The following is a 64,812-nucleotide window of genomic DNA, read 5'->3' as shown; positions in this document are numbered from 1 at the left end:
CAATTAGGAGACCTGCGTCTTGTGACCGTAGCGTACATGTAGGTATGTACGGCAGGACCAAATCAGAGAAATAGGTAGGAGCAAGCCCATGTAATGCTTTGTAGGTTAGCAGTAAAACCTTGAAATCAGCCCTTGCCTTGACAGGAAGCCAGTGTAGGGAGGCTAGCACTGGAGTAATATGATCACATTTTTTGGTTCTAGTCAGGATTCTAGCAGCCGTATTTAGCACTAACTGAAGTTTACTTAGTGCTTTATCCGGGTATCCGGAAAGTAGAGCATTGCAGTAGTCTAACCTAGAAGTAACAAAAGCATGGATTCATATTTCTGCATCAGTTTTGGACAGAAAGTTTCTGATTTTTGCAATGTTACGTAGATTGAAAAAAGCTGTCCTAGAAACAGTCTTGATATGTTAGTCAAAAGCGAGATCAGGGTCCAGAGTAACGCCGAGGTCCTTCACAGTTGTATTTGAGACGACTGTACAACCATTAAGATTAATTGTCAGATTCAACGGTTGGGATGGTGTTCTTTGGCTTGCAAGCCTCCCCCTTTTTCCTCCAAACATAACGTTGGTCATTATGGCAAACAGTTCTATTTTTGTGTCATCAGACCAGAGGACATTTCTCCAAAAAGTACAATCTTTGTCCCCATGTGCAGTTGCAATTTGTAGTCTGGCTTTTTTTGTGGCAGTTTTGGAGCAGTGGCTTCTTCCTTGCTGAGCGGCCTTTCAGGTTATGTCGATATAGGACAAGTTTTACTGTGGATATAGATACTTTTGTACCTGTCTTCACAAGGTCCTTTGCTGATGTTCTGAGATTGATTTGCACTTTTCGCACCAAAGTACGTTCATCTCTAGGAGACAGAACACACTTCCTTCCTGAGCGGTCCCATGGTGTTTAAACTTGCGTACTATTGTTTGTATAGATGAATGTGGTACCTTCAGGCATTTGGAAATTGCTCCCAAGGATGAACCAGACTTGGGGAGGTCTACAATTGTTTTCTGAGGTCTTGGCTGATTTCTTTCGATTTTTCCATGATGTCAAGCAAATAGGCAGTGAGTTTGAGGGTAGGCCTTGAAATACATCCACAGGTACACCTCCAATTAACTCAAATTATGTCAATTAGCCTATCGGAAGCTTCTAAAGCCATGACATAATTTTCTGGAATCTTCCAAGCTGTTTAAAGGCACAGTCAACTTAGTGTATGTAAACTTCTGACCCACTGGAATTGTGATACAATGAATTATAAGTGAAATAATCTGTCTGCAAACAATTGCTGGAAAAAGTAATTGTGTCATGCACAAAGTAGATGTCCTCATGACTTGCCAAAACTATAGATTGTTAATAATCTTGAGACTAGAGGGTATTTTGATGTTTGGATGAAAAACGTACTCAAATGAAACTGCCTATTTCTCAGGCCCAGAATCTAGAATATGCATGTAATTAGGATAGATTAGGATAGAAAACACTCTAAAGTTTCCAAAACTGTCAAAATATTGTCTGTGAGTATAACAGAACTGATATTGCAGGTGAAAACTTGAGGAAAATCCAACCCGGAAGTGCTGTTTTTCCTGAAAGCTCTCTATTCCATTGCCTGCCTTCGCTCCATTTAAAGGGATATCAACCAGATTCCTTTTCCTATGGCTTCCCCATGGTGTGAACAGTCTTTAGACATAGTTTCACGCTTTTATTTTGAAAAATGAGCGAGAAAGATCACATCGCGTCATTGGATGCTGGGTGCCAGCAGTGTTTTGCATGCGCAACAGCTTGGAGCAGACATTTTCTCTCTCTCTCCTATTGAAGAAGCTACAGTCCCGGTTGAAATATAATCGATTATATATTGTAAAAACAACCTGATGATTGATTATAAAAAACGTTTGACATGTTTCTACGAAGTTTACGGATACTATTTGGAATTTACATCTGCGATGTTGTGACCGCTCAGGCCTGTGGATTTCTGAACATAACGCATAAACGAAATGGAGGTGTTTTGGATATAAAAATAATCTTTATGGAACTAAAGGAATATTTATTGTTTATTTATTGTGTTTATTTATTGTGTAACTGGGAGTCTCGTAAGTGCAAACATCCGAAGATCATCAAAGGTAAGCGATTCATTTTTATTGCTTTTCTGACTTTCATGACCAATCTATTTGGCTGCTAGCTGTTTGTAATGTTTTGTCTACTGAGAGAGATGTCCTTACATAAACGCTTGGTATGCTTTCGCCGAAAAGCTTTTTTGAAATCTGACATGCCAGATGGATTAACAACAAGCTAAACTGTGTTTTGCTTTATTGCACTTCATGAAAATTAAATATTTTTAGTCATTTAATTTTAATTTGGCGCTCTGGAATTCAACGGATGTTGACGAAAATGATCCCACTAACGGGATGGGTGCATCAAGAAGTTACCTCTTACAGCTCCCCCCCTACTTTGTGCAATTTCCGCCTGAAGACAGACCCAAATCTAAAAGCCTGTAGCTCAGGTACAGAACCAAGGATATGCATATTCTTGGTACCAATTGAAAGAAAACACTCTGAAGTTTGTACATGTGAATTGAATGTAGGAGAATATAACACAGTAGATCTGTTTTATTTTTATATCAACATCTTTAAAATGAAAAAGATAAAACAAACATTCTGATAGGATGATGGGGAAAATATAAGAGGGCAACAGTACTGTGCAAAGTTTCAGAATGATAACTTCCAAAATGAGTGTGCTACATGACATTTATCATGAAGTCACCCAGGTGTCCCACACAAGTAGCCCAAATGTACCCAAGTGGCCAAATTGGTGAAGGTATATATTCTGAAACAAATAACTACATACAAAATACCAAAATGTTATTCTAACACAAATCTATTTATATAGCCCCAGCCTAAAACCCCAAACAGCAAGCAATGCAGGTGTAGAAGCACGGTGGCTAGGAAAAACTCCCTAGAAAGGCAAAAACCTAGGAAGAAACCTAGAGAGGAACCAGGCTATGAGGGGTGGCCAGTCCTCTTCTGGCTGTGCCGGGTGGAGATCACAGTGGTTGTAGAGGGTGCAACAGGACAGCACCGCAAGAGTAAAAATGAACAGTTTAGGGTTCCATAGCCGCAGGCAGAACAGTTGAAACTGGAACCGCGGCAAGGCCAGGTGGACTGGGGACAGCAAGGAGTCATCATGCCAGGTAGTCCTGACGCATGGTCCTTGAGCTCAGGTCCTCCGAGAGAGAGAAGAGAGAATTAGAGAGAGCATACTTCAATTCAGACAGGACAAGGGATAAGACTCCCATTCGGAGTCAGTGTCACTGTGGAAGAAAATGTTCAGTTAGAATAGTTTCACATATGAGCCCTGTATCAACAGGTATAATAAACATATATATATATAGAGAGAGAGAGTACAGGGAACATAAGGTTGAGTATATTATTATGACCTGCTAGATCTCTTTTATATTATGACATTACAGCTAGATCTACTGTCTTTATTATATTACAACAGACCAGCTGTATCTACTGTCTCCATTTCACTTTGGCCATTGATGTGGTCCTGCCCTCTCCTCAACAGCCTCAAATAGGCTAATTCATGTGGCCTGGGGTGGGGTGGCAGACACACGCATCTCACATTTCATGACATTACATGTTTATATATTGCTTCTAAAAAAAAATATATCACAAATAATATTTTATATTATTAATTTCAAACAAGGGCATTGGCATGATAAGAACTTACCAGTCCAAAACGATGTCCTCTCCCGTTCAAAAAATATTCCTCCGCAATCGCTAAATTAATCATCCTCCACCAATCTGTCTCACCTTCCCAATCAATTTATTCTAAAATTGTGTGTACATCTGTATATCTAGACTTAGATTTAGCTTTCCCTGACTTTGTCGCCATAATGAATGATATATAAACAGCTGAATCTGCGCGTTTACCAAACAATGCAGTGTGTAATGTGTGTTTCTCCTTCCGGTACGAAACTTCAATAGCGAATGACTCACTTTACGCTGGAGCTTACTACATGGGTTGGTCTTGCAACACATAAACATGGCGTATTGCCGTTTACCTCAGCTCATTGGCTCTCTACCCAGCTAGATTTCAAGACGGTCAGTGGTCATTGGGTTAAAAGACAGTCAATCAACGAAACAGTGGGCAAATCATTGGTGCACAATGATGTCATGACTTGTTGTCTTCAAATCGGTTTCTTTCAGTCAATACGTCCCGCGAAATAGCCCATCAGGTTTGATTGTGTTACAAACAAACCAGATTGCAGTCAAACCAAACATGACTGGAAAAGTCACGTTCTGTGTGGGTTATTTACCTGGAATGTGTCGTCAAAAATGGAATGAGACGGAATTCACGACACAAGCGGTTCACAAAATGTTTCGTGTTAGGTATAAAAACGGATTTTATCAAACAAAAAATCATTCATTGTGTAACAATGAGCATTGGAATTGCAAACAGACGAAGATTGTCAAAGGTAAACAATTTATTTTAATGCAGTTTGTGTTTTTGTTATGCCTGTGCTGGTTAAAATAGTTTTTTTATGGGGCTCTATGCTCAGATAAGCGCATTGTATTCTTTCACAGCAAATCCTTTTTTAAATCTGACAACGCAGTTGGATTAGCAAGATTCTAGGCTTTCGATACATGTCAGACACTTGTATTTTCATGAATGTTTAATATGACTATTTATGTAACGATCACCGTTATGTTGTGGAATTTCAGCCCGCTAGCGGGTTCTGTGCGCAGAGAGGTTAAGGACAACAAAGTCAAGGTGGCCATCACAAAGCCCTGACCTCAATCCTATAGAAAATTTGTGGGCAGAACTGAAAAAGTGTGTGCGAGCAAGGAGGCCTACAAACCTGACTCAGTTACACCAGCTCTGTCAGGAGGAATGGGCCAAAATTCACCCAACTTATTGAGGGAAAATTGTGGAAGGCTACCCAGCTCGTTTGACCAGAGTTAAACAATTTATAGGCAATACTTCCAAATACTAATTGAGTGTATGTAAACTTCTGACCCACTGGGAATGCGATGAAAGAAAAATAAGCTGAAATAAATAATTCTCTCTACTATTATTCTGACATTTCACATTCTTAAAATAAAGGGGGGATCCTAACTGACCGAAGACTGGGAATTTTTACTAGGATTAAATGTCAGTAATTGTGAAAAACTGAGTTTAAATGAATTTAGCTGAGGTGTATGTAAACTTCCGACTTCAACTGTAGGTATTTCAGTTATGCTTGGGGTATATTGACCAAATTGGGGGATGCTTTTCCCTTCAAATTCACAATTTAAAATCTTCCGGGAGGGTATACCACCAGGTCCCCCTCCAAGGGTATTTACACCGGAAGCCATTGACCCCCCCAATATAAACCATAAAGTTACGCCTTTGTGTCGAAGAGGCCTAATAACGATAGAATCTTAAGAACAAACAGAGAGAAGAACGAGGCAGGTACAGATAACAAAGAAGAAAGTTGGAACAAAAAGAAGGAAGGAGAGAAGTAAGGAACGAAAAGAACATGCAGGCAGAGTGATGGGATGTAAGTATAGGGAAATGAAAGGAGACAGGATGGAAGGAAGATAGAGAATAGGTTTTTGTTTCCTGTTTAAACAAACTCATATCTGATCAAATCTGTAGCAAGAAAGGCAAGGCTGTCACTCACACAGACACACACACACACACACACACACACACACACACACACACAGACACAGACACAGACACACACACACACACACACGCGCACATATACTGTTAACATACAAAACAAAAACACACCGCACTTTGAGGAAAGCTAAAACGAGAAAGACATGGAAGAATGAAGAATAAGAGGGACAGAAGGACATAAGAGGGAAATGGAAGAAGCACATTAGGCTTTTGCCCTGACAATGATCTTTTCAGAAATTCAAACATCACTGAGCGTCAGTTATGGAGCTATTGACATTCATACACACAACACACACATACAGAGTGCAGGGAGCGTGAGTGTGTTTACACAGACAGCCTGGGAGCTGCTTACACTGGAGCGGGACAGACACAGAGCAGGAACCGGGGGTTACGTGTGTGTGTGGGGGGGGGTAGACAGAGCAGAAACCAGAAATTAGTGGGGAGAGGTTATGAAACCCAGAGAGAAATGGGGAGACATTTTAGAGAGAGAGTAAAAGAGAAAGAGAGGAGAGCGAGAGAGAGACAGAGGCACGCTTCAAGTTTGAGTGGGGAACAAATCGATTTTGAGATCCCTCAGCTGAAGTCATGATGACATCACTTCCCTTGATCCCTGTCACCTCAGATGGATCAAATTAGCACTCCTCCATACATACACACGTACGCAGGCACACACTCAAGGACTCACACACACACACACACACACACACACACACACACACACACACACACACACACACACACACACACACACACACACACACACACACACACACACACACACACAGCTACCATATTGCCACAGCTAACAAGGTTATTCCCTTTCCAAAACACATCCTGTGTTAGACACAAAAGCTGTCGTCTTCAGGCCTCTTAGCTGCCACTCAACACCTGTGTGTGTGTGTGTGTGTGTGCATCTGTGTGTGCGTGCCACTTTCACTAGCTGCCACTCAGCATAGGTCTTTCCCTAAACCATTCCTTCGAAGGGGCAGCAATGCAAACAACATCCAGTGTTCCAAATAACAAGTGAAATCAGCTGAAGTTTCAGTTTTAATGAGCAGCAATCGGGACAACAGAGGAGACTTTACTCTATCCACATAGACAGGTGATGAATAGGTGAGGCGTGAATTGAAAAACAGAGTTGAATACTAAAACAGACTGCTGTGGTCCATCAGACAAGGCTCAAGGCTGCAGAGACACCTCTTTACATCTCTGATTGATCCTGGATGATTATTCTGGGGACGTTGGGATGTGTGTGTAGGATGGGGGTCGGGGTGGTGTGTGAGCGTTTGTGGGAGGGTGGTGTGTGTGTGTGTGTGTGTGTGTGTGTGTGTGTGTGTGTGTGTATTCGTGCATGAATTGGGGTGTGCCGTTTGTGTGTTTGCTTGTGTCAGTGACGATTGGGACATCTTGCAGAGGATGATATTTACTAATTGCAGTCTGTGTGTTTTCCAGGTTGACAGCTCATGTTGTGCCGTATCTGTTTGACAGTAATTTAAAGGCTAATGGTGTGTGATGTGGGGTGTTTTTGCAGCCATAACAAGGATCAGTACGCCTCATTTCACCTGTCCACTCCCTCTCTCTCTCTCTCTCTCTCTGTCATCACATCGCATCACCTCAGACCTCTACACACACAGAGAGAGAGAAAGAGAAAGAGAGAGAGAAACAAACACACAGAAACATTCACATTTGCCTACCAGTAATGGGCTCCCAAGTGGTGCAGCGGTCTAAGGCACTGCATCTCAGTGCAAGAGGCATCACTGCAGTCCCTGGTTTGAATCCAGGCTGCATCACATCCGGCTGTGATTGCGAGAACCAATAGGGCGGTGCACAATTGGCCCAGCGTCATCCGGGTTTGGCCGGGGTAGGTCGTCATTGTAAATATGAATTTGTACTTGCCTGGTTAAAAAATGTTTTTATAATAATTTGTTTCGTCACACTTTTCAATAGTACTTACAGAATACTTTCATAGGAGACAACAACAAAAAACTTCATCTTTGAACATGTTTAAAAAAAATGTATTTACCCCAGAAGGTGCTAATATGATCCCTGTTCCCTCACTCTGACCCTTCTGTTTGCATAACAACTTTGACTTTTGAATAGTTCATGTCACTTTGCTCATCTGATTCGGCCATTTTGGGAGTTGGGCCCTGGTAAAAAAGTATTGCACTTTATAGGGATTAGGGTGTTATTTTGAGATGCAGGCGGGATGATTCTCTTGTCATCGCTGGGCTGTAGAGCATAAACACAGAGACTAATGTCTCTGAGTCTACTGAAATCGCAAGAACTAAACTCCGAAGCCAAACTGAATTAGAGAAGTCTGGCCAGTCTCCGCCCTGTCCTATCACCCTCTTAACCAAACATAGCATGTACCCAATAGGCACAGATAACAATTCAACATCTATTCCACGTTGGGTCAATGTCATTTCATTGAAATTACGTGGAAACAACATTGATTCAAACAGTGTGTGCCTATTGCGTGACTCCGTCACTGGGTCCAAACAACAGCAAACATTGTCTTGTACACAGCCAGCGTACGCTCTCTTCCTGTTGTTGGTCACTGTGGCTGTATTTCAAGGAAACCTAAAAAAGCTGAGTGTATTTATTTAGAAACTGTAAGGGGAGTCTAAAAGCAAAATAATCTTTGAGCTCATCCATAGCAATAATAGTTGTGGGGGCGGCCTAGCCTACAAGTTAAGCCTCCAACTTTTTCGTCAGGTTTTTTAGTGTACCCAAAAACCATACTGTGATGTTATGACTATGTGAAAATGAGCTATTGTATAAATACTGCAGAATGGGTTTGACTGAGTTCAGCCCTGGGCCTGGTGCACAGCTATAGTCATAGCTACCCTTACGACTGGGGAAAGGAAATAAGAACGGATAATGACATGAAGATAGAGAGAGAGTGGGGATAGGGGGGGAGGGCGAGAGAAAGAGGGAGAGAGAGAAAGTAGAGATAGGGATAAAGAGAGAAATAAAGTGTAGTGGACAGGTAATATAAACTGATTGTTATAAACCTCATTGTTTATGAGACAAATAGGTGAGAGGAAGGAGATATAATGAGAGAGAAAGAGAGGGAAAAGAGTGCAAAGAGGGGGAAAGGAAAGGTTGGGGAGGGAGAGAAATAGAGAGAACGAGATGAGGAAGGAGCGTAGGAGAGAGGAAGTGGGACAGAGATGGAGAGAGATAAGAGAAAGTGTATGGGAAATAAAGAGAGATTGAAACTACGCCTCTGTGATTTCCCTCGCTCCACGCCTCTGCTAGCTCAGCATTCTGGGTGGAGAATTTAGATTTTTCATACATTTTCTAACAGGTAAGAATATTGCTCACTCACTCATACTCACATTCTCTCTCACAGACACACACACTCACCAACTCACGTGTACACGCATGCACACTCACACAAGTGCGTGCGTGTAGGCATACGGGGTGGCAGGGTAGCCTAGTAGTTAGAGTGTTGGACTAGTAACCGTAAGGTTGCAAGTTCAAACCCCTGAGCTGACATAGTACAAATCTGTCATTCTGCCCCTGAACAGGCGCAGTTAACCCACTGTTCCTAGGCTGTCATTGAAAATAAGAATTTGTTCTTAACTGACTTGCCTAGTTAAATGAAGGTAAATAAAAAATACCCTAACAAATACATGCACATACTCACCAAAGCAAAGTATTTCTGCCTGCAAACCATGTTATTTTGTTGACAACCCCACAAGACATACAACATTATGGCATTCTCCTGTGACACTACAGAGATTTTGTGGAGAAAACATGTGAACTTCTGAGATATGGAGCCAGAGGCATTACAGCATGGCTTTTGTTACAAAATTTTGTGTGCTGAAAAAACTGTAGAAATGGGAAGTGGTGTACGCAGATGCACAGACACAGGCACGCATGCACACACACACACGAACACACACACACACGGTAGCTAAACTGTAGAAATGGGAAGGTGTGTACGCAGATGCACAAGCACGGACACAGGCACGCATACACACACACAAGAACACACACACACACGGTAGCTAAACTGTAGAAATGGGAAGGTGTGTACGCAGATGCACACGCACGGACACAGGCATGCACACGCACGGACACAGGCACGCATACGCACGCACGCACACACACACACACACACACACACACACACAAGGTAGCTAAACATCCCTAAGGAAGGTTCACACGCATGCATATCAAACCATATGCACACTACTGGCACCAGGCAGGCCTTCAGTTAAGCATTAAGAAAATAGTATTTCTACAATGCATTCGAAAAGTAACCTTTGTTACGTTACAGCCTTATTCTAAAATGGATTAAATACATTTTTCCCACATCAATCTACACACAAGACCAAATAATGAGAAATCAAAAACAGATTTTATGAAATTTTTGCAATAAATATAGTTTTTTAAACAGAAATAACTTACCTAATCTACCGGCCAAAGGTTTTAGAAAACCTACTCATTTAACCTCTGCGCACCGATCGCTACATAAATAGTCATATTAAACATTCATGAAAATACAAGTGTCTAACATGTTTCGAAAGCCTAGAATCTTGCTAATCCAACTGCGTTGTCAGATTTAAAAAAGGATATACTGCGAAAGAATACGACGCAATTATCTGAGGATAGAGCCCCATAAAAAACAACTATTTCAACCAGCACAGGCGTAGCAAAATCACAAACTGCAATAAAACAAATCGTTTACCTTTGACGATCTTCATCTGTTTGCAATCCCAATGCTCATTGTTACACAATGAATGGTCTTTTGTTTGATGAAATCCATTTTTAAAGCCAAACACAAAACATTTTGTGAACCCCTTGTGTCGTGAATTCCGTCTCATTCCATTTTCGACGACATATTAGATGTAAATACACACACTAAACGTGACTTTTCCAGTCATGTTTGGTTTCATTGCAATCAACTGGTTTGTTTGTAACACAACCAAACCTGATGGGTAATTTCACGGGACATATTGACTGAAAGAAACCGATTTGAAGACAACAAGTAATGACATCATTGTGCATCAATGATATGACCGCTGTTTCGTTGATTGACTGTATTTTAACACAATGACCACTGATAGTCTTGAAATCTAGCTGGGTAGATAGCTGAGGTAAACAACAATATGTAATGTTTATGTGTTGGAAGACCAACCCATGTAGTAAACTCCAGGGTAAAGAGGGTCATTGAAGTTTCATACCGGAAGGAGCAACGCATGTTACGCACAGCGTTGGTTTGGTAAAGCGTATCTTCAGCTGTTTATATATCAATCAGTATGGAGACGAAGCTAAATCTAAGTCTAGATATACAGATGTACACACAATTCTAGAAGAAATTGATCGGGAAAGTGAGACAGAGATTGTTGGCGGACGATTCATTTAGCGATTCCCAAATGGAGGAATATTTTTTGAACGGAGAAGACATCATTTTGGACTGGTAAGTTCTTCTCATGCTAATGCCGTTGTTTGAAATGAATAATATACAATATTATTTGTGATTTTCATTTTATTTTAGTAGCAATATATACAAATGTAATGTAATGAAATGTGAGATGCATGTACAGTGCCTTGCGAAAGTATTCGGCCCCCTTGAACTTTGTGACCTTTTGCCACATTTCAGGCTTCAAACATAAAGATATAAAACTGTATTTTTTGTGAAGAATTAACAACAAGTGGGACACAATCATGAAGTGGAACAACATTTATTGGATATTTCAAACTTTTTTAACAATTCAAAAACTGAAAAATTGGGCGTGCAAACTCTCTCCAGAAGTTCAGTGAGGATCTCTGAATGATCCAATGTTGACCTAAATGACTAATGATGATAAATACAATCCACCTGTGTGTAATCAAGTCTCCGTATAAATGCACCTGCACTGTGATAGTCTCAGAGGTCCGTTAAAAGCGCAGAGAGCATCATGAAGAACAAGGAACACACCAGGCAGGTCCGAGATACTGTTGTGAAGAAGTTTAAAGCCGGATTTGGATGCAAAAAGATTTCCCAAGCTTTAAACATCACAAGGAGCACTGTGCAAGCGATAATATTGAAATGGAAGGAGTATCAGACCACTGCAAATGTACCAAGACCTGGCCGTCCTTCTAAACTTTCAGCTCATACAAGGAGAAGACTGATCAGAGATGCAGCCAAGAGGCCCATGATCACTCTGGATGAACTGCAGAGATCTACAGCTGAGGTGGGAGACTCTGTCCATAGGACAACAATCAGTCGTATATTGCACAAATCTGGCCTTTATGGAAGAGTGGCAAGAAGAAAGCCATTTCTTAAAGATATCCATAAAAAGTGTTGTTTAAAGTTTGCCACAAGCCACCTGGGAGACACACCAAACATGTGGAAGAAGGTGCTCTGGTCAGATTAAACCAAAATTTAACTTTTTGGCAACAATGCAAAACGTTATGTTTGGCGTAAAAGCAACACAGCTCATCACCCTGAACACACCATACCCACTGTCAAACATGGTGGTGGCAGCATCATGGTTTGGGCCTGCTTTTCTTCAGCAGGGACAGGGAAGATGGTTAAAATTGATGGGAAGATGGATGGAGCCAAATACAGGACCATTCTGGAAGAAAACCTGATGGAGTCTGCAAAAGACCTGAGACTGGGACAGAGATTTGTCTTCCAACAAGACAATGATCCAAAACATAAAGCAAAATCTACAATGGAATGGTTCAAAAATAAACATATCCAGGTGTTAGAATGGCCAAGTCAAAGTCCAGACCTGAATCCAATCGAGAATCTGTGGAAAGAACTGAAAACTGCTGTTCACAAATGCTCTCCATCCACCCTCACTGAGCTCGAGCTGTTTTGCAAGGAGGAATGGGAAAAAAATTCAGTCTCTCGATGTGCAAAACTGATAGAGACATACCCCAAGCGACTTACAGCTGTAATCGCAGCAAAAGGTGGTGCTACAAAGTATTAACTTAAGGGGGCTGAATAATTTTGCACGCCCAATTTTTCAGTTTTTGAATTGTTAAAAAAGTTTGAAATATCCAATAAATGTCGTTACACTTCATGATTGTGTCCCACTTGTTGTTGATTCTTCACAAAAAAATAGTTTTATATCTTTGTTTGAAGCCTGAAATGTGGCAAAAGGTCGCAAAGTTCAAGGGGGCCGAATACTTTCGCAAGGCACTGTATCTGCCGCCCCCACCCCCACATGAAATAGCCTATTTGAGGCTGTTGAGGAGAGGGCAGGCCCACAACAATGGCCAAAGTGAAATGGAGACAGTAGATACAGCTGGTCTGTTGTAATATAATAAAGACAGTAGATCTAGCAGGTCTATAATAATATATTCAACCTTATGTTCCCTGTACTCTATATATCTGTTTATTATACCTGTTGATACAGGGCTCATATGTGAAACTATTCTGACTGAACATTTTCTTTCACAGTGACACTGACTCCGAATGGGAGCCCCCAGTGCCAAGGTGTCCATCCCCTACTGAAGCTGGTTCATCCAGCTCCTGCCACAAGTGGTGTTCATCTGCCCAAATTTATTTCTGCAGGCATGGATGTGCCTCAGGGCCAAAAGGGCACAGCATGGAGGCGTCGCTGTGTTCTTTGCAAAATGAAGTCCCCCATCTCCTGCACCACATACTTGGTGACCCTCTGCTTTACAGCAGAAAGAGACTGCTATGGCACCTGGCATCAGACTCTTCAAATAGCTACTCTATACCTTGAAGACAGCTTGCACACTCTTGGCATTCTCTCAACCAGCTTCACCTGGAATGCTTTTCCAACGGTCTTAAAGGAGTTCCCACATATGCTGAGCACTTGTTGGCTGCTTTTCCTTCAATGTGCGGTCTGACTCATCCCAAACACCCTCAATTTAGTTGAGGTCGAGGGATTGTGTAGGTCAGGTCATCTGATGCAGCACTCCATTACTATCCTTCTTGGTAAAAATAGTCCTTACACAGCCTGGAGATGTGTTGGGTCATTGTCCTGTTGAAAACAAATGATAGTCCCACTAAACCCAAACCAGATGGGATGGAGTATCATTGCAGAATTCTGTGGTAGCCATGCTGGTTAAGTGCGCCTTGAATTCTAAATAAATCACACACACTGTCACAAGCAAAACACCCCCACATCATAACACCTCCTCCTCCATGCTTCACGATGGGAAATACACAAGCAGAGACGATTCGTTCACCCACACCGCATCTCGCAAAGACACAGTGGTTGGAACCAAAAATTTGGACTCCAGGCTGAAGGACACATTTCCACCGGTCTAATGTCCATTACTCGTGTTTCTTGGCCCAAGAAAGTCTATTCTTATTATTGGTGTCCTTTAGTAGTGGTTTCTTTGCAGCAATTTGACCATGAAGGCCTGATTCACACAGTCTCCTCTGAACAGTTGATGTTGAGATGTGTCTGTCACTTGAACTCTGTGAAGCATTTATTTGGGCTGCAATTTCTGAGGCTGGTAACTCTAATGAAATGCAGCAGAGATAACTCTTGGTCTTCCATTCCAGTGGCGGTCCTCATGAGAGCCACTTTCATCACAGCGCTTGATGTTTTTTGCAACTGCACTTGAAGAAACTTTCAAAGTGCTTGACATTTTCTGTATTGACTGACCTTCATGTCTTAAAGTAATAATGGACTGTCATTTCCCTTTGCTTATTTGAGCTGTTCTTGCTATATTATGGATTTGGTATTTTACCAAATAGGGCTATCTTCTGTATACCCCCCTACCTTGTCACAACACAACTGATTGGCTCAAACGCATTAAGAAGGAAATAAATTCCACAAATTAACTTTAAGAAGGCAGACCTGTTAATTGAAATGCATTCCAGGTGACTACCTCATGAAGTTGGTTGGGAAAATGCTAAGAATGTGCAAAGCTGTCATCAAGACAAAGGGTGGCTATTTGAAGAGTCTCAATTATAAAATATATTTTGATTTCTTTTACCCTTTTTTGTTACTACATGATTCCGTATGTGTTATTTCATAGTTTGATGTCTTCACTATTATTCTACCATGTGGAAAATAGTAAAAACAAAGAAAAACCCTTGAATGAGTAGGTGTTCTATAACTGTTGACCGATGTTGTACATAAGTATTCAGACCCTTTGCTATGAGACTCGAAATTGAGCTCAGGTGCATCCTATATCTAATTATCATCCTTGAGATGTTTCTAGAAATTGATTGGAGTCCACCTGTAGTACATTCAACTGATTGTACATGATTTGGAAATGCACACATCTGTCTATATAAGGTCCCACAGGTGACAGTGCATGTCAGATCAAAAACCAAGCCATGAGGTCAAAATAATTGTCCATAGAGCTCAGAGACAGGATTGTGTCGAGGCACAGATCTGGAGAAGGGTACTAAAAAATGTCTGCAGCATTGAAGGTCCCCAAGAACACAGTGGCATCCATCATTCTTAAATGGAAGAAGTTTGGAACGACCAAGAATTGTCCTAGAGCTGGCCGCCTGGCCAAACTGAGCAATCAGGGGAGAAGGGCCTTGGTCAGGGACGTGACCAAGAACAAGCTGGTCACTCTGATAGAGCTCCAGAGTACCTCTGTGGAGATGGGAGAACCTTCCAGTTGGACAACCATCTCTGCAGCACTCCACTCCATTCCATCTGGCCACTCTACCATGAAGTCCTGATAACCTCTCCCTCAATATCAACAAAATAAGGAGTCGATTGTGGACTTCCAGAGACAGCAGATGGAGCAAAACCCTATTCACATCACCGGGGCCACAGTGGAGAAGGTGAACAGCTTCCAGTTCCTCGGACTACACATCACAATCTGAAATGGTCCACCCACACATACAGTATGGTGAAGAAGGCGCAACAGCGCTTCTTCAACCTCAGGATGCTGAAGAAATTTGGTTTGGCCCCTATGACCCTCACAAACTTTCACAGATGCACCACTGAGAGCATCCTGATGGTCTGTATCACCACCTGGTATGGCAACTGCACCGCCCGCAACGGCAGGGCTCTCCAGAGGTTGGTGCTGTCTATCCAACGCATCACCGGGGGCACACTGCCTGCCCTCCAGGACTCCTACAGCACCCAATGTAACAGGAAGGCCAAAAAGATTATCAAGGACATCAACTACCTGAGCCACTGCCTGTTCACCCCGCTATCAACCAGAAGGCGAGGCCAGTACAAGTGCATCAACGATGGGACCGAGAGACTGAAAAATAGCTTCTGTCTCAAGGCCATCACTAGCCGTCCTCCACACAGTACCCTGCCCTGAACTTAGTCCCTGTCACTAGTCCCTGTCACGGCTACACCTGGTTACTCAACCCTGCATCTGCCCTCTGTACAGTACATAGACATGGAATCACTGGTCACTTTAATAATGGAACACTGGACATTTTAATTATGTTTACATAGTGTTTTACTCATTTCATAAGTGTATATACTGTATTCTAGTCAATGCCATCCTATTCAACTATTGGTGTATGTATACTATTCAAACCTACGTATGCTACAGGTATACTACATATTCTATTCACATACTATCCACAACGTCTATAATGTGTAAACACTCAATAAGGCTATCTTCTGTATACCACCCCTACCTTGTCACAACACAACTGATTGGCTCAAACGCATTAAGAAGGAAAGACAGTCCACAAATGAACTTTTAATAAGGCACACCTGTTCATTGAAATGCATTCCAGATGACAACCTCATGAAGCTGGTTGAGAGAATGCCAGGAGTGTGCAAAGCTGTCATCAAGGCAAAGTGTGGCTACTTCAAAGAATCTGAAATATAAAATATATTTTGATTTGTTTAGACAATATGGACAGTATAGGGATAGACTATGTAGTATATATACAGCAATTACTAATTAGGATAGGCTTTGACTAGAAAACAGTACATACATATGAACTGTGTAGAACAGTATGTAAACATTATTAAAGTGACCAGTGTTCCATGACTATGTACATAGGGCAGCAGCCTCTAAGGTGCAGGGTTGAGTAAATGGCTGGCTCGTGATGGTGACTAAGGTCAGGGCAGGGTACTGGGTGGAGGCTGGCTAGAGATGGCTATTTAACAGTCTGATGGCCTTGAGAGAGAAACTATTTTTCAGTCGCACTTGTACTGTCCTTGCCTTCTGGATGGCAGCGGGGTGAACAGGCCGTGGCTCAGTTGGCTGAGGTCCTTGATGATCTTCTTGAACTTCCTGTGACACCGGGTGCTGTAGATGTCCTGCAGGGCAAGCAGTGTGCCCCCAGTTATGCGTTTGGCAGACCATACCACCCTCTGGAGAGCCCTGATGATGCGAACAGTGCAGTTACTGTACCAGGCAGTGATAAAGCCCAACAGGATGCTCTCAGTGACGCATATATAAACATTTGTGAGGGTCTTAGGGGCCTGTTGTGCCTTCTTCATCAAACTGTCTGTGTGGATGGATCATTTAAAATTGTCAGTGATGTGTACACCGGGGAACTTGAAGCTTCTCACCTTCTCCACTGTGGTCTCTTCGATGTGGATAGGGGCGTGCTCCCTCTGCTGTTTCCTGAAGTCCACGATCAGCTCCTTCATTTTGTTGATGTTGAGGCAGAGGTTATTTTCCTGGCACTACTCTACCAGGACCCTCACATCCTCCCTGTAGGCTGTTTCGTCATTGTTGGTAATCAGGCCTACCACTGTTGTGTCGTCTGCAAACTTGATTATTGAGTTGGAGACATACATAGGCACGCAGTCACTGGTGAACATGGAGAACAGGAGGGGCTGAGTACGCACTCTTATGAGTGTTGTTGTCTACCTTCACCACCTGGGGGTGGCCCATCAGGAAGTCCAGGACCTCATCAGGGCAGGGTTCAGACCCAGGGCCCCGAGCTTAATGATGATCTTGGAGGGTAATATGGTGTTGAAGGTTGAGCTGTAGTCACTTCTTACATAGGTATTCCTCTTGTCCAGATGGGATAGGACAGTGTGCAATGCAATGGTGATTACGTCATCTGTGGATCTATTGGGGCGGTAAGCAAATTGAAGTGGATCTAGAGTGTCCGGTATGGTGGAGGTGATATAATCCTTAACTAGACTCTCAAAGCACTTCATGGTGACAGAAGTCAGTTCTATGGGGGCGATAGTCATTTAGTGGTGATGGACGTGGTGATGGCCTGTTTCGGCAGCACTGTGTTACACTTAAATCGGGCAAGGAAGGTGTTTAGCTTGTCTGGGAGCAAGATGCCAGTGTTCACGAAGTGACTGGCTTTCACGTTATGCACAAATGCTGACATGGTTTTGGTTTGGATAGGTTTTAATTGTCACAACATCTCCCATACACTTCTGGCTGAACTCAATCACCGTGTCAGTGTCTACGTCAATGCTAATCTCAGAGGCAACCCAGAACATATCCCAGTCCATCCCATCAAAACAATCTTGAAACATTAATTCCAACTGGTCAGACCCAACGTTGAATAGTCCATTCCACAGGTACTTGCTGTTTGAATTCCAGCCTATAGGAAAGGAGGAGCAGGATGGAGGCATGATCGGATTTACCAAAGGGTGGGCGGGGGAGGGCCTTGCAGCCATCCCGGGAAGGGAGAGTAGCAATGAGTGAGAGTGTTTGAAGACCTAGTGGTGCAGGCGATGTGTTGATAAAACATTTTCCTCAAATTTGCTTTACTAAACTCCCCAGCTACAAGGATCTTCAGAATACGAGGTTTCCATTTTGCTCAAAGTGGAATATAGTTCCTAGAGTGCCGTTGTGATATCGGCAGAGACTGAACTTTAGTGAGTAATATACTCAGAAGCTGTGGGAGGTATGCATGGCTCCTGAGTCGGACTAAGAGTCGACTCCAAATTCCTTTTCTTTGCCGGAGGCGTCTTAGAGCAGCCTCTGGGATAAGTGGAATTGCAAACAAAGGATCCAATTCAGGAAAGTTGTATGTCCTGTCTCTCTTATATCCAAAAGTTATTTCCAGGTTATATGTAATAACGCAAAGGATGTTCTGAGCTAATAAGGTGAGAAGTATACAAAATTCTGTAAAGTTGCTTAAGAGCCATGAACTGGATGACCATGTCCATCATGTCTGCATGATGCTGATGACGGCCCCCATTGCTGGTCTTTCTATGCTGCATGTTCAGATGCAAATGGAACATCTCTCAAACAACTACAGCAGGCAATCTTATGAGGTGGCGTTGACTGGGAGGGCCTGTGACAGGGTGATAAAATAGACCGCTAATGAACTTCACAACCAAAAATCCTCGACTAGCTGTATCTGGAATTAAGGGAATTAGCCTAAGCTACATAGGGGAATTAGCCTACTATTTTATGAAGCTGGGTATTTTTCAATTCAACTTTACACATTTCACATAACACACATTTCCTGTCATTGTTGATGAAGCCTTCTGTGTCGTCAGGGCAGTAACTCAGGGCCCCTTTCAGAGGCCTCCTGATGGCATGTCCTTTTCGAGTTAGACTCGATTAAGGTGTCACAAGGGTACTTGTGTCGCATAACACACTTTTACTCTGAGGTCTTCCCTGAAAAGTTGTGAAAATAGCAAGTGAACAGTGAATTAAATTATTTTTGGAGGTCACTATACTATTTCAATCACATAGCTGGACATCCTATGATACCCACCTTTGCTCCTTCTGGTAGGTCCTGGCAGTCGTTCATGACCAGGGGATCAGTCTGGAACCCAACTGTCCACTTTGTGGAATAGAAAAACAGGGTCAACCATTGTCATCATCCCTCAATTATAAACATAGCTTGGAAATGATGTAATCTCATTTGGAAGCTAATTCTATGCTTTACAGATGTAGACTGACTGGCTCCAGACTGAATTAGTTTCAGGATGGTGATTCCAATAGACAACCAACTGTGACATATTTGCGATGGCCCTAAGTTGGTTTGAGTATGTCGCTGCTCGTTTTTACACTGTTGTAATCAGACATGAGTTAGCTAGTACCACCATAGCTGCAGTCAATATTTACTTGTGCCCTAGACATCAATCAATCAAATGTATTTATGAAGCCCTTCTTACATCAGCTGATGTCAAAAAGTGCTGAATGGAAACCCAGCCTAAAACCCCAAACAGCATGCAATGCAGGTGTAGAAGCATGGTGGCTAGGAAAAACTCCCTTGAATGGCCAGAACCTAGGAAGAAACCTAGAGAGGTACCCGGCTATGAGGGGTGGCCAGTCCTCTTCTGGCTGTGCCGGGTGGAGATCATAACAGAACATGGCCAAGATGCTCAAATGGTCATAAATGACCAGCAGGGTCAAATAATAATAATCACAGTGGTTGTAGAGGGTATCCCTGTCACTCCTGCTGTCTCTAGAGAATTGAAACAGCAGGTCTGTGACAGGTAGCATGTCCGGTGAACAGGTCAGGGTTCCATAGCCGCAGGCAGAACAGTTGAAACTGGAGCAGCAGCACGACCAGGTGGACTGGGGACAGCAAGGAGTCATCAGGCCAGGCTGTCCTCTCTCTGAGGCTCACGTCCTCAAGAGAGAGAGAGAGAGAGAGAGAGAGATAATAGCCTGACCCTAGCCCCCCATCAGATTAAAAAAATACCGGAGGCTGAGACAGGAGGGGTCGAGAGAAACTATGGCGCCCGTCTGACGACATGGGTTGCACCTTTTAAAGTAAATTTGATGACATCAAAATATGACAGAGAGATGGCAATGTTGCCATTACTGTTGCTGGCAAAGTTGATCAATAATAGCTAGCTGTGATAATGTTAGCTAGTTAAAAAATGGCGGTCCCCTCAATCTTCGCGAGCTAGCTAAAGTAATACATCATCTAAAGTCAATCTGGTGACATCACAATCATAACTAAAGGTTCTCCTACTAATTATTTGCCTTATTTTGAAATGCTATCGTGTTTCCAAGCCAAATCCGAGTTGTATTGCGGTAGGGTAGCGTCAGTCAGCCAGCTAGCTGGGTTGCAGCCTGCTAGTTAACATCAGCTATGATAGAGATAATGATGATCCAAATATATACAGTACATAACCAGCAGTTTATGGTCTAGCTACAGGTATACTCCCCACCACCGGGGACCAATGAACTCCAACCAGCTATTCCGCATGATAGGGTCCTTCGGCAGGGTATGCAAACCATAGTTGTTGTCTATGCATCCTGCTGGCAGCGTGCATTACATGGTCAACCTGTATGGGGCTTTTCAGTCTCAAGCGGCCGTGATCCTTCGAACGCGTTGGTTGGGGGGCGATGAAACAACGGAGGTCTACTCAATGAAGGGAAGCGAAGTGGGGGGAGGGGCAATTTGCACTTGGAGCTTGGAAAAAGGGGTTGACACACGAGAACCTTAATTTACTCGTTGTGACACACTGAGGTTCCAAACTCCGTTTTAGACGAGACTGACTTTATGACAACATTTTACAAATTACACTTTGTAGTCAATTTTGACATTAGACTAAATGTTTCTGACTCATATTGTGCCACATGTGGCATTTTAAAAGGGATTAGTTGGTTTTTAGGTGCAGTTGCTCTTTAAGTTACTGTTGCATCACACACTCTCTTAGGGACAACCTCTTATGCAAGAAGTGTATAAAGAACTGTGTTTGACACTGTGATAATGCATTAAATGCTTTGTGTGTGTGTGTGTGTGTGTGTGTGTGTGTGTGTGTGTGTGTTCTGTGCAGTGAGGTGTGTCAACTGAACAGATGAATAATGCAGTAATAATCTGGAGACTCCAACACCCTCCACACACATCCTCCATCACGCCATTCAGAATCCTCCAGCGCCAGCCCAAATACGATCACAGTAGAATATGCAGCACTTACGTAAAAGACAGAGCACTGCTTTATCCTGCTATGGTTATGGAACCATTGTGTGTGTGTTACAGTTGCCAGCTAACTGTGGTCTTAATCTTTTTTCACACTTCATCTTTGAGCTATAACTATAACCGAGACTTAACAGCTAATGTCCACTGTCTATATTAGTCAGCTGTAATTATGATAGTAATGGTCTGTGGCAGAAATAACTACTAAACTCAGCAAAAAAAGAAACGTCCCTTTTTCAGAACCCTGTCTTTCAAAGATAGTTCGTAAAAATCCAAATAACTTCACAGATCTTCATTGTAAAGGGTTAAAGCAATGAAGGTCACAGTTGTGAAAACGTAGGACACTTTAGTGTTCTACGTTTTCATAACTGTGACATTAATTGTTTTAACGCTTTACAATGAAGATCTGTGAAGTTATTTGGATTTTGGCGCAGTGGTCTAAGGCACTGCATTGAAGTGCTAGCTGTGCTACCAGAGATTCTGGGTTTGAGCCCAGGTTCTGTCGCAGTAGGCCACAACTGGGAGGTACATGGGGCGACGCATAATTGGCCCAGCATCATCCGGGTTAGGGAGGGTTTGGCCGGTAGGGATATCCTTGTCTCATCGCTCACTAGCAACTCCTGCGGCAGGCTGGGCAGAGTGCACGCTGACCAGGTCGCTAGGTGTACAGTGTTTCCTCCGACACATTGGAGTGGCTGCCTTCCGGGTTGGATGAGCGTTGTGTCAAGAAACAGTGCGGCTAGGTTAGGTTGTGTTTCGGAGGACGCATGACTCTCGACCTTCGCCTTTCCCAAGTCCGTACGGGAGTTGCAGCGAAGAGACAAGACTGTAACTACTACCAATTGGATACCACTAAATTGGAGAAAAAAGGTGGGAAAAATAAAATAAAATAAAAAGAGGACTCTGAAAAACACCAAAAGAAAGATGCCCAGGGTCCCTGCTTATCTGCGTGCCTTAGGCATGCTACAAGGAGGCATGAGGACTACAGATGTGGCCAGGGCAATAAATTGCAATGTCCTTACTGTGAGACGCCTAAGACAGCGGTACAGGGAGACAGGACGGACAGCTGATCTTCCATGCAGCGCCAGACCAGGCGTAACAACACCTGCACAGGATTGGTACCTCCGGACATCACACATGCGGGACAGGTACAGGATGGCAACGACAACTGCCCGACTTACACCAGGAACGCCCAATCCGTCCATCAGTGCTCAGTCCGTCATGGTCTGGGGCGGTCTGTCACAGCATCATTGGACTGAGCTTGTTGTCATTGCAGGCAATCTCAATGCTGTGCTTTACAGGGAAGAAATCCTCCTCCCTCATGTGGTACCCTTCCTGCAGGCTCATCCTGACATAACCCTCCGGCATGACAATGCCACCAACCATACAACTCAATATGTGCGTGATTTCCTGCAAGACAAGAATGTCAGTGTTCTGCCATGGCCAGCGAAGAGCCCGGATCTCAATCCCATTGAACACATCTGGGACCTGTTGCATCGGAGGGTGAGGGCTAGGGCCATTCCCCCCAGGAATGTCTGGGAACTTGCAGGTACCTTGGTGGAAAAGTGGGGTAACATCTCACAGCAAGAACTGGCAAATCTGGTGCATTCCATGAGGAGGAGATGCACTGCAGTACTTAATGCAGCTGGTGGCCACACCAGATAATGACTGTTACTTTTGATTTTGACCCTCCCTTTGTTCATGGACATTATTCCATTTCTGTTAGTCACGTGTATGTGGAACTTGTTCAGTTCGTGTGTCAGTTGTTGAATCTTATTACGTTCATACAAAAATGTACACATGTTAAGTTTGCTGAAAATAAACGCAGTTGACTGTGAGAGGACGTTTCTTTTTTTGCTGAGTTTATATACCTATCATATGGTGAAGCAAGTGGAATAGTTTAGTGTAGGAACCGTGCCACTGGTAAAATAATAGGAATCTTACTCATGCAACCTGCATGCTCGTGTTGGGAGGGAATGAACACCCTATCCCCTTACATAATGAGAATGACAGAAAACAGGTTGTACACGACAGAAGCACAAACAAGACTCATACAGGCCCCATGATGGCTCATGAGGCTGCTACAGTCGCATCACTCCAATGGGAACAATTCACTATGACAAGGAAACAGAAACATAATGGCAGCCCACATAGGCGACAGACACCACAGCACCCACATACCCACGTACATAGATTGACACACAATAGAGGAGCTATGTGGGCAATGACAGTGATTATAGTGTGGTCTTCTAGCAATGATTTTTTTATTCAGGGGGATCAGTGGTGCCTTTACTGTAGATTCACTGAGGCAGAAGATCAAGAAAACTATGATAGTCTTTCTTTGAAGGAAATCTCGAAAACAAACAGATTTTTAAAGGTAATGTATGCTTGATCCAACATGCGCAGCATTTACCATGAATGTGAACTCTGTGAACGCCTGGGAAAATGCCTTTAAAAAGTGCATTGTCGGCTGTATAGTGCGCTGCCCTATGAAAATGAGCTCCCCAGTGCAATTCTGTCACAGGTGTAATTAGTTGCCTAATTAACTAATGAACACTCCCATTGGACAATTAATGTGTCATATGGTTTCAGATGTGTGTATTTAAACCCCCTTATTTTTGTGTTCTAGGTCCATGGGAAGTGCATGCAGTGGATCCCTGTTTGTAAAGAGCACATGGCTTTCACTAGGCCATTCCAAGATATTTAAATCAATCAAATGTATTTATAAAGCCCTTCTCACATCAGCTGATGTCAGAAAGTGCTGTACAGAAACCCAGACTAAAACCCCAAACAGCAAGTAATGCAGGGGTAGAAGCACTCAAGTGCTGCTTTAGCAGTATGCTTAGGGTCATTGTCCTGCTAGAAGGTGAACCTCCATCCCAGTCTCAAATCTCTTGAAGATTGAAACAGATTTCCCTCAAGAATTTCCCTGTATTTAGCATCATCCATCATTCCTTCAATTCTGACTAGTTTCACAGTCCCTGCCGATGAAAAACATCCCCACAGCATGATGCTGCCACCACCATGGGGATGGTGTTCTTGGGGTGATGGGAGGTGTTGGGTTTGAGCCAGACGCAGAGTTTTCCTTGATGGCCAAAATGCTCAATTTTAGTCTCATCTGACCAGAGTAGCTTCTTCCATATGTTTGGGGAGTCTCCCACATGCCTTTTGGCGAACACCAAACGTGTTTGCTTATTATTTTCTTTAACATTTTTGGGATAGGGGGCAACATTTTCACTTTTGGATGAATAGCGTGCCCAGAGTGAACTGCCTCCTACTCTGTCTCAGATGATAATATATGCATATTATTATTAGTATTGGATAGAAAAAACTCGTTTGACGTTTCTAAAACTGTTTGAATGATGTCTGTGAGTATAACATAACTCATATGGCAGGCGAAAACCTGAGAAGAATCCAACCAGGAAGTGGGAAATCTGAGGTTTGTAGTTTTTCAAAGCTTGGCCTACCGAATACACAGTGTCTTGGAGTCAAGTTGCACTTCCTACGGCTTCCACTAGATGTCAACCATCTTTAGAAGCTTGTTTCAGGCTTCTGCTATAAAAGAGGGGCTCATGAGACCTGTTTGAGTCTGTGGTCTGGCAGAGTGTCTCAGGCTCGTGATGCACGCTCCCGACAGTGTTACCTCTCATTCCAGTGCTTTTCTTCAGACATAGGAATTCTCCGTTTGGAACATTATTGATGTTTTATGTTAAAAACATCCTAAAGATTGATTCCATACATCGTTTGACTTGTTTCTACGACCTGTAACGGAACTTTTTGAGTTTTTGTCTGGACGAAGTGCTCGCGCCTCATGAAGATGGATTACTGGGCTGAACACGCTAACAACAAGTGGCTATTTGGACATAAATGATGGACTTTATGGAACTTTATGGAACAAATCAGTCATTTATTGTTGAACTGGGATTCCTGGGAGTGCCTTCTGATGAAGATCATCAAAGGTAAGTGAATATTTATAGTGTTATTTCTAACTTCTGTTGACTCCAAAATGGCAGATATTTCTCTGGCTTCATTGGGCTCCGAGCGCAGTTCTCAGATTATGCTTTTTCCGTAAAGTTTTTTTGAAATCTGACAGCGGTTGCATTAAGGAGAAGCAACATGTATTGTGTAACATGACGTCCTAAGAGTGTCATCTGATGAAGATCATCAAAGGTTAGTGATTAATTTGATATATATTTTTTGCTTTTTGTGACTCCTATCTTTGGCTGGAAAAATGTGTGTTTGTTGACATGGTGGTGATCAAACATAATCATATGTTGTGCTTTTGCTCTAAAGAATTTTTGAAATCGGTAATGATGGGTAGATTAACAAGAAGTTTATCTTTCATTTGCTGTATTGGACTTGTTAATGTGTGAAAGTTACATATTTCCAAAAAATATTTTTGAATTTCGCACGCTGCCTTTTCAGCGGAATGTTGTCGAGGGGTTCCGCTAGCGGAACACATGCCCTAGAAAGGTACAATGTTTTTTTTGGCCACTCTTCCATAAGTGGCCACTCTTCCGTACATTCCTCCCAGCTCTGAGGAATGTACGGCTTAAAGTGGTCCTATGGACAGATACTCCAATCTCCACTGTGGAGCTTTGCAGCTCCTTCAGGGTTATCTTTGGTCTCTTTGTTGCCTCTCTGATTAATTCCCCCCTTGCCTGGTCCGTGAGTTTTGGTGGGCAGCCCTCTCTTGGCAGGTTTGTTGTAGTACCATATTCTTTCTCTTTTTTAATAATGGATTTAATGGTGCTCCGTGGGATGTTCAAAGTTTCAGATTTTTTTTTTATTACCCAAACCTGATCTATACTTTTCCACAACTTTGTCCCTGACCTTTTTGAAGAGCTCCTTGGTCTTTATAGTGCCGCTTGCTTGGTGGTGCCGCTTGCTTAGTGGTGTTGCAGACTCTGGGGCCTTTCAGAACAGGTGTGTATGTGTGTATATATATGTATGACACTTAGATTGCACACAGGTGGACTTTATTTAACTAATTATGTGAATTCTGAAGGTAATTGGTTGAAACAGATCTTATTTAGGGGCTTCATAGCAAAGGGCGGTGAATACATATGCAACTACCACAGTTATTTTTTTTCACTTCACCAACTTGGACTATTTTGAAGATGTCCATTACATGGAATCCAAATAACAAATCTATTTTAATTAAGGCTGTAATGCAACAAAATAGGAAAAACACCAAGGGGTGTGAATACTTTTGCAAGGTACTGTAACAATATTTTCAGACATTATACATTTTAAATTTTGACAAAGTGGTTTCATTTCTAGTTTGTGTACTGTTAGCTAGCTAACGTTACGTATATGGTCTTATTAATTGTATCTCAGAGCCATTTGCTTGGCTAGTTATAGCCTTATGTTAGCTAGCTAACATTGCACCTGGTTGGTTAGCTACCTGCAAATTCATGCAGGGTAGTACCGTCATGAGTAGGGATTATGGTTCATTGTTAAGTTAGCTAGTTACATGTCTTAACAAAAGACTTCACTATGCAAGTCACCATTTTGGTGTGCGTTCGTAAATTTTGTCTAGCCATGTACTCCAATTTCAGAGCACTCTCATCTGAGTGTGCCTGAGCGCAGAATAGCTGATGAATTTACAAACATTCAGCACCCGTTGAATAGGGCTGGTGTCAGTAAATGTCTGCAAAAAAAAGCGTAATGCAATTCTTGCCAGCAGCACAGTTATTCACCAAAGTTGACATGAAAACAGCCTAACCAGCTCTGCAAGGGTGAGTAAAACGGTCAGTTTGGGTGGGGGCTAAAGCTTAAGAGGGTGTGAATGATGCTGAATGGGTGTAGACCTTGGCTCTCCAACCCTAATCTAGCGCACCTGATTCTAATGAGTAGCTGGTTGATAAACTGAATCAGGTTAGTTACAACTGGGGTTGAAAGGAAAACCTACAGGAGGGTAGCTCTCCAGGAACAGGGTTGGGCAGCCCTGGTGTAGACAAGGAGCCCTCCAGTAGGTACCAAAATATTCAAAGGCCATTTTCTCAAGTGCGTTTACAAGTTTATCAGCTTTCAAAAGACTTGGATGATGGATGATTTTCCATTTTGTAGCTCTCTGCTTTTATCACATAAAAAATAAAAAAAAGCAAGACTGAAACAAAGCGATTGGTCACAAATATTATTTGTTTGAAATATTTGTTCTCTACTTCACTTTGCCTGCTCAACCCAGATTCCAAAGAACCCGTCAATTTTCCACCTGACAGTTCCATAAAGTAAGCACTAAACCTGGTTTGTTGGTAATGCCCAGAAAGATGCAAATCATTCTTAAAGTTTACAACTCAAATGGAAGAGAAGAGACGTGGGCTACGCAGTCACGTGTGTGGGAGACATGTGTGGGCTACGCAGTCACGTGTGTGGGAGACATGTGGGAGACGTGTGGGCTACGCAGTCACGTGTGTGGGAGACATGTGGGAGACGTGTGGGCTACGCAGTCACGTGTGTGGGAGACATGTGGGAGACGTGTGGGCTACGAAGTCACGTGTGTGGGAGACATGTGGGAGACGTGTGGGCTACGCAGTCACGTGTGTGGGAGACATGTGGGAGACATGTGTGGGCTACGCAGTCAACAGCAACATTCACTGTCATATCCTGCCCTGTTAGGGTTAAGGCTGAGTTATTTATTAGGGTACTATGGCTTGGTATAGACCATTAATTCATGCACATTAGACAGATAGCAGCCTAATCTGAATATTTGCAATAAATCAAGGACCAACATGTAAAAAAAGATATTAACAACCTTTTTTTTCTCTTTTTCAACTTTAATTATACAGGTAAGGCAATTAAGAACAAATTCTGATTTGCAATGATGACTTGCCTCTGGTGCTTGTCTACTGAGAGCTACTGAAGGTACTTTACAAAATCCCTGAATGTGTTATCGCCAAAAGATTTGGCATGTACTTGTGTGTGTGTTAACTGTTGTGATTGGTGTGAGAGTGAGACGTGCTCTTACGACGCATGTGTGTTAGCTGTACATTGATGTGCTCTTACCACCAACCATGCAGCCAGGTAGAGGCTGTGTTTAGGCCAATTCCGATATTTTTTCCCCAGTAAATGGTATTTTTACCAATCAGATCTCTCACATTAGATCTTCTTCAAAGCTGATCGGATTGGTATTGAGACCAATTATTGAAAGAAATCATCAGAATTGGGCTGCCTGTGTAAACGCAGCCATGGTGAGACAATTTTCTCTGCGCTATTCTATTATCAGGTCGACCGCAGCCACAATTTTAGATGTGATAAAATAAATTAGAGCGACAGTGTCAAATCACAGCTATGCCTTCCTTAAGCATGGCAGCAAAGGCTAGCATACACTGCTATCCCCAAATAAGGAAATCGCAACTGTACATTTACTTCCCCCTTAACACACGTCACACGTTCTCAGGGCTACCATAGTGTTACTATGCCTTTTGTCGGTATAAGCATGTGTGTATGTGATCATGCCTGATGAGGCATTATCCTCTCCTCTCCTCTGTGTGTGTGTGTGTGTGTGTGTGTGTGTGTGTGTGTGTGTGTGTGTGTGTGTGTGTGTGTGTGTGTGTGTGTGTGTGTGTGTGTGTGATTGATTAGGCATTATCCTCTCTTCTGTGTGTGACTAGTTAACCCTGTGTGCCACATCCTACTCCAGGGGAATCCCATAGAGAAACAGAGTAAAAAGTAATAATGTGGTTCTCTATTACAGGATGAGTCCAAATCAATCAAATCATATTATATTGATATGAATGGCCATCTACAGAGTAAATTACAGTATTACAGCCCTGCCAATGATATTAAACAAGGGGACTGGCCAGACTCACTGTCCCTTTCTCTCTCCTAGTCTTTCTCTCACACAATCTTTCCTCGCTCTCTTTGTTTTCCCCTTTTCCCCCTCTCCTACATCTTTCTCTATTTCACAAGTTTAATGACCAGACATGAAATGGGTTTAGAATGCTTATTGTGTATATGGAATGGATGTGAGAATGTGGATACAGCGGGGAAAGGAGAATGGACTGGGTGTGGCCAAGTGTTGCAGATGAAGGATCAAGGCAGGCGGGGGTTGACTCTGTAGGGTTTGACTTAGAGTCTCAGGCAGACATCACCGTCAGGCCGAAGTACTTCGGCTGTGGTGAAGGAAACCCCCATCCCCTCCCCCACACACCCCCGTTGGCCCACCCAGTTTTTTATTTCAGCGCATGAAACATGGGACCAACGCTTCACATGTTGCGTTTATATTTTTGTTCAGTGTAGTCAAGTGTTGCATTCACCAAGTACAGGTAACAGACAAAATAAAGAAAACACCAACATAAAATGTCTTAAATGGGAATTGGGCCTCTACGATCCAGAGAAACTTTCATGTACCTTGGCATATATTCTACAAGTGTCTGGATCTCCATTGGATGGATGCGACACCATTCTTCCACAAAGAAAAACACTTGTCTCTGGCGTCACTCCAGAATCCCCCGTAAATGTTCAATTGGGTTGAGATCTGGTGACTAAGAGAACCATGGCGTACAGGTTATATCATTTTCATTTTCATGCTCATCAAACCTTTCAGTGACCACTTATGCCCTGTGGATGGGAACATTGTCATTGTCAGCTCAATATTTTTATATACATGACCCTAAGCACGATGGGATGTCAATTGCTCAATTAACTCAGCAGCCTGCTTTCAATACAACACCTGCTTTCAATATACTTTGTATTTCCAGTGTTTCCATTATTTTGACAATTACCTCTATCTCTCTTTCCAATGAACTACCAAGAGAAGAGTAAAATGGAACGTCCTGAAGATCTCCATGACATCAGCCATGGGAGATAGTCATCTTCATTCTGCTCCCGACCATTATAATGAATCAGAGTGCATCTCAGTCTGTCTGTTAAGGATCCAACTCTCATAGATGACGTGAGATTACATGGAACCACTTGTCTCGTATTGAGCCTATTCTGAAGCAGCATTATGGCATTCATATTGTAACATCAAAAGAGAGATTGATAGTAGGAAGATCTGATAAAACCATGTGTGTCATAATGGTAGAGGTCATATGTTTCACTGTAAAACGTTAGACGGATAGTTTACAGATGGTGGAAATCTTCCAACTCTATTCCAAGGATATCTTCCAATATCTGCGTAAAGAGTAGCTGCTGTTTAAGTAGAAACTTTCATCAGAATTAACGTCAGCTCTCAGAACTCGCTGAACTTTGTGGATGAATCATTCTCGACAGTTAGCAGTCACCAAGTTCATTGTGAATTAATTCACTGCACTGAGAACACATGCACACAAATACACACTCAGCCCTCCCTGCTTGAGCCAGTCACGGTGGGGGTCTGTATCTGGGCAGTCCGATCTAAATAAGGTCAGCCACCCCACGGAGATACTGTAGCTCAATACTAAAAGTGAGATACTGTCCTTTAGCATCCTGTTTAATCCGTACCATTAACCCTAACTGCATGGCCTCTAACATGGCTCTAAATGCTATAGTGTTGCCTTCCTCTGTGTGATTGTAATACAGTCCATGTGTTTTAGAAATATTTCCACACTATGAAGTTGGAATAATACTGTGAAAATTGTGACAATACCAATTTTAGTGTAAGATTTGGTTGAAAAGACTGCCTGAAATGCAAGCCTTGTTGCGGTGGGATGGATTTTTGGTCTGAACATGAACATCCTTTATGCATTGTTTGGTCACTCAAATGACTTTGCCGTGATCTGTCAAAGTTTCTGCGCGCGTTTCAGGGAGCAGCTGAGCAAGGAAACCCGACACTTCTAAATAAGATCGCCGCAGAGATCTACCTTACAGAGGGTGGCAGGGTAGCCTAGTGGTTAGAGCGTTGGACTAGTAACCGGAAGGTTGTGAGTTCAAACCCCCGAGCTGACAAGGTACAAATCTGTCGTTCTGCCCCTGAACAGGCAGTTAACCCACTGTTCCCAGGCCATCATTGAAAATAAGAATGTGTTCTTAACTGACTTGCCTGGTTTTTTAATAAAGGTTAAAAAAAAACAGAGGGTGAAAGTGGAGAGGTCAACAATGAACATCAAGTGAGACAAATTGAGGCAGCATCAAAGAAACCAGCGACACGGGCACTAGTAAAAATGAGCTTTTAAATCCTTACCTCGACAAGACAAAACAAATCAGAACTGTGCTGACAAAGGGAGTCGCCGGCATTGGGGAAACCGTCTCCATGCAGAAGTTCATTCTGGACTGGACAGAAGGAAAAGCCCATTCATTGTTCCACTTCTTTTCTGAGATTAACTTAAATAAAGGGAGGGAAAACACAATTTGATGGGTCTTCTTAAAGGCCCAGTGCAGTCAAAAATGTGATTTTCTTGTGTTTTATGTATATTTCTACACTGAGGTTGGAATAATACTGTGAAATTGTGAAAATGATGATAATGCCCTTTTAGCGTAGGAGCTTTTCAGTCTGTTGTGGTGGGATGGAGTTCTTGCATGCCTGGTGGCGTTAAATTAGTTAATAGACCAATAAGAAAGGACGTTACAAACCTCTTTGCCAATATCAGATCATTTTCAGGTTTCCCCTCCCCACACCCAGACAGTCCTAGTTAAATTCATACTTTAGGCCCTTTGCTAAGACGCTATTTTTGTTTCTTTTTGATCATTTTAATTCAGAAATGATTTGATTTTGAGATAATAAAAAAAAGGCTGCATTCAGCCTGTAATGTTCCACCAGCAACTGTAAGACCTGATCTGAGGTTGGGTAAGGACTTTCTGTTAAGTGGGTTTCCCATAGAATGGGCAAGTAAGTCTTAGAAAGGACAGGACAGACCTGCATGGCTTTGAATGAGAATGTCTATTTGATTACACAGACCATTCTACACAGATTTTGATTGATCTATATTGGAATTCAGATGCATTCATGATTTTGATACCCTTCCTGAGTACTTGCATGCGTGCACTTTGCATGTAGAGGGCAGTCCCAGGCTCCCAGACCTTGTTCTATCCTTCATTAGTTTTCATGGTGATGTGGGTTGACATTTAAACTTATCACAGCGGACCCCGGAGCAGCACTTCCCCTCGATAACCACAGTAACAGGGTAATTTGTTTTAATCAGAAAGAATTGGTTTAGAAACCCCCGCAGACCAGGGCCCTATCGCCTACTCAGGAAAACACCTTCAAGGACATAGAAGGACAACAGAGTGAAGGACAACAGGAATGAACACATGCAAGTGCACACACAGATACAAACACACACACACACACACACACACACACACACACACACACACACTCACTCACACACACATACACACAAACACACTCATGCACTCATACACACAACAGTTAAGGATGCTCCCTCTATGTATATGTGTGTGAGCTTGTGTGTGTTTTACCCATAAAGATTGAGAGTTCTGTGTTGTCATTTTTCTTTGTTTTTCTGATCTTACGTACTCTTGTTCAAAAGAAAACAAATACAGTCCTCAAAGTGAGCAACATAACTGGCTCTAGTGCTGTTCTTGTGTGATCAAAATGAGTCTTCATTTTGAGCTCTTGGTCTCGAGACCACACACACACTAAGGACTCTATTCAATCTGTAACGCCGTCGCGTTACAGATTGCGTGGTATACATTTGTACTTAGCATTCGATTGAGAAGACATATGCAGCGTTGACCGTAAATGCAGTCTCGCTAACGGGGGAACATTGTCTTTAAATTTCAATCATGCTGAAACGCTGAACTTTCACGATATGGATTGAATAGAGCCCTAAATGCGGCCTTGGACAGGATCCTGAGGGATCTAGTCACAGAGGAAATTTCAGCAGAGCATGGTTAGAGGGCCCACACACACAACCTCCTGTGCCATAAAGGTCCAGACCTCTTGGCAGTCTGGTGGCTTCCGTCTAATACGCTTAGAAAGCAGGAGGCTACAGAAAGTTGTCGACTCACACGGCATGTGTTGATGTGATGAATAACATAGAAGTGTGCTTAGCGAGTTGTGTTTCAGGCAACATTAAAGAGATCCTTACCTCAGCTGTGTTTAGTACGTGACAGCAGCAACAGTGCCTAGTGAAAGTCTACACACCCCCTTGCACAGTCTTCACATTTTGCTGCTAAAAATGTAATCTAAAAAGGGATTACATTGTTTTTTTCTCCCCTATAGATCTACACAATCTCCTCCACGTTTTCAAACTGATGATAATATATGTATATAGATTATTTCGTAATTAATAAGAAAAAATAACAAACCTTGATTGCGAATATCTTCACACCCCAGAGTTAATCCTTGGTGGAAGTACCTTTGGCAGCATTACAGCTGGGAAAAATGTTGCATAAGATTCTACCAACTTTGCACACCTTATAGCAACATACCATATATCTATGTTTTTTTTCTTCAAAATTGCTTAAGCTCAGTAAATTTGGTTGGGAGTCATTTGTGGACAGCAATATCCTAACCACTCGAACACTTAACGCCTCTTGGAAAGTCATTCTGGTGTGTCTTTGGCATTCAAATGTGGAATTGTCCTTCTGAAAATGTTTAATTCTATTCCAAGGTTTTTGTCTAACTTTTTGCTGAGGCTTTGATCCTTTCATTTTTGTTTTCATCCTGACAAACTCTTCAGTCCCTGCCGGTGACAAGCATACCAATAACAAAATAGTGCCACCACAAAACTTGAAAATACAGAGGGTTTCATACTGTGTTGTGTTGTATTGGATTTGACCTATACCTGTAGTGTTTAATTTAGGCCAAAAAGTACATTAATTGGCCATGTTGTCTTCTAGTATTGCTTAACGGCCTTGTTGCAAACAGATTGTATGATTTGGAGTGGATTGTTTTTTAAACACAAGATTCCTTCTTTTAACTTTGCCATACAGGACAGTAATGTGGAGTGAATCTAATGTTCTTGATTCTCTGTATTTTCAAGTATTGTGGCGGCAGCACCATGTTATGGGTATGCTTGTTACTGGCAGGGACTTGGGAGTTTGTCATGATCAGAAGAAATTTGAAAGAAAAGTTAGAGGAAACCCCCCCCCCCATGGTCTCCTGAAAATCTAACCCTGGGATATAGTTTTATTTGTGTTCCTGAATGGTCCAGTCTCAGTCCTGACTTAAATCTGCTTAAAATCAAAAACCAGGTTTGAATATTGCTGTCATCAATGATTCCCAACCAAATTTGGTAAATACCTAACTAATCACAAATAATTACATATACACAGAATGGATCATATATTGATTACTAATTATGTCCTACAAGAAAACGTCCCTGGCGACGGAACCTGTATGAAGGCTGGTTACACAAAGAGAGGGGGTTGGGCTTGAATGAAACCGCTGGAGGACTGAAGAACAAAAGGAGAAGCTATGCTATCGTAAATACAGCATCTTATGCATTCTAAATAACCACCCATTTGGAAAAGGAAAATGCAATAAATATTTACTCTGAGCTGCGCCTGAATAGGTTGGTTGTAGATGGAAGGCTGTGTTGCCCAACAGAGATCTTCCTGTCCTCGGAAGAATGTCTCTGTTGGTAAATTGGATACTTTGGCAGTGTTGTTTGTTAGAAGAGATCCTTTGTCTCTCCTTTCCTAGCCCACGTTTACGGCGGCTGCTGCTCAATGGCTAGGAGGTATCACTTCTGTAGTGAATAAGAGTTCAAAGTTCATACCATTCGCAACCAAAGCTCGCGCTGAGGTTGGCTTAGTTCTGTAGTTATTATCTGAATCCTTCTGACATTGGACCGTCGCCCTAATGTACCCAGAACAGCTTATTATCTAAACACTTTCAACATAGGACTGTCGCCCTAATGTCATTGGAACAGCAAGTTATTTGCCCTTTTAACACAGAGGCTGCAGGCCTCGCGTACTCGGAACAGGAAGTTATATTTTCGTAAAAGGGCTTATATAGTGGAGGGAGAGAAGTGTGTGTTTCATAGTTTATAAACAATGTCTCTTCACATGGGCAGGCCACTGAGTGAGCAGAGCTCTAAACTTATGAATACCCAATTCTCTCATTTGGAAGCTAAAATTCCATTTAATCTTTTCACAAATGGTTTCATACTTAAACATTTAAATTGCACAACAATTCCATGTAAATCTGGTAACTATAATATGTAGACTTTCCACGATACAGTTTGTCATCCTATCATTAATAAGAATGTCTCAGATGACAACCAAACTGACATCATATTCATTAAGTACCAACGCATATTTTCAACTGGTTGGATTACCAAAATATGGTTCCTTTCCCCCCAACTTTTGATGTTCCCCGACTCTCTATGTTTAACAAAGGCTTTTCAAGAGTCCTTCAGTAGAGTCAAGAGAGGAAAGGGAGAAAGATATTTATGGGGGGGGTCTTAAACCTTACTCACAGGCCAACTTCATGACACTATCACATACTAATTGAGTGTTTGTAAACTTCTGACCCACTGGGAATGTGATGAAAGAAAGAAATTATTCTGACATTTCACCTTCTTTAAATAAATGGGTGATCCTAATCAACCTAAAACAGGGAATTTTTTCTTGGATTACATGTCAGGAATTATGAAGAACTGAGTATACATGTATTTGGCTATGGTGTATGTACATTTCTGACTTCAACTGTATCTGTGTTCACAGTCATGTGATAGATTAGGGCCCAATGATCTGATTAGGGCCCAATGAATTCATTTCAATTGACTGATTTCCTTACATGAACTGTAACTCAGTAAAATCTTATTAATTGTTGCATGGTGCATTTATATTTGTGTTTAGTGTAGGACTGGATTGGAGCACCCTTTGCCTCCAGAACAGCCTGAATTATTTAGGTCATTCTACAAGGTGTCGGAAAGGGTCCACAGGGATGTTGGTCCCAGCTGACTCGATGGCATCACAGAGTTGCTGCAGATTGGATGGTGGTACATTCGTGCTGAGAACAGCCAGTTCCATCTCATCCCAATGATGCTCTATTGGGTTGAGCTCTGGGGACTGAGCAGGCCACTCAGGTAAACTGAACTCACTGTCATGTTCCAAGCAATGTTTTTCCACTCCTCAAGTGTCCAGTGTTGGTGATTGTGTGCCCACTGGAGCCTCTTCTTCTTGTTTGTAGCTGATAGGAATGGAACCTGGTGTGATGCAATAGCCCATCTGTGAGAAGGATCGACGAGTCTTGCTTTCCGCGATGCCGTTCTGCGCACCACTGTTGTACTGCAACGATATTTGTCTGTTAGTGGCCCGCCTGTTAGCTTGCTCGATTCTTGCCATTCTCCTTTGACCTCTCTCAACGAGCTGTGTTCACCCAGAGGAATGCCTCTGACTGGATGTTAGTTGCATCATTCTCAGTAAACCCGAGACACTGTCGTGCACGAAAAGCCCAGGATGGCGGTTGTTTCTGAGATAGTGGATCCGCGCCTGGCGCCGATGAACATATCACGCTCAAGGTCGATTAGAATGGGCAAAACAAGTGACCTAACGTTCAATCAAACAGTAACTGAATGCCTCGATGCCTGTCTGCCTGTTTTATATAGCAAGTCACGGCCACGTGACTCACTGTCTGTAGGAGCGATCCATTTTCGTGAACAGAGTGATGTACCTAATAAACTGTCTGTTGAGTGTATGTTGCCCTATGAGTTGTGCAAGATTGGTAGAATCATACAAAATGATTCACAGCTGTAATAGCTGCCAAATTTCTTTTCACCATGTGTTAACTCTGTGATGTGAAGACCTACGGAATCAACACATCTCTATATTTTTCTTTCACTTTGAAAATGTGGAGAAAGTTGTGTAGATTGGCAGGAAAAAAATACAATGTAATCCCTTTAGATTTTAGTTTTTTTATCTCAGCAAATTGTGGCGACTGTATACATTATTTAAGTTGCTTTAATAATAAAAAACCCATCCTGTGAGATACACACTTTGAACTGGCAAGGCAATGAAAGCACCGTGTCCATACACACACACACACACACACACACACACACACACACACACACACACACACACACACACACACACACTTTGCCATCTGGTACATTCACACACACACAACATTGAGGCAATCTTGGGCTTGTCCTCATACCCTAGCATCTAGGTCACTGATGCCAAACAACCATCATGTTGCTGGCCCGGCCTCCTTTTTAACCACACAATTGAATATACTAAGTATTGAAGCAGTAGTGAGTACTGTGTACAAACCAGCAGCGGAAGAGAGAGCTCCTCACGTTCTCATCCCCTCAGCACAATTATTAATATTACAGCCAAATGAAGCCTATACATCCTGTTTCCACAGCACTGCCAAGACTGATACGACCATATACCCATGTGCCTAAAAACATGCGCACACACACACACACACACACACACACACACACACACACACACACACACACACACACACACACACATGCCTATCCCAAAACACACACACACACACACATGTCCCTGAAAATAAACATACATTCCCTTGTCCCAAAACACACACCATTTCACACACATCTCACAGACACTTCCCACTGGCCACAGACGTCAGTTCAACATCTATTCCACGTTGGTTCAGTGTACTTTCATTGAAATTATTTGGAAACAACATCGATTCAACCAGTGTGTGCCTAATGGGTGTCAGTAACCCACACACTCACCTACCATTTCAGTCTTAGTGTAACATACCCATACTAACGGATTCATGGAAATAGTGCATAGATCTTAACCTAAAGCAGAGAGATTTGTAAGATGCACTGATGCATGGTACTGTATGACACACACTTTGTGAAACACATCAAATTAACACCTTCGGTGCATTAATTTCCACAATAATCTGAAAGGCCACACACATCAAAAACAGGACAGTCCCGAGACCCTTCCTGGCCTATGTCCGAGGGTCGAGAGAGAAAGAGGAGAAAAGAGAGAGCAAAATAAAAATGACCAAGATCCTTTTTTTTTAAGCACAACCTCTTGAAAAGGTAGTCAGTCAACATGTGGCGAAATCCTGCACGGAGCCTTCACCGTGCGCTGCCACTTTAAGAGCGCATCAGCAGTAAGGAAGGAGGAAATCAAGACAGCTCTTTCAGCTCTCTGGGGAGTAGCTCTTGGTTGGCGCGACAGTTTGATTGTGTGTGCTATGCTGCAGATGTCCCTGTTTATTTTCAGCGTGTGTAGTTGATAAAGTGTTTAACTCAATCGTCGGTTTGACATACAAACCATCGGCTGGTCAGACAGGACAACGGCAAGCCTGAAGGCCACAGCTAAGATCTCTCTTGCGCTCTCTCTCTCTTTCTTCCCTCTATCATTCCAGTGCTATACACTGCAGCAGACGTTCTATTTTTCAAATGCATTTCCCATTGATGTTCATTAGAGCTGGACTATTATTGCCCTGCCAGAATTATTTGGGTGGACATTATAGTTAAACGGGAGGTTGCTTGCAAGTTCTGGATTGTTATTTGAACTGTATTGAGGTGGGTTGTACTAATGACATGTGGCCGAGAAGATTGTGGACATTTTTTAGGCCTTTTTTCTATGAACACCCCCCACATTCATACACTCTGCACTCCTCCACTGGAAGATAATACAGATTATTGCAAATCCTGTGTTGATGACTGGGTTCTTTCTTGTAAATGGTTTCTTATGAAGTTGCCGTGTCAATTGCTCTGCCATTATTATTATTATTGCAGGAGGTATTCTGGGTGGGGTTACCCCTGTGCTGTGATGTGGGGTTTATAGGGTGTCTATTCTCTTTTCTCTCTCTTGGCTATCTGGTAAACAGGCTACACGCTAGGCAGTCTCTTCTGCTAATGTGTGTGGGTCTGGTAGTGGTACTCTCTCTATTCTACTCTTTTCTTTTCGGCATGGTTAATACCTGCCTGGCGCCTGAACAAAATCTTTATCTTTACCCCTCGCTAGTAAATACCGCTGCAAACATAATGCTTTTTCTACAAACAGGGCATTCGTAAAGTATTGAGACCCCTTCCCTTTTTCCACATTTTGTTATGTTTCAGCCTTGTTCTAAAATTGATTAAATTAACTTTTCCTCGTTGATCTACAGACAATACCCCATAACGACAAATAGAACAGGTTTTCAGACATAAGGTCCCACAGTTGACAGTGCACGTCAAAGCAAAACCAAGCCATGAGGTCGAAGGACTTGTCTATAGAGCTCCGAGACAGGATTGTGTCGAGGAAGGGTACCAAAACATTTCTGCAGCATTGAAGGTCCCCGAGAACACAGTGGCCTCCATCATTCTTAAATGGAACATGTTTGGAACTTCCACTCTTTCTACAGCTGTTCACCTGGTCAAACTGAGCAATCAGGGGAAAAGGACCTTGGTCAGGGAAGGGACCAAGAACCCGATGGTCACACTGACAGAGCTACAGAGTTCCTCTGTGGAGATGGCAGAACCTTCCAGAATGACAACATCTCTGCAGCACTCCACCAATCAGGCCTTTATGGTAAAGTGTCCAGACGGAAGCCACTCATCAGTAAAATGCACCTAACAGCCCACTTGGAGTTTGCCAAAAGGCACCTTAAATGAAAAACAAGATTTTCTGGTCTGATAAAACCAAAATGTTACTCTTTGGCCTGAATGTCAAGCGTCGTGTCTGGAGGAAACCTGGCACCATCCCTACGGTTAAGCATGGTAGTGGCATATGTTTTTCAGCGTCATGGAATAGGGGTGTCATGACTGTCCTGTAAGGATCCGAATGGGTCAGATCAGCTTGGCAGTAACCAGATTCTCTCTCACCCACAGAAAATGGGAGGAGGGAGCTGCTGTGGGTAAACCTCAGGAACGGAGATCCAGAGAACATCCCTCTCCAATTCACTATTCATCTTTGTCTCCAGAGTTTCCCTCCAAAAATAAATATGACAAAGTCCACGCAATACTAGATCAATCTGACGAGTTATCTACAAACAGGGGCGCACAACTTAACATGCATGCTGCATTGATGACCAACTCTCAAAGCAATAATGTTCTAGTCCAAATGCTGCCGAGCAAAGACGATCAGTTAATGAACACAATAACCAAGTTGGGTGACAAAACAGTGGAACTCATTGAAGTCGCTGACCAAATGATTGATGAGAGAACCGAAGTGAGAGACGGAAAAAATGATCTCCAAGCAAGCAGAGGAAATCTCATTACTGAATCTCTCGCTCCTCTCTCGCTCCTCACTCAACCTCTATCTGTAAACCATGACATATAAGTATGAGGCTGAACGGAGCCAGTGCAGCACTCACGTGTCTAAAACAAGTACTCTAAGCACCCAAGTGGACTCTGCGATGAAGTTGAATACTTCCCTTAGGTACCATCTGGAGGAATTCCAGAATGGTCACGTGCTACAACGTGACTACCCAAACAAGCAACCAAGTTCACAAACGGAGCTCGGTACACAAAGGAGTGAAGACGACAGAAGGTTTCAGACTTTGCCTCTCTCAGATGTCCCCCAGTCTTCTCCTCTTGGCCATTCGGCACAGAGTAATATAGCATCTCCTCGCCAACAAAACCAAAGCTTGGCTTCTCCTCTTGGCCTTTCAGCCCAAGTTTCGCCACAGGATGAAGCCAACCTTCTCCGCGCTCGTGGCACAGAATGCCTTGACAAAATTGTCAAAAACTTCTGCACCTTTGACCCCGTTCCAGGGAAGCCAAACGACACTCGGCAGACATAGACAACGCCTTGGATGGCTACCCGAACACTACGGGTACTGACAGGTTTTACCTGCTGAAGCGAACATCGACTAGACACGTAAGAAGGTTCATCCGTCTACAACAGCAACACATGCAAAACAATTACGCAACTTTCCACGGCTTTGAAAATAGAATTCAGTGGTTCTGCAACTCACAAACACAACTCGCTGGCTAACATTGTCAAATAAGCTCGGAATTTTGACTTTAATTTATTTTGGGCAACAGACATACAACAAAGTGCACAGTGTGGACCCAGAGGATATCATTTGAAAGTATTCATTTAAACGCTTGTCCCAAAGTGGTCCTCGATGGAATGAAGACCCACAAGCATACAATCATAGGCTTCATTCAACTTACTTTGGCCTATGTCGTTACAGCCCAGATTAGCTTGCCAATCTCAGAACTCGGAGAGTTTGTGAGCAGAGCTTTTAAGGCATCAAAAGTGTATCGTTTGGTCCCACTGATGTATTGGGAAAAACAACCAATAGGTAACCGTGCTGTCTCCACTGACCACACTGTCTTCTAACGCTGGCTGCAACACTATCATCCACAAGGAGTATCTGTTGACAGGACCCCTTGGGAACAATGTATTTCGACACCTCTTGATATCTCGTAACATCCAATCGGCAAACCTGATAGACTATCCTTTTCATGTTTTCGCAGAAAGATATCCTTGGCTCAGTTCACATGTACTGGAATGGTTTCCACATGTGGACGTTGTGGTGACTGGCAGGCCACGACAGCCAGTGAGAGTTTTGAAGCACAAACACCAGGAGATTTGGTTGAAAGGTTATAGCCAATTGACTAACGCGGCTGCTGGCAACTTGTACAAAGGGTCCGACCTATTCGCTGGTGGATGGGTCCTGAGACACAAAGGGGGGAATACTAGCCCAGACCCATGATGAGCCTCGTCGAGGCCAGTGGGAAAGTCGAGACTGCATGCAACACTGTACGAGGCCGCCTGATCAGGAAACAAATCAAGTTGTAAAATTCCCCATGAGATCAGAGAGGAGCATCTGAGATATCACTGAGGTGTCCACACTGGTCGTAAAGGTCCAGTGGACCAAAACAAATGTTAACAATAATCATTCCTTGCCATGTGTAGTCTCAACTACAATGCAAATAGTAAAATGCTCTAATCATGTGTTCCGGTAGGATAACATTTCGGTATGAATTGGTAGAGTGGCTGGTTGCCTTGGGTACCAATGCCAGGAACAGTCAGTCCAGCCACAATCAGTAAGGAGGTTAGAGACCTAACAATTCAAACTGATAACAGCAACAGAGGAGGTAGTGATCACTCAGATTGCAACACGTGGAAGGGAATCTCCAGAACACTCTTCTGATGGTTAACACACATGCCACTAATAAACAGAACCCTCCATTCAGGAGGAAAGTTTATAGAAGTCATGAACCATGATCTCACCGCGTACGACTGGTTCAGTGCTTATAGAGTACTTCTGTCGTGAGGTGAGCTCCTCCGTGGATAACATGGCTATGAATAGACTCCTTCATACCTATCGCCACTACAGTGGTGTAAGACACATTGACTTTTTTTAATAAAGTAATCCTTCTCACCCCCCCCCTTAAATGATTTAGATGCACTATTGTAAAGTGCCTGTTCCACTGATGTCAGAAGGTGAATTCACCAATTTGTAAGTCGCTCTGGATAAGAGCGTCTGCTAAATGACTTAAATGTAAATGTAAATGTAAAACCACTATAAGTCCCCTTGGCCAATGTCTTGAGGTCGGCACCGATTCTTACTGACACACAGTCACTGACATGGATGATCATGATCTGATGACGTCAGACTCATTCTGAACAGGTTGCAGCCTATCAGGATATTTGGTACTTCTTTCCCTTGCATATGAGCTTGTGTAAGCATGAATGCACATGTACATTGGGACATTTAGTGAGGATTTATACTAGGATCACTTAAGGGCCCGAGCAAAATACCAGCCTTGGTAAAGTTGTAAATAGACCCTGAACCCTGAAGCCCCTTTGACTCTACAGCTACAGCTCACCAGTTTCTCCCCAGAGTTACATAGGTCATCTCTGTAGACTGTCCGAAGCTAGTGCCTTACAGCTGTAGACTTATCATGTAGTTATCATGTAGTTATCAACTTAGGATAATGACCCTAAGCAACACACCGTTAATAAGGACCCCCCCCCCCCCAGATTAGACAAAATGCCATGCTCGTAATTTAGAAAGACCGTGGACGTATATAGATGATTAAGGTGTGGTAACTATATTTTGTTTATCTTTTGTTTGTGTTCATTTTTCTTTCATTTTCTTTTACACTTAAGGAAGTGTTACTGCCCCAAACAAGTTCCCCATACAACCACTAGTTAGTGTCACATGTAATGATGTATTGCATGAGTGTTGTGTGTTCTTAATGTCTGTCTAAATTGATGCCTGGACAACTGGACGACGGATCAGGAATGACGATCCAAACCATTAGATCCCCTGGCCAATCTTGTGGTGGTGTGCAGCTTGCAGGAATCCTACCAGGGTAAACCACCAGAGGGGGTCTACTACGATGACCTGAAAAACCAGGACATCCCATGGTCACTTTTGTGGTGGGTTGCAACTTGCAGAATCCTTCCTAGATTAAACCCAACAGAGGGGGACTGTCATGAATGTCCTGTGAGGATCTGAATGGGTCAGATCAGCTTGGCAATAACCAGGCCCTCTCTCACTCATAGAAGATGGGAGGAGGGAGCTGCTGTGGGGGTTGACATCTCACGCACTGTTGTAAATTAAAGGAAAGAAGATCCCAAAGAACATCCCTCTCCAAATTCAGTACAGTAATGTTCCTTTGTTTCCAGAGTTGCCTGCTGAAACTTCATCACGTTCAAAAGCGAATACTGGAACAATATTTCTAACATAAGAACGTGGGCAATGGTCAGAGGTGATCTAAAGAATAATAATTGAATATGGGTTATTTTGTGATGCCATTAAGTGTTATGAAGGAAATACTGTAACTTGAAAAGTATATACAGTGAGGGGAAAAAGTATTTGATCCCCTGCTGATTTTGTATGTTTCCCCACTGACAAAGAAATGATCAGTCTATAATTTTAATGGTAGGTTTATTTGAACAGTGAGAGACAGAATAACAACAACAAAAAATCAAGAAAAAAGCATGTCAAAAATGTTATAAATGGATTTGCATTTTAATGAGAGAAATAAGTATTTGACCCTTCTGCAAAACATGACTTAGTGCTTGGTGGCAAAACCCTTGTTGGCAATCACAGAGGTCAGTTTCTTGTAGTTGGCCACCAGGTTTGCACACATCTCAGGAGGAATTTTGTCCCATTGTCATGTCTTGTTATGTCTGTTCCTGTCCTTTCTCTTGATTCTCTCTCTCTGCTGGTCTTTTTAGGTTACCTTCTCTGTCTCTCATTCCTCAGCTGTTCTACATCTGCCCTAACTAGCTCTTTCACTCTTCACACCTGTTCTCTCTTCCCCCTCTGATTAGGTCTCTATTTCTTTCTCTGTTCCTGCTACTTTCAGTGTCTGATTCTTGTTTGTGTTTTTTGATGCCAGAAGCAAGCTGTCGTCTCGTTTGCTTCCACCTTGTCCTGTCCTGTCGGAGTCTGCCTGGCTGAAGCATCCTGCACTATACTAACGTTCTTTTTGTTCCCCTGACAACGTTGGAAGAGGATTTATGCCATTCCTGTATTTTCATTAAAGAACTCTGTTTTCTGTTAAAACCGCTTTTGGGTCTTCACTCAAGTTCATAACACCCATTCCTCTTTGCAGATCTTCTCCAAGTCATTAAGGTTTCGAGGCTGACGTTTGGCAACTCAAACCTTCAGCTCCCTCCACAGATTTTCTATAGGATTAAGGTCTGGAGACTGGCTATGCCACTCCAGGACCTTAAATTCTTGGATATAGGGGGCGCTATTTTAATTTTTGGATGAAAAACGTTCCTGTTTTAAACAAGATATTTTGTCACGAAAAGATGCTCGACTATGCATATGGACAGCTTTGGAAAGAAAACACTCTGACGTTTCCAAAATTGCAAAGATATTGTCTGTGAGTGCCACAGAACTGATGTTACAGAAAAAACCCAGATAAAAATCCAATCAGGAAGTGCTGCATTTTTTGAAACCGCCTCATGGCAATGACTCCTTATATGGCTGTGGAGGAGCCAAGAGTCAGCATAGGTTTTCCATGTTTTCCCCAAGGTGTCTGCAGCATTGTGACGTATTTGTAGGCATATCATTGGAAGATTGACAATAAGAGACTACATCTACCAGGTGGTCGCTTGGTGTCCTCCGTCGCAATTATTGCGTAATCTCCAGCTGCAGTATTTTTCTGTTTGCTTCTGATGAGAAACCAACTGCCATGATTTATCATTGAATAGATATGTGAAAAACACCTTGAGGATTGATTCTAAACAACGTTTCCATGTTTCTGTCGATATTATGGAGCTAATTTGGAAAAAAGTTTGGCGTTGTAGTGACTGCATTTTCGGGGGGTTTTCTTAGCCAAACGTGATGAACAAAACGGAGCTATTTCTCCTACACAAATAATCTTTTTGGAAAAAATGAACATTTGCTATCTAACTGAGAGTCTCGTCATTGAAAACATCCGAAGTTCTTCAGAGGTAAATTATTTTATTTGAATGTTTTTCTTGTTTTTGTGAAAATGTTGCCTGCTGAATGCTAGGCTTAATGCTATGCTAGGCTATCAATACTCTTGCACAAATGCTTGTGTAGCTTTGGTTGAAAAGCATATTTTGAAAATCTGAGATGACAGTGTTGTTAACAAAAGGCTAAGCTTGTGTTTCAATATATTTATTTCATTTCATTTGCGATTTTCATGAATAGGAAACGTTGCGTTTGGGTAATGAGCTTGAGGCTATGATTACGCTCCCATGATACGGATTTGGAGTCACAAGAAGTTAATGTGCTTCTTCTTGAGCCACTCCTTTGTTGCCTTGGCCGTGTGTTTTGGGTCATTGTCATGCTGGAATACCCATCCACAGCCCATTTTTAATGCCCTGGCTGAGGGAAGGAGGTTCTCACCCAAGATTTGACGGTACATGGCCCCGTCCATCGTCCCTTTGATGCGGTGAAATTGTCCTGTCCCCTTAGCAGAAAAACACCCCCAAAGCATAATGTTTCCACCTCTGTTTGACAGTGGGGATGGTGTTCTTGGGGTCATAGGAAGCATTCCTCCTCCTTCTCCAAACACGGCGAGTTGAGTTGATGCCAAAGAGCTCCATTTTGGTCTCATCTGACCACAACACTTTCACCCAGTTGTCCTCTGAATCATTCAGATGTTCATTGACAAACTTCAGACGGGCATGTATATGTGCTTTCTTGAGCAGGGGGACCCTGCGTGTGCTGCAGGATTTCAGTTCTTCACAGCGTAGTGTGTTACCAATTGTTTTCTTGGTGACTATGGTCCCAGCTGCCTTGAGATCATTGACAAGATCCTCCCGTGTAGTTCTGGGCTGATTCCTCACCGTTCTCATGATCATTGCAACTCCACGAGGTGAGATCTTGCACGGAGCCCCAGGCTGAGGGAGATTGACAGTTATTTTGAATTTCTTCCATTTGCGAATAATCTCACCAACTGTTGTCACCTTCTCACCAAGCTGCTTGGTGATGGTCTTGTAGCCCATTTCTGCCTTGCGTAGGTCTATAATCTTGTCCCTGACATCCTTGGAGAGCTCTTTGGTCTTGGCCATGGTGGAGAGTTTAGAATCTGATTGATTGCTTCAGTGAACAGGTGTCTTTTATACAGGTAACAAACTGAGATTAGGAGCACTCCCTTTAAGAGTGGGCTCCTAATCTCAGTTCGTTTCCTGTATAAAAGACACCTGGGAGCCAGACATCTTTCTGATTGAGAGGGGGTCAAATACTTATTTCCCTCATTAAAATGCAAATAAATTTATAACATTTCTGACATACGTTTTTCTGGATTTTTGTTGTTGTTATTCTGTTTTACTGTTCAAATAAACCAACCATTAAAATGATAGACTGATCATTTCTTTGTCAGTGGGAAAACATACAAAATCAGCAGGGGATCAAATCCTTTTTTCCCCCTCACTGTACACTATATGTACAAAGTCGCCATCTACATTTAATTGTCAGCCATAGTGCTAGTTTGACCACCAGAAGGCATCTTTGAGAAGCATTTCATAGTCTTCAATATTGGCTGTACTAGAGAATTTATATCCTTTTTTGTAAGAACTCAGTATATGGGATTGATTTTAAGCACCACCGCATATGTTCAATTGGTCAGATTATCAGAATATAGTTAATTTCCACCCACCTTCTGATGTTCCCAGAATCTCTATGTTAACCAAGGGGTTTTCAAATGTAACATCAGTAGGGTAGAGAGAGAGAGGAAAAAGGGGGGGAAGAGGTATTTATGACTGTCATAAACCTACCCCCAGGCCAACGTCATGACACTTCCCTTCTCGGAGTTCAATCTAGTCTATTCTTCAGAGAACTATATCAAATTGTTTCCTGCAAACCCACACAGACTTGTTCCCTCCTATGGTTGTCAATATTTCTCTAACTTACTTTGAAGCACACACACATATTAGATATTTCCTTTCAATTATTTAGCATTACCTCAATAAATGAATGCTTTGTACAAGTCTTCTCCAAATCGTCATATTCTGCAACATGTTACATAATCTTCTGCAACCCAAGCGGTTTCTCTCCTCCCTTGGTGGGGAGACCTTCTTCCTTTTATCAGTTTCACAGTTGTCACAATACATTGAGTGGTTGTTTTAACTTCTTAATTTCTCTCTCACTATTCAAGCGATCTACTCACTAATGGATGAAGATGCGCTCGGCAAAGGCCATCAAAATTGCTACAGAAAAAAGGGAGAAGATCAAGCAAGCCGAGTCCCAAGCATCCCATCGAAGCGGTTGGCTAGCCTTTCTTTAAGGGAGCATCGTACAGAGTGAGCAACAGTAGAAGAGACGGGTCCGGATCCCTTTCAGACAATCAGAGCCTTACCGGCGTACAGCTGAAAGGCCCATCACCCTTCCTATGGAGCGCTGTTTCTGACAGAGATCCACGTCAAACGAAGGCATTTAAACGTAAATACATTCATGATTTCTAAGTCCAAATGGGCTGCACTTCATGTGCAAAGTCTATGATTACTGTGAGAATAGTTTCTAAAATGTCTCTTTTTCTCTCTCTCTCTCTCTCTCTCCCACTCCATGTCGTTATGTAAAAAGCCACCATATTGTGTGAGTCCAATAGGGACCTTTTCCTAATGTATTAAGTGTGTATGTTTAATCTGTGTTATTATTTAGTTTGCTAGTAAATAAATATTTACATCTATTTGTGTAGTACTGAATCATAAGTAATGCAGGAGGTTACGACTGTTCCGAATGAGGTTATGATTAATACATTGACTGTTTTATGGATATCAAATCAAATTTATTTATATAGCCCTTCGTACATCAGCTGATATCTCAAAGTGCTGTACAGAAACCCATCCTAAAACCCCAGACAGCAAGCAATGCAGGTGTAGAAGCACGGTGGCTAGGAAAAACTCCCAAGAAAGGCCAAAACCTAGGAAGAAACCTAGAGAGGACCCAGGCTATGTGGGGTGGCCAGTCCTCTTCTGGCTGTGCCGGGTGGAGATTATAACAGAACATGGCCAAGATGTTCAAATGTTCATAAATGACCAGCATGGTCAAATAATAATAATCACAGGCAGAACAGTTTAAACTGGAGCAGCAGCACGGCCAGGTGGACTGGGGACAGCAAGGAGTCATCATGTCAGGTAGTCCTGAGGCATGGTCCTAGGGCTCAGGTCATCCGAGAGAGGGAAAGAAAGAGAGAATTAGAGAGAGCACACTTAAATTCACACAGGACACCGTATAGGACAGGAGAAGTACTCTAGATATAAAAAAACTGACCCTTGCCCCCCGACACATAAACTACTGCAGCATAAATACTGGAGGCTGAGACATGAGGGGTCAGGAGAGACTGTGGCCCCATCCGATGACACCCCCGGAAAGGGCCAAACAGGAAGGATATAACCCCATCCACTTTGCCAATGCACAGCCCCCACACCACTAGAGGGATATCTTCAGCCACCAACTTACCATCCTGAGACAGGGCCGAGTATAGCCCACAAAGATCTCCGTCACGGTACAACCCAAGGGGGGGCGCCAACCCAGACAGGAAGATCACACCAGTGACTCAAGTGACACACCCCTCCTAAGGACGGTATGAAAGAGCCCTAGTAAGCCAGTGACTCAGCCCCTGTAATAGGGTTAGAGGCAGAAAATCCCAGTGGAAAGAGGGGAACCGGCCAGGCAGAGACAGCAAGGGCGGTTCGTTGCTCCAGAGCCTTTCCGTTCCCCTTCACACTCCTGGGCCAGACTACACTCAATCATATGACCCACTGAAGAGATGAGTCTTCAGTAAAGACTTAAAGTTTAAAAGACCGAGTTTGCATCTCTCACATAGGTAGGCAGACCATTCCATAAAAATGGAGCTCTATAGGAGAAAGCCCTGCCTCCAGCTGTTTGCTTAGAAATTCTAGGGACAATTAGGTGACCTGCGTCTTGTGACCGTAGCGTACATGATAGGTAAAGACCTTTTAGAGTTTAATTCGGGAGATGGTAACTCTTTAAACAACCACTCTCGTGGTGTCCCAAATTCCTAATTGTTACATGATTAATTTAATCGGGTAACAATTTAAGCACAGTTAGTTGATTAGATAAATAACAGTCATAAGATTAATGAAAGGAAAGTCACATCGGGGGACAAGTCAGGATCAAGGTAAAGATAAACAAGGCAAAGTACAGAGAGATCCTTCATGAAAACCTGCTCCAGAGCACTCAGGACCTCAGAATAGGGCGAAGTTCACCTTCCAACAGGACAACGACCCTAAGCACACAGCCAAGACAATGCAGGAGTGGCTTCGGGACAAATCTCTGAATGTTGTCGAGTGGCCCAGCCAGAGCCCGGACTTGAACCCGATCTCTGGAGAGACCTGAAAATAGCTGTGCAGCGACGCTCCCCATCCAACCTGACAGAGCTTGAGAGGATCTGCAGAGAAGAATGGGAGAAACTCCCCAAATATAGGTGTGCAAAGCTTGTAGTGTCACATGCAAGAAGTTTCGAGGCTGTAATCGCTGCCGAAGGTGCTTCAACAAAGTACTGACTAAATGGTCTGAATAATGTGATATTTAAGTGTTTTATCTTTAATATCTTTGCAAAAATGTGAGAGAAAAAACACAGTTTTTGCTTTTTCATTATGGGTTATTGTGTTTGGATTGATGAGGGAGAACATGTTTGTTTTTTTAAATCCATTTCAGAATAAGGCTGTAATGTAACAATGCGGAAACGTCAAGGGGTCTGAATACTTTCCAAATGCACTGTAAATACCGTAGAATTTTTATTTATTGAATTTTGTACAATACACCAGCTTGTTCAGTCATGGACATTTATGAAAACACATAAATAAACATATTATTATGGGTTTGTTGGTTCACACAGAATTTGAGAATATGCATTCATTAGGCATGCATTCTGTAAAACATGCAACCACATACACACAAACACACACACACAGAGACAGAGAGGACTCAGCATTGTCTTGTCTCCAGGTAGTGCCTGGGCAATTAGAGTCTGTTTTGTGTCTTTCATCCATTTCACAGAATAGCTTTAACATTTTTTTTCCTGCTGTAGTATTCCCATTCCGGTTTTCCCGTTGTAGCCCTAGGTGTGCACAGCGCTACCATGCTTTTCCTAGGAAGAGGTAGAATGTTCCTGGGGTCACAGCAGAGGATACACTCCTCCTCATTGCTCTGGGTGGTGGTTAACTCCACAGGGAATATTGAGAGGAGAGGACACGCCATACATCACAACACAGAACACACACCCCAGGCTAGAGAGACCGAGAGAGTGTGTATGTGTGTGTGTGTTTGTGTGTGTGTGTGTGTGGTCTTGTGAGTTCCTCATGCTCTCATCTTTATCTCAGATATAAAAAAAAAAACACCATTAGAGATTTCCTCTGTTCCAGTAAAACCCGTAGGCCATCACACAACAAACACACACAGTATTTAATAACTACTACTGCAGATCCTCTCTAAACCCAACATATTACATTACTGAGGCATTGGTCATATCAAAAACCCATATTTCGCTTTTCATGTGTTTACATTCATTTCATACTCATAGTAAAACATAAAGGTGCATTTCTGACACTGAACACAAGACACAAATACAGCTGGGTTGTCCCCTATAAAACATGTCCGTCACAGTGTATGAGTTCATGACAGAGGCCAGTTGTCATCCAAGGTGTAAAGCAACGCTTCCCAAACTCGGTCCTCGGGACCCCAAGGGGTGCACATTTTGGTTTTTGCCCTAACACTACCCAGCTGATTCAAATTATCAAAGCGTGATGATTAGTTGATGACTTGAATCAGCTGTGTAGTGATAGGGCAACAACAACAAAAACTGCACCCCTTGGGGTCCCGAGGACCGAGTTTGGGAAACACTGGTGTAAAGGATGTAAGGTTCTTTGTCTGTCTGTCCTTGGACACCTGGACAAACTCCCTTCACACACTACAAGTTCTTGAACACAGAGAATTCCAGGAACACATTCTACTGCACACGTTCTACCACACATTCTCCTACCCAATCTGTGTCCTTGCGGTGGACAGTACCTGGTAATGTCTAAGAACACTCTCCTGATACTGCGTCCTTGGAGTTCAGAGTGGCCAGTCACAAGGCTAGAGGTAATGGCTGTGGGAATCCAGATATACAGACAGACAAATTATTCAACAGAGAGCAGCCTTGGTTTGCTTATAGAGAGAAAGATGCAAGCAGTGATATACTTAAGCAATAAGGCACGAGGAGGTTTGGTATATGGCCGATATATCATGGCTAAAGGCTGTTCTTATGCAAGACGCAACGCGGAGTTCCTGGATACAGCCCTTAGCCGTGGTATATTGGCGATATATCACAAACCCCCAAGGTGCCTTATTGCTATTATAAACTGGTTACCAACATAATTACAGCAGTGCAAATAAATGTTTTGTCATAACCATGATATACCACGGCTGTCAGCCAATCAGCATTCAGGGTTCGAACCACCCAGTTTATAATGTAAATTGAGCAACATGTCCTCATGACTGATGGCCCTGTTTTGTTCCGATCACCAAACAAGCTGTAACAGAGGTTTTGTTTTCAGGTATATTGCGTCCCTCCCTCCCCTCCTCTCCCACTGCCCCCAATGGGAACATCAGAGCATCTTGATCTACTCCAGCATTCCATAGTTCAGCCTTTTGTTAATCTGATCTAACGGAATGTTCAGCAAAGGATGGACTCAGCAGATTGTCTGTGGTTTCTTACACAAGAAAGCTAAAATCTATCCTTACAGTATATCCACTCTGGAAGTCATTGTCCTTAGTGTCCTTACACAGCATATACTCTAAAATAAGGTGTCCCTTCTACAGTATCCACTCTAGAAGTTTGTCCCCTTGGTGTCCCTACAGAGGATCTTCTTGAAGGCCTTCCTGAAGTCCTGGTTGAAGATGGTGTATATGACAGGGTTCAGACAGGAGTTGCAGTAGCCAATCCAGAAGAAGAACTTGAAGAGGGGATCAGGGAGAGCGCAGGTCTCAGGACAGATGGCCTGCAGCGAGTAGGAGAAGAAGAAAGGGAACCAGCAGATGACAAACACCCCGATTACCACAGCCAGGACAAACGTGAAGCGCTTCTCGCGATTCACCATGGCCTTGCGCCGAGACATTGGCGTGACCTGAGCCTTCCCTGGCCTGTCAAAGGCCAGCTCTGTGCTGATGGGTGTGGCAACAGTCTTTTTGAACTTGTGAGACGTCAGAGAAGAGAGAGGTTGAATGTTTAACCCTGCACCTCCAGACTTTGACCCTCCATTATTCTTAACTGTCCTGTTCCCTCCCTCCCCCTTTCTTTTTCCACTCATCTCTGCCTCTGCCTCGGAGCCAGAGCTGAAGCTGTCATCATTGGTGGTGTTTCTCTGTCTCTTCTCCTGTCTCTCACCCTGTCTGTGGGTCTCCCCAGGTTGGGTTTCTGCAAGGGGGAGTGTGGGGGAGAGAGCTATGGTGGGTGAGGGAGGCTGGGGTGAGGTGGGGACAGAGGTTGGTGAAGAAGGCTGGGTCTGTGGTTGGGGTTCAATCTGTGGGCCGGTAGGGGTCTTGGCCTGGGTCTCGCTCTGGGGAGGAGGAGATGAGGGGGAGGAGACAGGGAGACTCTTCGAAGGTACGGCATCCTTGGATTGTCCGTCTGCTTTCCCTCCCTCCCCTCTGTTGTGCTGTAGTTGGTTGAGAGGCTTGGGCTGGGGGGTAATGATAGGTCCAGGTGCGTGGGCTGTTGGAGTGTTGCTAGACGCGTTGCCGGGAGTTGTGTTAAGGTTGGGTTTTTCCCCTGGCGGACATCTTGTGTGTTGCTTGGCAATCTGGTAGATCCTGATGTAGACCCCGATCATGATGAGACACGGGGCGAAGAATGAGCCGATGGTGGAGTAGAGAATATACCAACGCTCGTTGTTCAGCTCACACACCTCCACCCCTCCCTCGCTCTTATCCAGGGAGAGGAGGGGAGGGAAGGAGATGGCGGCCGAGAGAAGCCAGACCACCACGATGGCCGCCTTGATGCGCGCGGGGGTTCGTTGGGCGCCATAGGACACGGGCCGGGAGATGGACAGGTAGCGGTCCAATGAGATGGCACAGAGGTGAGCGATGGAGGACGTGCAGAAGAGGACGTCCAACGCCAGGTAGATCTCACACCACAGTGAGCGGAACGCCCAGTATCCCTGGAGCTCATTGGCCAGCGAGAAGGGGATGATGAGGGTAGCCACCAGGATGTCGGCTGCGGCCAGCGAGACCAGGAAGAGGTTCTGTGGGCCGCGGAGCGAGCGCGAGGTCAGTACGGCGATGATGACCAGGATGTTGCCCACGATGGTGAGGATCATCATGAGGGTGATCGCGGTGGCGAACAACGCAGTGGCCTCTGGGGAATAGGGTGCGGTTCGCAGTACTGTCTGGTTGCAGGGGGTGGGGCCGAAGGTGAAGCTGATGTTCAGGTTCACCCTTGGCCCTGACAGGCATGTAATATCTGGGATCATGGCCATGGCGATGCCAGCTGAAGCTAGAATTTTGGAGAAAACTCAAACTCACAGGGACAGCGAATTCTGTTTTCAGAGTGAGTGAAGGCGAAAGTAGAGATAGGTTTCTGTTATCTGCTAGCTTAATCCCTTGAGGAAGACTTGTTGTCCAATGAGAGTGCAGTACATGGAGGGGCTCTGACGCAGAAACAGAGACATGGCTGTTGGGCTCAAGAGGCGTCCACTTGAAACTTTACGCACTAGATGATTGAATTAAAATGAGAGAGAAAAAAAGATTGTACCGCTTTGCCTAAGGCATCACCGAGACTAACAACTTTGCCCGTGTGAAAATATAATTTTGTTCCTCCAGTCACGCACTTTCTCTTTCATGTCTCTTTTCAACATCCAGGTGCGGATATATCCACTAAATCGTTATTGGATATTCAAATAAATAATTACTTCATTAATCTCATTTAATCAGGCAATTAAATGACTAAGTATCTATTAACTAACACACACACCGCTGATGCTTGGATAGTTATTCTTCTGGGGAAAATTATTAAATTGCTTGAACAAGCGCTAGAAAAATGTGTCATCCAAACGTAGTGCTTGAAGCAGTAAAGGTCCTTCAGGCAATCCATAGACCGTGTTCTATTTAAATTCAATTCATTGAAGTAAAACGTCCTTAATTATAGCCTACCATGAAATCGGAACACTCCCCGAATCTCACCAGCGCAATGAAGCGCACCAGGACGCAGAGACGCATGGAATGATACTTGGGCTGATGAAATGCCTTTTAAAAAGTTGCTATTCATTCACACTCGTAGTGAAACCATATCACACAATAGAGACAGTTTGAAGATGTAAAAAGTCACCCAACAATCTGCGCTCCTCAGCTTCCATCTGTCCAAAAGGACTAGGTGCCGAAACGAGACCCGCACTGAGCCGTCATCGTCAATAGATAAGGAATGAGTCCGAGAAGACTTCAGCCACAAACATCAGATCAGTTAATTAAATTGTAGGGAGAGAAAAAACAAACATATTCCTTTATCTTTCGATTGTTTGATATAGGGTATAGGCCTATGCTTTATAGTTCCTCTGAGCGCTGTGTAAGACTGGAATAAAAAGGGTGATGACAACACCTCACTGATTACATGATGATAATGTAATCATATTTATCCCCATTATACTGAATTATTCCTCTCTTTTTTCCCGGTCTTTGATTATGCGCAACTCGACCAGGTCCACATTCTGTCAATGACGCACCGATAACAATAAAGACGAACTTATTTCTGATTCAACTTCATTTTTCCTTCAATAGTGGTTGAATAATGAGCATCTCTTGCGTATCCAGTTTGATGTTACTTTTTCTTTCACAAAGACGCACCGGCTTCGTGCCCCGTCCAACTGAGCCCCGTTAACTGCCCGAGCCGGGTTAATAACCGCGCCTCGATCTCCGCCCGTCTAACAGAAATGATGTCACGCAGCGTCAGGCAGTGGACCCTGTGACCATCACTGAGACATACACTCTACACACACACACGCCTACGATGCCAATGCAACCAGTGCGACACAGCCTGTTGAGGTGCAGTTGAGATAGCTGTATTGATCTGGCTGGTAGTGTGGTTTTAGATGGGATGGCAGCAGTGGAGGCTGCTGAGGGGAGGAAGGCTCATAAAAATGGATGGAATAGAATGGCTGGAATGGAGTGAATGGAATAATATCAAGCATGTGTTGGATGCCAGTTCACAGACTCCATTCCTGCTATTATTATGAGCCGTCCTCCCCTCAGCAGCCTCCACTGGAGGGCAGAGGGCATGAGAAAAAACATCATATCTCCTGTCTTCCTCTATGAGACAGAGAAGAGAGAAAGAGTGTGTGTGTGTGTGTGTGTGTGTGTGTGTGTGTGTGTGTGTGTGTGTGTGTGTGTGTGTGTGTGTGTGTGTGTGTGTGTGTGTGTGTGTGTGTGTGTGTGTGTGTGTGTGTGTGTGTGTGTGTGTGTGTGTGTGTGTGTGTGTGTGTGATGGGCAGAGAGTAGAGGGCAGACAGAACCATTCGTCAAACCCAGCAAACACTCAAAACCACCTAGTGTCTTTACTGGACCAGGAAATTAGCAACTGACAGAAAACTCACACAAAAGATCTCAGGTAAGGAAGGATTATATTCAATGATACAGCGTAGTGCCGAGAAACGTCTTAATCATGAAGCACGAAGACATGGCCATGCTCCATTTCACCAAAGGGACAAAATAATAATGGCTAATAATCATTTTAATTATACAAAAATTGTTGGCCCAAGTTCTACGTCCAGTCTCTCCTCTACTCACATTTCCCAATGTCTGAGAATAATATAGGATGTTATGCTAACTACAGTCCATCCCCAAAGCAGCTGTTCAGCTTTCCTTCAGTCCGTTTTTTAGGTTGGTGCTCCTCTGTCTCCTAGTGGTGGCGGCAGGCTCCTGCAGCCTGAGAGACAGGGTGGAAGACGTGAGATTCCCATGGACCTTAAAGCACAATTCCGTTGTTGCTACAAACATTTTTAGACTTAGAAGTTAATGATAAACAGTAAGCCCATAGATTCTTACACAATAAGAACGTGTAAATACCTCATGAGCTTAGTTCAACTGTTGTACCCCATCAGAGCCCAAGATATACGTTTGCTTTGCTCCATTGTTTGTCAGTAATGTAAACAAACACTGTATAGCCTCAAGACATGGTTAAAACTATACTGAACAAAAATGTCAAATGCAACAATTTCAAATATTTTACTGAGTTACAGTTAAGGAAATCCATCACTTGAAATAAATAAACTAGGCCCTAATCTGTGGATTTCACATGACTGGGCAGGAGCTTAGACATGGGTGGGGATGGGCCCACCCACTTGGGAGCCAGGCCCACCCACTGGGTAGCCAGGCCCAGCCAATCAGAATGAGTTTTCCCCCACAAAAGGGCTTTATTACAGACAGAAATACTCCTCAGTTTCATCAGCTGTCCAAGTGGCTGATCTCAGAAGATCCCGCAGGTGAAGAAGCCGGATGTGGAGGTCCTGGGCTGGCGTGGTTACACGTGTTCTGCAGCTGTGAGGCCAGTTTGACGTACAGCCAAATTCTCTCAAATGACGTTGGAGGTGGCTTAAGGTAGAGAAATGAACATGCAATTCTCTGGTAACAGCTCCGGTGGACATTCTTGCAGTCAAAATGCCAATTGCATGCTCCTTCAAAACGTGTGACCAAATTAACTTTTAAGAAGGCACACCTGTCAATGTAAATGCATTCCAAGTGACTACCTCATAACGCTGGTTGAGAGAATGCAAAGAGTGTGCAAAGCTATCATCAAGGCACAGGTTGGCTATTTTGAAGAATCTCAAATCTAAAATGCATTTTGATTTGTTTAACAATATTTTGGTTACTACATGATTCCATACGTGTTATTTCATAGTTTTGATGTCTTCACTATTATTCTACAATGTAGAAAATAGTCAAAATAAAGACAAACCCTGGAATGACTAGGTGTGTCCAAACTTTTGACTGGTACTGTCTATATCCATTGATTCTGGAATAATATAACTCATAAATGTCTCATGAGCTTATTAGTTCGTTCAACTGTGACACTCCATGAGAACCCAAAATATACGCTTGTTTTTCTCCAATGTTTGTGAACATTGTAAATGTAAACAAACACTGTATTTCCTCATAACATGGTTAAAACAATACTTTTGATATCGTGGATGGTCGGTCCTTGCATCCATAGCTCTGTCTATTAATCTGAGTGGTTACATTTCTCCAGGCCCATCCCTCAGATATTAATTTTTCATATGTAAATATAACTTTTCAGTAGTGCTCAAAGCATGCCATTCCATGAGCGCAGCATTTATTTTTCAACTGAAATCAATGATCCCAATCAGTCCTCCATGACAACACAATCATAAACAACAGAGTAGGGCTGGCTAATAAGTCCTTAGTTCTGGGGTTATGCTCAGGTTAAACAATTTGGCTAATCTATACTTCCATATTTCCAAATCCTATTCTTGAAGATTAAGGGGTATAACATTTATTGGAATGACTGGAATTCTGATAGACTTTGGTTAATAATATAAAGATATAATATAATAATGTATTATTATTATTATTATATGAAGGAGAAAGTTAACATGTTAACATGCAGATGTATGCAAATGATACAGTTCAGTATGTACACTAAAAAAAATAGACAGCTAGTTAAGCTATGGTACATGTTTCTAAATGGATGACTAATTCTTGCCTGCATTTAAATATCGACAAGACTGTTTGTACAGTATGTACTTCTCTGAGAAATACATTGATTCTTCTCAACGAGCTGTTCTTGTTCATGGGGAGAATCTGAAAGTTGTGTCTAACTCCGGGTATCTCGGTGTCATTTTGGACTTCAACTCGACATTTAAGAAATATGTGAAGAAGGTGGTTAACACGGTCATGTTTGGATTTTCCAACTTTAGGTTTATAAGACCTTTCCTTCCTCTGGAGGCCACCAAACCATATATGCATGCCCAATTTGTAAGTCGCTCTGGATAAGAGCGTCTGCCAAATGACTTAAATGTAAATGTAAATGTAATGATCTTCTCACGTCTGAGATATTGCCTCACATGCTGGTCACAAGCAGAAGCTACTATTCGGAAACCAATTGAATCACTCTACAAAAAAAACACTTACTATTTTTGATAACAAACCAAACAGTTACCACCATTGTCATATCATATACAAACACAATTCATATAGTTTGGATAGCTTTAAGCAGTATGTAGATGCAAGCCTTGTCTTTAAGATCCTGCAATGTCTTGCCCCTCCGCCTCTATGCCGGCATATCATGTTGAAGGAAAGCACCTCCAGGATAACAAGGGCAGCAACTTGAGGGGACTGCATTGTCCCTTTTCGACAGAGTAAAATCGGTCAATCTGTCTTCTCTGTTAGAGATACAATATACTGGAATGCAATGCCCATGGACTTGAGAAGCTGCACTGATTATTGTACTTTTAAAGTTGAATTGAAAACATGGCTCAAATCTATCCAAACCTGTACACATGAGTTATCTCTAGTTCCTCATATGTAAAACAACAGTTGATGAAAGTGTTGTTGTTAGAATGATATATTTTTGGATGCATTTGTATTTGTATTTTGTATTGATTTAGTGAGTAGTTGTGTTGTGGTTGTGTAACTGTCCTTAGCTGCCCTGGGACTACGGGTGCAAATTAGCTTTTGGCTAACCCTGGCACATTTACATGGATGTTGCATTATTGTAATATTGATGTTGATTAATGTGCATTGTCCCCTATAAATATATTTTTTTAAAGATGTCGTTCAATTGGTAACATACATTTGTGTCTTCTAATGCGTCTTAAGGGGAAGTAATCTAAAAGCAACTTAAAGTAATCCGATTACATTACTGAGTTTGGGTAATCCAAAAATTACATTACTGATTGCAATTTGACAGGTAACGAGTAACTAACGGATTACATTTAGACAGTAACCTACCCGACCCAGTCTCTGGCATATTTTTGTATCTTTCATTCAAGACTACATTTAAGATGTGTGCTGAAGAATGGACATACACTGAGTGTACAAAACATTAGGAACAACTGCTCTTTCCATGACAGACTGACCAGGTGAATCCAGGAGAAAGCTATGATCTGTTATTTATGTCACTTGTTAAATACACTTCAATCAGTGTAGATGAAGGGAAGGAGACAGGTTAAAGACGGATTTTTAAGCCTTGAGACAATTCAGACATTGATTTTGTTTTTGTGCCATTCAGAGGGTGAATGGGGAAGACAACAGATTGTAGTGCCCTTGAACAGGGTATGGTAGTAGATGCCAGACTCACAGTTTGCGTGTAAAGAACTGCAAAGCTGCTGTGTTTTTCACGCTCAACAGTTTCCAGTGTGTATCACCACTGAAAGGTTCCTGCCTTCCTCGGTTCCTGCCTTTCTAGGGAGTTTTTCCTAGCCATCGTGCTTCTACATCTGCATTGCTTGCTGTTTGGGATTTTAGGCTGGGTTTCAGTATAGCACTTTGTGACATCTGCTGTAAGTACATTTGATTGATTGTAGAGTCCATGCCTCGACAAATTGAGGCTTCTGAGGGCAAAAGGGGGTGCAACTCAATATATTAAATGTTTTGTCTAGAATGTCACAGGAAAGACTCTCTGGGTTGTAAACGCTTAGTATAGAAAACAGGCGGTACCGCATCATAGGCCGACAGGCCGTGGTGAAAAAATGTACACACAAAGAAGCAAGGCGCCGCAGTCGGATGCTGTAGCTACTATAGCCCTGTAAGTAGAAAAAAGAGACAAGCGCAGATACAGAAACGTCTTTCCAAGAGAAGGAAAACGAAAGGCACAGAGACACAGCAAGGAAGACTTCAGGAGAATTGTTAGGCTATTTGATGTGTAATTGTTTATTTTTTAAAAACGGACTGAATTTGGCATTAATAGGTTTTATGCACCACAACTTTCTAGCCAAACTGGGAGAGAGTGAGGACGGCTCATGCCGTCCAGGACAGTTGTATGTTTAACCTACGGGTAGACGTAACATAATAAATGTAAATCCGGGACACTCCAATTAGTATATGTTTCGTTGTGGTATGTATTCATTTGTGGAGGTCCGTCATCCATTTCGTATGATATGTTAAGAATGACTATTTGTGTGATATGTTACGAATTACAATTTGTTGTGGCTAACGTTAGCTAGGTGGCTGGGGCTGAACTGACTGATTTATCCTCAGTAGGAAATGAGACTGAGAACGAGATTTGAGTCTTGGATGCGTGCTCTGATGTGGGTGTCTCGTGTTCGCACGTGCAAAGCATTTGTATATTCACTCTGACAAAACAGTACAGTTTCAGTCACTCACTCTTCTACATAACTTGAAACAGTCTAACCAGGTCTTTTGTCTAGAAGTAGCCTAGAAATCTAGCCAAGATCTTTTGCCAATTAGCTTCTGCGGACTGTGTGCGACCATGGCAATATTGGTTGAGCTTTGGATAGCCCATCTCGATCGGGCTAGTTAGGGACGTCATTAAATTATGCAATGTAAATGGGACAATATTTCATGTTGCACACCTTTTAGTTCTCATGAAATGCTTTCAAAATTAGGAAATTAATTTATACAAATTATACTGTAGTTTAGGTTAAGTCATTGAAATTTGGAGCTATTGAAATGGCTTAATACTGTCCCATGTACCTAGTGTAATTTACTGATGGTCCCCAAATAGCCCCACAGTGATATCCAAGTGAAACCAAATTTATCACGTTCAGTGTGTCAGCCACGTGTTTAGTGGGCATTACAATCGGGCGCATGCAGCTGCGCTCCGAAATGGATGATTACTTGGGTGCTTTGGGCATGTGGGCAGGGTTGACGGAAACACAACCGAAGCAAAGCAGTTACATACTATGTACAGTAGATTACTTACATCTCGAAAATCTCAGTTTTGGACGATACTGACATTATGGCCAAAATTATCCCATTTACATTTACATTTAAGTCATTTAGCAGACGCATTTAGCGACTTACATTAAACATTGTAGTCAATTTTGACACTAGAATAAATGTTTCTGACTCATAGCGACGCCACAGACTGAGAGACAAGCAGTCTAATTCTGACAAAAACAATTGAGCTCAGTTGCGCTTTAACAGTCCCTAAGACGACATTTCCACAGGCAGTCCAATTCTGATCTTTTCGCTCCATCCCCAGGCGTAACTAACCTAATTCTGCTGATTAACCAGCTAAACCATAAAAATAGCCCCAGACCATTATTCCCCCACCAAACCTTACAGTTGGTACTAGGCATTTTGGAAAGTAGCATTCTCCTGGCATCGGCCAAACCCAGATTCATCCATCGGACTGCCAGATGGTGAAGCGTGATTCATCACTCCGGAGAACACCTTTCCACTGCTCCAGAGTCCAATGTCGGCAAGCTTTACACCACTCCAGCCGACGCTTGGCATTGCGCATGCTGATCTTAGGCTGGTGTGTGGCTGCTTGGCCATGGAAACCCATTTCATGAAGCTCCCGTGCTGCTGTTGCTTCCAGAGGCAGTTTGGAACTCAGTAGTGAGTATTGCAACCGAGGACAGACGATTTTGATGCGCCAGGTGCTTCAGCACTCCGTGGTCTCATTCTGTGAGCTTGTGTGGCCTACCACTTCTCAGCTGAGCCTGGCTGCTCCTAGACGTTTCCACTTCACAATAACAGCACTTATAGTTGACCGGGGCAGCTCTAGCAGGGCCGAAATTTGACAAACTGACTTGTGGAAAGGTGGCATCCTATGACGGTGCCACATTGAAAGTCATTAGTGAGACCATTATACTGCCAATGTTTTTTTTTATGGAGATTGCATTGCTGTATGCTCGATTTTATACACCTGTCAACAACGGAAGGGGCTGAAATTGTGGAATCCACTAAGGAATTTCTAGATACTTTTGTATATAGAGTGAAAATATATTTTTTTAGGATCTCAGTCGGTGTCTGATAAAATAATTTATGTCTAAAGATAATGATTAAATAATTCCACTCTGAAACCATATCATTGTATGAAATTTATTACACTCATAAAACTATAATCTGATAATGTGTGTAGCTTTAGTCAGAATTAGAACAAAGACCTTTTGTTCCTTCTTAGTATGTAAGCAGGGTACAAGTGTGAAACAAATTATAAGAGGAGCTATCGACAGACAAGCTGGATTACTGTGTTCCTTACAGGACATTCTGTCTCCACCCGTGGAGGGGAGAAACTGTTAGGCTGGCAGAAAATCATGGAACACGTTGTGGATTAAACAATGTATCTATGTAGTGGAAAAACACAGACTCTAAGCAAGGCGTAGCTTAAGATTTGAACTTGTTTGTGTGTGTTATAAAGACTGGGTTTGCATTTTTGATGTTAGAACGTTCTCGTGAATAAACACTTTGACTTTTGTAAGCTGGGACTCTTGTCTGTTTCATTCAACCAGAATCTTACAAACTCTGGGTTGCAGACTGAGTAGATTAATTGAAGTTTATGAACATTGATAACAAAATTCTCATAAAATGTCTCAACCTACTGTTGAGAGTTAGTAGAATACACAATGTGCAATTTCGAAATGTGTTTGTGCATCAGCAATTTTTTTCACCAGCTAGGTTTCCATCTTACAGATTTTCATGCAACTATTCAAAAATATGCAAAAGCAAATATGCACATTTTCCCACCAGTGGTGTGTTTCCACCAAACTGACTTGGTGTGGGTAAAAATCAGTGCGTGATGACGTAGAGCACACAAATATACATTTCGGTTAAGTACCGAATACAAATATAAAGTTCAATGTGTTTTCATCGCATTCCACTCCACCGATAGTTTTGTCACAAAAAGTGTTGCATTACATAGCAAATGTGCCCTCTCTGGTCTTGACACCTGTGGTCTAGCCAACAGCTCACAGATACACTGCGGGTAGGCTGTGCGGGTAGGCTGTGCGGGTAGGCTGTGCGGGTAGGCTGTGCGGGTAGGCTGTGCGGGTAGGCTGTGCGGGTAGACTGTGCGGGTAGACTGTGCGGGTAGGCTGTGCGGGTAGACTGTGCGGGTAGGCTGTGCGGGTAGGCTGTGCGGGTAGGCTGTGCGGGTAGGCTGTGCGGGTAGGCTGTGCGGGTAGGCTGTGCGGGTAGACTGTGCGGGTAGGCTGTGCGGGTAGGCTGTGCGGGTAGGCTGTGCGGGTAGGCTGTGCGGGTAGACTGTGCGGGTAGGCTGTGCGGGTAGGCTGTGCGGGTAGACTGTGCGGGTAGGCTGAGCGGGTAGGCTGTGCGGGTAGACTGTGCGGGTAGGCTGTGCGGGTAGGCTGTGCGGGTAGGCTGTGCGGGTAGGCTGTGCGGGTAGGCTGTGCGGGTAGGCTGTGCGGGTAGGCTGTGCGGGTAGGCTGTGCGGGTAGGCTGTGCGGGTAGGCTGTGCGGGTAGACTGTGCGGGTAGACTGTGCGGGTAGGCTGTGCGGGTAGACTGTGCGGGTAGGCTGTGCGGGTAGGCTGTGCGGGTAGGCTGTGCGGGTAGGCTGTGCGGGTAGGCTGTGCGGGTAGGCTGTGCGGGTAGGCTGTGCGGGTAGGCTGTGCGGGTAGGCTGTGCGGGTAGGCTGTGCGGGTAGGCTGTGCGGGTAGGCTGTGCGGGTAGGCTGTGCGGGTAGGCTGTGCGGGTAGGCTGTGCGGGTAGACTGTGCGGGTAGGCTGTGCGGGTAGGCTGTGCGGGTAGACTGTGCGGGTAGGCTGTGCGGGTAGGCTGTGCGGGTAGGCTGTGCGGGTAGGCTGTGCGGGTAGGCTGTGCGGGTAGGCTGTGCGGGTAGGCTGTGCGGGTAGGCTGTGCGGGTAGGCTGTGCGGGTAGGCTGTGCGGGTAGGCTGTGCGGGTAGGCTGTGCGGGTAGGCTGTGCGGGTAGGCTGTGCGGGTAGGCTGTGCGGGTAGGCTGTGCAGGTAGGCTGTGCGGGTAGGCTGTGCGGGTAGGCTGTGCGGGTAGGCTGTGCGGGTAGGCTGTGCGGGTAGGCTGTGCGGGTAGGCTGTGCGGGTAGGCTGTGCGGGTAAGCTACACTACATGAGGGGATTTTTATGGATAAGAGCGATAATATTTGTATTTGTCAAACAGCATTCCTGTCACCAGAATAAGACCCTCCATATTTATTGTAAAGTAGTATCAAGCTCATCACCTTGCACTTTCACCACCCTGTAAAGTTCACAAGTTATTTCTTGTGTAGCCTAATAAATTGCATGGTTTCCCG

At 43.2% G+C, this 64,812-nt stretch overlaps 1 protein-coding gene and 1 long non-coding RNA gene across 2 annotated transcripts; both read right to left on the bottom strand.

Annotated features, from left to right (window-relative positions):
- Positions 1-6,854: 6,854 nt before the first annotated feature.
- Positions 6,855-47,300, bottom strand: LOC135544606 (uncharacterized). The gene is made up of 3 exons (XR_010456352.1): positions 47,265-47,300; positions 19,219-19,287; positions 6,855-7,547 (listed from the first exon to the last, which is right to left on the bottom strand). It is a non-coding gene; the product is annotated as an uncharacterized LOC135544606 (long non-coding RNA).
- Positions 47,301-50,354: 3,054 nt separating this feature from the next.
- Positions 50,355-55,638, bottom strand: LOC135544605 (alpha-2B adrenergic receptor). The gene has a single exon (XM_064972349.1). It carries the CDS (start codon positions 54,085-54,087, stop codon positions 52,441-52,443), a length of 1,647 nt encoding a protein of 548 aa, XP_064828421.1. The 5' UTR covers positions 54,088-55,638; the 3' UTR covers positions 50,355-52,440.
- Between the last annotated feature and the right edge of the window lie 9,174 nt (positions 55,639-64,812).

Source organism: Oncorhynchus masou, chromosome 8, assembly GCF_036934945.1.
Source record: "Oncorhynchus masou masou isolate Uvic2021 chromosome 8, UVic_Omas_1.1, whole genome shotgun sequence".
NCBI lineage: Eukaryota > Metazoa > Chordata > Actinopteri > Salmoniformes > Salmonidae > Oncorhynchus > Oncorhynchus masou.
This window is presented reverse-complemented; position numbering and strand designations above follow the sequence as displayed.

What these genes read in the sequence shown, in the direction of transcription:
- LOC135544605 (XM_064972349.1), bottom strand. Translation starts at nt 54,087, where the DNA reads ATGGCCATGATCCCAGATATTACATGCCTGTCAGGGCCAAGGGTGAAC.